Here is a 72,089-nt window from a genome sequence, read left to right on the forward strand (position 1 = left end):
GTAGCATTTTCCCACTATCTAGGGCATGTGCATGTGCTAGATAATTGTTGTGGGAATTAGGGATGATTCAGATTACTTCCCCAATTAATTTGGTTTTTTTGTAAAAATAAGAAATGTATGAAAATGAATCAGTTTTACATAAATATAACTTTTATTAGTAAAAGTTTGTGTGTAACTATGCCACTTTTGAGTTTTTCTAATAACAAATCCATATGTTTGCAATTACCTAATTATAGAGAACACATTATATTTATACACAACTATTTTTTTCATAATTCATAATTTTTATTAAAATTATTACATCCATGATATTATAAGGCCTCTCATTAGTGTTATGTAAGAGGACCTTAATAATATCACACAATTCTCTTTTTAAATGGTAGGTCTTAGTGTCTAGTACTAAACTATATTTTTCATTAAAAGAGAGGAAAAAAATAATCATAGAATAAATATAAGGGTTTTATATATATATATATATATATATATATATATATGAACAATTTTAACATGGAAAATAATATGTAAAGTCAATGTTATATAATTGTACAACATACTTGTCTAGCCTATAAAAGAATAAATTGAAAAATACATATGTAGAGTGGTTTTATAAAAACTTGAGATTTTGTTGTGTTTGTAGCCCAAACTACTAGGCTTTTCAAGGTAACCTTATATCTAAAGCAACAAATTCACCATACACAAGCTTACCATGTACAAAGATTTGATTTCAAAATAAAATGAGTATGTTGAAGTAATAACACATGCACAACACCCCGGATGTGGGTGACCATTGAAGTGATGGAGGTTACGAACTGGCAAACAGGCGCGTGGCAAGCCCAATGGTTCGTCGGCACAATGCAGATACACATCTCTGGTATAATTAATATGACGAATAGTCACCCAATGCAACATTTAATTCGGTGGGGAATCCAAGACAACAAGCGTCTCAGCATGAAAACTCAGGCCCCTATTACCCCGTCCTCAATTATGAACTCAGTTTCTTTGAGCTGGTGTGGTGATATTGTGTCGGTCTCCATGTCGAGACAACTCCTGCCTGTAAGTGCTCGATGCTCGCCAGAAGTCGAACTGCACAGCCTTCACACCTCGATGGGAAAGCGCTGCCCGCTGGCCTCCTGCATTAGTTTTATCCCTGGATATCACCACTCGCATAGCCAATTCTGCGCTCAATTCATCCCTGCGTTGTTCAGCTTTCTCCCCCATCTTCCTCTGTCGGGCCTCCCTTCCTCCTCCGTCGTTGATCAAGAATTTTGTGCTGCAATGCCTAGGCAAAGGCACCACATGAGAAGCCACAGGGGGGGCTCTAGGCCTAATCCCTCCCCTTCCCCTTCCTCCAGCTCGCCCCCTGCTCGCAATCCCTGTGCTTATGTTCACCGCTATATTCATAGAAGTGGGCAAGCTCGTAGCCTCCCTCCCTCATCGCGGAATGACTCCCTCCCCTCTTACCTGTACATTGACCCTCGACCTGATTTCGTCGCCTTCCCCCCTTCCTCTGAGTCCCCTATCAACCCGCAGACCTCCGCTTCTGTTCCACCTACTCCTCTGCCCGTAGATATCAACCCCTCTTGCCTAGTCGATGACAGCAGCTCTGGCCCGATCCAGATCAATGGGATGACTTCCGGCAAGTGTATAGGTGAAGGGAGCTCCTCAAAGGATTCTCGACCCAGCTCCTGAGGACAGCAGCTCTAGCCAGCTCTAGAACACCAGGACTATTGTAGGCGAGCGTGTAGCGATGGATGACACCTCTCAAGTGGTTCCTGATCCAGAACCAGACGATAAGGAAGGTTGGTGGTGCAGAATTGAAGAGGAATCGCCCTCGGGTGACTATAGAATCTAGCGCCTCTATTTTTCTCACCATCATGACTAATCTTTTGCGCTTTATGCTGGTCTTGTCGCCTATGTATCTAAGCATGTCCAAGCTAAACTTTGCTGTTAATTTAGTCCTTAATTTATGTATGAGTCCATTTCCCCTCATGGGCGGCTCAGTCTTTTGGCTTACTGTTGTCAACTCAACGCTGGTTTCCTCCTGCGAGGCAGCGTTCAAACACTTCTCGGGCCGGTTTCCCCTTATGGGCGGCTTAATTTTTTATATTTTGCTGACTATATGGCATCACTCTGATGCCTAGAACTCTCTGTACCATATGTTTCCATAATAGATTTAAGCTTAATTAGAAAAAAAAAATAACACATGCTCAACCTTTCTCTACTTTAAAATTTTGGAAAGTTTATGTGTTTTTATTTTGGCATATTTTTGTACATGATTTTTTATTTTAGAAATATTATGGCACATGGTGGTTCAAACCATAATTTTTTAATTCTAGTCGAGAAATCATTGTTGTATTCTAATATAGGGTTAATGGATTTGGGGTTTATGGACAACCCGATATAATAATATTATATTGTAACATTGCAAAGAAAAATATATTGAAAAATATGGATAGTCTTCCACTTTTGCGTGTCCACATAAAAATATTTGAGTTAATGTGTGTGTGCCATTGTATCTTTTTGTTATACTAATAATTACAATGAGGTGGGAGGGTGAATAAGGGTAATGTACAATTTAACCAATTTCAAAAATTTAAAAACTAATCATAATTGTAAACTTAACAATTAAAATTTTTCATGCAATTAGTACCATAACAATTAGGATATCCAGGAATATACTCAATATCAAGAGCAAGGTGCATTTAAAGCAAATCAAAATGAGTAGAGAAGTGATAGAGAACAAGGAGTAGGTATCTATGAAGGTATGAGATTATATTATAGGATGTTTAGGATCAATATGCTTATAGGAACCAGGATAATGAGCATAAGACTCCCAAGATGTTTCTATGGAAAATGGTAGGAAAGGTTTCCGGTTCAGCGGAGGCAAAAATGAAAACATATGTGTACCTCCCTTCCTAAGAGGGAGTGTTTATGTTTGTAGTTTGGGTAGGTACTTCTACACATGCCTATGTGTTTAGGCATGGAAACTTCACCCAAATATCCTTAAAACATGTTATAGTGTGAGTGATTTGCCTTTGTAGCTTGGCTTAAGTTAGACTTAAGAAAAGCACAAAATTATTATGTTTTCTTATTGAGCTAAAGTAAACCTAGGAAAAGTAAATTAATTAATTTAGTGATTATTTTTAATATCATCCCTTGATCTCAAGTGAGGCAGGTTCTAAACTCTACCACCAATCACTTTGGAGATTAGGCATTTAGCTCCATGTAAGGTTATAAAAGAAAGGCTAAAGAGAGGAGAAATACATGCCATACAACAACACAAGATTGAGAGATGTGTTTGAGTGATTGTGTTAGGTTCAAGGAAGGGGCAAACAAGGAGACCTATATTAGCGAAAGAGGGTTTAATAAATTTGATAAGATACATTTTTTGTTATATATTTCCTATGTTGGGCCATTTTCAGGGAATGGGATCCCAAGAAATTTCTAAAAGTTAACGAAGAATTATGTCTTGGTCGAATCTATTATGTCATTGTGATTTAGATTGGTTATATTTTTCTTCTACTAAATGTATTGTGTTAGGAACCTAGTTATGAAATCAATCAAAACTTTTCTAGGTTAAGTGGCCTGCTAGGAACTATCATAAGGATAAATCCACTAATTATTTACTCTTTAACTATTTTTTAAAAATTTCCTTGAACTTTTAAAATGTTACTATATAAAATATCAGTTTGTACTTTTATGAATATGACTCCATAGTCATATTCCATAAATGAAAATCCAATGGTTTCTCAAAGTAATATGGATGCTTTATTGGGTTTATTTAGGTCGACAATATATTTAAGAAATGATCAATTTTGATGTGAATTTTGTGTTTATATTTCTTAGTATTATTATTTGACTAATCTAAGTGCTTTGTCATTTACTTTTAAGATCCCCATGAACATATTCAACATAAGTTTTCCTTCTCTAGTTTCTTAAGTGTTTTCATTTTTATTTATATATACTATGGTGCTACTGATTTCATTCTATAATAGTAAGCATCATTCTTACAATAACATTGTAATTGGATTTTGTATTTAATGATTTGTTTCTTTGAGATTTTACTATTGCGTTATTCATATTTGGAAACAATATTTTGCATCATACACTATAACATTTGAACATCTTTTTGTTCCAACCCAACCATGAACTTACATAGCAACATTGATCTCATATATTGAATTACGATGTTAGATATGGAGAAAGAGTGTGCATTATTTGTGGGTGATATAAAGAGACAAAGGAAAGGCAAAGGGAGATAGAGATATAGATGGGAGGTGAAGAGAAGGGAGAAGAGAGAGATAGAGAGAGGGAGGGAGGTAGATATACATATATATGGAGAGACAATGTGTGTGTTTTTTGGGGGGTAAGATTAATATAGAGAGACAAAGAAGGAGAGATGGAGGGAGACATAGATATAGATGGAGGGGGGAGAGAGGGAAGAATATTTGTTGCACAAGATGCATTGATTTCTCTGTAGATGATGCTTTATAATCCTATTTGATTTCCTGCACTAGATGCATTGATTTTAGTGTAGATGTTTATTTCTAATTATATTTGATTATTTGCACTAGATGAATTAATTTTAGTGTAAATGTTTATTTCTAATTGTATTTGATTACTTGCTCTATATTCATTGATTTCATTTTAGATGGTGATGTCTAATCCTATTTGATTGCTTGGACTAGATGCACTAATTTCATTATAGATGTTGATTTCTAATTATATTTGATTGATTGCTCTAGATGCATTGATATCAGTGTAGTTGGTGATTTCTAATCCTATTTTATTGCTTGCACTAGATGCATTGATTTCGGTATAGATGTTTATTTCTAATTATATTTGATTGCTTACATTAGATGGATTGGATGTTGTTAATCTTGAGACTGTAAACTATTAAAAATATTTTTCAAGATTAGATGGAGGGGAGAGAGTGGGAATAATATTCTTTACACTAGATGCATTGGTTCCAGTGTAGATGTTGATTTATAATCCTATTTGATTGCTTGCATTATATGAATTATATGTTGTTAATCTCAATGTTTTAGATAATTAAGAAAAAAATATTATCAAGATATATAGTAATACCTACACTATTAAGAATTAATTAGGTGTCAAAATTTGTGATACCAAGAATTAAAATGAAATAGAGAGGGAGGATCAATCCTCCTGCAAAGTGAAAATTAATCCTCGATAAGATAGTCTCCCTTCTACATCACCAACTAATTACTAAAAGACAATTACATATATTCAAAATTACTAATAGATAATTGCTTATAATAATGTATTCATAATGTTTATAAGAAGAAAATATATATGTATAAACATTCAAAATAAATCAAAATGTTCTTGAAGGAGATGTGATAATTTTTTGAAGAAACAAATATTGTAAATATTTTATAATTCTAGCCACTCATTTTTAAAAAAATCAAAAATACATTATTTCATGAATTTGTTGAATAGACTATAGATATAAAAAATAAAAAATAAAAATTATAAAAAAAAAAAAAAAAAAAAAAAAAAAATCATCAAAATATTCTTGAAGGAAATAAATTATTTCAAACACTAGCAAAGGAAAAAAATATTTCAAGAGTAACCTTGACACAATGTGTTATTACAACTAATCTTCAAGATGTATTTAGTAACACCTACAGGGACACTATTAAGAATTAACTAGTTGTTAGAAGTTGTGATTCCTAAAATTAAATGAAATAGATGTGCAATCCCCCTGAGAAATATTGACAATATTTTCTCCCTTCTTCATCACTAACTAATTACTAATTGACAATTGCATACACATAAAAATATAACACAACAAATGTAACATTCAAAAACATTATCATCCAAATCCAAACACATAAACACACAAACCACTTAAAGAATCCAAACAAAGATATACAAACCATTCAAGGCAAGAAACATAGACTAAATTAAAGAAGATAATGATATGTTCATGCCAAGAAAATAAAACATAATGTGAATTCTAAAGTTAATCTCAAATATATACATAATAATGATAATCTAAAAATGTGACATTGTTGCCCTCAACTGGAACCATCTTAGATCCATCTAACACTAGATCTATCATGCGCCGATAGGGATTAAATCCCTCAAGGTGAAAACCTTCCTTTTGGAGTGCATAATTTGAGGAAAGGTTTACACCTCGAGGGATTTGATCCCTCTCGGCACATGATAGATTTGTTGTTAGATGGATCTAAGCTGGTTACATATTCAATTTTAGTATAGCGTAGTATCAAAGAATTGACCCTCCAATCAACCCATTATGTATGTGTTTGTGGCCTCATTTGCATCACACTTAGAAAAAATATTTTCTCTACATAAATTCCAATTTCCCCACACAACCCCTTCATCTAATATAGTTAAACAATCCACACACTCTCACCATATATCTTTCTCAATGACAACTATTGCCATTGCCACTGCTCCTCTCATCCTAATGCCTTTTTCCATGTTGTTCAAGTATGCTATAGTTCGTGCAACCATCAATTAGACAATTACCATTATCGTTAGTCATCTTTTTATCTCCATCAACCAACATCATTTCCCTTGTCCCTCACCAATGTCGACAAATTGTTCCCCTTTTAAACTTCAACAAAATAACCCTCCACCGATGTTAACAAATTGGAGAACGAACCATAAGTAAAAATTTTAATTATTAGTTTTTTAATATTGTCTAATACTGAGTTTAGTTAAAATTATATTTAATAAAATAAACTATATATATTACACTTTTAAGTTAGTTTAATTTTTAGTATATTAGGATTTTTAGTTACTAGTTATTAATCATAACATTTTTTTCTATGTGGTTCACAGACCTAGAGATTGGTGATCGTTACATCAATAGAATATTTGCACTAGGAAGATCTGCCTGAAGGCATCACTTCCTATAGGCTCAATCATAGGGTCAAAGGAATTGAACCCATGACCTCTGAATAGCAACAGTGATTTAATGGTGGGGAATCCACCAATTGAACTAACCCTAGAGGGTAATTATTAGGTATTAACTGAATAACAATAATAATAATAAATCTTCAAGAAGAAATTCAAGATGGAGCATAACACACTACTAGTTACCCAAACAATGAGAGAATATTGGAAGAATTTGAGAAGAAAATTGTTGGTAATGAGACTGTAGTAATGAATTTTTTTAGCCATCTCATGTAATAAATTAATGATGTAACTACCAAACAACAAGACTCTTTGTTAAACCTGGAAATCCCACCTCGCATTCCCAAGTCTCGATATTCATATTCCGTACCGAATCCTAAAATAAGTATACCTAATCCTCATAATATGATGATTCCTAACTAATTTCCATCATACCCCAACCAATCAATTATCACATACCAACAATGGTAAATTTTGAATTGTCGAAATCTGACAGTAATGTGAAGCATGATGTGGCATGGTTCAAATAAACATGAGGAATATTTTGAAAATCATAACATCTATAGTGATGATGAAAACGTGAAGCGTGAATCCATGCAAATTTAAGATGACACATATAACTAGTATATGTGGTGGAATAAGTAAACATATACAACCAATTGGAATAAATTCAAAGACGAATTCATTAAAAAAATTCACGATATCAATGAAGAAAAATTCTTCAAAGAACTCACCAGAATACAACACAAAAAAAGTGTGGACGAGATACTCTAGAACGTGAAACACTCGCTACAAGAGTACATGGATTATCAATTCAATACCTTATTCAATCATATAATATTTAACTTAAACCCTATCTCGAGAATGAATTTAGGCTTCAAGATATTACAAGTATGGAAAAATCAATTTGTAAAGTAAAAACAAATGAGAAATAATTTTAATTACCAAGATTTGATAAATTATAGTCAAGAAAAAATCATGTACAAACTACAAATATCAAAATTTTAAAATTTCTTCCACCTCATTTAAGAGAAGATGTAAAGATTAGTCTAGAAGTCTAAAGACTAAAGGGAGGAAAGCATAAATATTATGGAGAAAATAAGTCTTTAATATTAACTATTGTCTCTCTAGAGACAATAAAAAATGTATTTAAAAGGAATAAAATATCACATTTGTCTCTTTAGAGACAATATAAGACAATGAATCTAGAAAAATATGTCACCATTGAAATAAATCAATATAAAATACATCTAATTTAAAATTAAAATATAATAACACTCGTTAATTCATGTTAGGGCATAGTGGGATAGAACAAACAATATCCTACTTACAAGGAAAGTGGTGTTCCATTAAGCTAGCACCCTTTAAAGAATTATGTATGGAGTTATAGCAAACCTTGAAATTGAATATGTAGTCATTGATTTAAAAAATACTTGATGCATAATGGAACAATATTTATAAAATCTATAATCATACAACGCCTATTTTTAACTTAGTAAAAAATAGCTCCTTGGAGTTCACTAAATTTCACACCCTTGTAGCATGACCCACACAAAAAGATAATAATACATAATAATCTACAAATAATTTAATCTAGTCCTAAAAGAAAAGTAACTAGAATTAGCACAAGCTTGTTAATATATTACCAAAACTATCAACTTTCAAACTACTTTCTGCATTAGAATTTGTCAATAAATAAATACAAAAAAGGATCCCAAAAAGGCTTCAAATGGCTTCATTGAAACCATTACCGCTTGGTTTGATTGATTGAATCAAAATGAATAGTTCTTTTAACCAATTTGAACTCTCATGTCTATATGAAAACCTCATTTAGCAAACTAAATAGCTCCTTTAACCCAGCCTATGCTTGTCCCTGCCATGTCTATATCAAAACCTCGATTTTGTTATCTGTCAAATGATTTTAATATAAAAATGAAAACAATGAAAAGTCTCCTACATGATCTTAGATCCAAATTAATTTAATTAAATTCTTGAGATGAAATATTAATTTCATCTTAATTAATTTTCTTAAACAACCCCTTGCATACTAGTGCATAAATATTGCATATTCGTGTTTCCTGCTACCACTATGTTAGGTCCCTATAATACTAATGATGCCCCCATTAATATTGTAGTTGTATCCCTTATTAATATTGTTGTGCCCCTATTTTCCCCATATTGTTATTACTATTCCCCATAGAATCCCTCTATTCTTATTTTTGTGCCTTTATATTATTATTGTTAGGTCAACTTGGTTACATTGTGACCCCTTAGACTGCTATATATAGAAAGGAGGTTTTGTCATTTGAATCACCCAAGAATTATTCATTTATGTAATGTAAAGGAGGTTGCACCCTCAAAGAGGTTGAATTCTAAGGTGTTGATCTATCTTTTCTATCCTTTTGTGAGCTGGTTTCATAACATTTGGTATCAGAGCTTTGGATTCTAGGGTTTCGCTACTACAAATAGGTCATCATGGAATTTTTGCTATAACTCTTTTTTTGCAACGTTTCAGAAGTGAAAAAAAACCCATTTGAGACGAAATCGCACCAAACCTCGGGTCTAAATTTCAGAGCTTTTCTCGCTATATTTGTGGAGATATGATCTGAGGAAATTGGCCTTTTTGCAGACTCCTAAATTACATTCCAAACAGGTGACCTGGGGAAAATCATCATGACTTTCTCTCTAAGCATCGGATTGAAATTTTGTCAGAATTTACAGAAAGAAGACAAACTGTAGTTTCTTGTATATATTTTTTAGAGCCAAAGGTCAAAACAGTGATACATGGCATGTCGTACAAGTTCACTCTACTGAACTAGTCTATAATCAGGTCACTTTGGGATATTTGGCATAACTCTTCCCTGGAGAATCCAGTTTGGATCAGACTAGTGGCATTGGAAAGAGGGCACAGAGGGCTACTGCAGATGGAAATTTTAGAATTGGATGATCTGAAATTACAGAGATACATCAGATTCAATATCAAAATCCTACAAAGTGAAAAAAGGTGTGTAGCTTTTTTTGAATTTTTGCATAATCTTGGTTTGAAAATTTAGTTTGAAGGAATTCAAAGGGCATAGTAAAGAATTATTATCGGTAATTGATGCCCCAAGGAAAGAAAATGAAAACACCTAGTAAGCAACCTGAAAGCTCTAGCATGACTCATGAAGAAGAGGAAGAAATGCAACATGATATATCAAAATTACGAGACCAAGTGCAACAAGTGTCACTTGCACAAAAAGTAACAGAATCTAAGATGTATGGTTTAAATAAAGGTGTAGAAGCTAAGATGGATTGTTTAAAGAAAGGTGTAGAAGCTAAGATGGATGGCATGGAAGCTAAGATGAATGGAATGGATAATAAAATATATGGCATGGATGATAAGATGGAAGAATTGAAGATAAATATGAATAAGTTGCTACAAGAAATGGTCACTAATGGTGAAAGGGTAGTAAACAAAACTCATGATGAAAATAAAAGAAATGTTAATCATGATTCCATAGAATCTAATGTTGGATCGAAGACCCACCATATTCCAAAAATCGATATGAGGAAGTTTGATGGCAAGGATCCCGCAACATGGATATTACAGATGAAGCAATTTTTCGATCTCAATAATGTGCAAAACACACAAAAGGTACGTATTGCAACTTTATATTTGGAACCAAATCAGTTTGTATGGTATCAATGGCTTTGCTCTCATAAAAAATTTATCACTTGGGCAATTTTTACGGAAGAATTGACAACACATTATGAGGATACAAAAAGCAACACTTTTTTTAGCCAATTCAGAAGTCTCAAACAAAAGGGTTCAATAATGGAGCACATTGAGGAGTTCCAAAAATTGAACATAAGGGTAAAAAATATTCTAGGGGAGCATATGATTGATGTGTTCATAGGGACTTTAAAGGATAATATCCAACATGACGTTCGCCCTTGGCAACCTGATTCATTAGAGAAGGCATTCAGGTTAGCAAGAAAAATGGAAAGAAAAATTATGGCAACCATGAAGCATAACACTCACAACTATAAAGATGGAAGTGTTGTTGCCCCTAGCCTTCCACAACCTATAAAGTTGACACCACAACAATTGGAAGAAAAAGGAGCAAAAGGGCTTTGTTACAGTTGTGATAGCAAATACACTAAAGGTCATAACCGTGCTGAGAAGAAATTATTCGACATAGATTGTGAAGAGGAAGAAGAAAAAGAGCAAGAAAGGTCAAAAGAAGAGGATATACTCCAGGAAAAAAGCCTAGATAATGAAGAAATGAATCTGACCATATCTTGTAATGCATTGGCTGGAATTACCACTCCTCAAACCATCAAGATAGAAGGACAAATCAAGAAGAAAAAGGTAATAGTTTTGATTGATTCAGGAAGTACCCACAATTTTAATCATTGGGTTTGGATTTTTATTTCCGTTGAGTTGGCATTAGGAAGTTGTGCTTTCTGCTTTTCCAGTGTCAGTGAGTAAAGAGGCGATGGCACAGAATCAAGTCCAACCAGCAGAACACCGTGTTGCACAACATCAACAAGCAGTTGCTAACGGCAACAACAATCGATTACTGCCGAAATCTCTGTATGTGGGGGATTTGGAGCCCAATGTGACCGAGGCCCAGATATATGATCTCTTTGGGCGGATTGGCCCGGTGCTCACTGTTCACATATGCAGAGATGCCACTACCAACGCTTCTCTGGGATACGGTTATGTCAATTATAGGTTAGCTGAAAATGCTAGCGAGGCTTTACATTTATTGAATTCTGCGCCCCTTAATGGAAACCATATTCGGGTAATGTACTCACCCCATGACCCCAGCATCTGTAACTTTGGATCAGCTAAATTTTTTGTTAAGAATCTTGATAGAACAGTAGGCGAAGATGCTTTCTATCGTACTTTCTCTATGTGTGGGTCCATTCTCTCTTCTAATATTGCAACAGATGCATCAGGGCAATCCAAAGGATATGGATTTGTGATTTATGAACATGAAGAGGGAGTGCAAAATGCAATAAAATATTTGAATGGTCAGTTTATCGATGGGGAACGTGTTTATGTTGCTCCATTCATGAAAAAGGAGCAGCGAGAACGAGAAAATGGAAACACCAAGTTCACTGATGTTTTTGTTAAGAATTTATCAGAGTCAATGAATGATGAAGATCTGAGATATTACTTTAGTGTGTACGGACCAATTACAAGTGCCAAAGTGATTAGCGATGCCGCAGGTAATTCAAAGTGTTTTGGATTTGTTAATTTTGAGAATGGAGATGATGCCGCAAGCTGCGTTGAGAATTTAAATGGGAAAACAATTGACGGTAAGGAATGGTATGTTGGAAGGGCATTGAAGAAATCTGAATTGAGGCAATATGGATTAAATCTTTATTTAAAATATTTCGATGACAGTATTGATGACAACAAGTTGAAAGAACTATTCTCTATTTATGGCACAATCACTTCATGCAAGGTAATGAGAGACTTTCATGGATACAGTAAAGGTTCATGATTTGTGGCATTTTCATCTCCTTTACAAGCATCGCAAGCTAAGGTAGAAATGAATGGAAAACTTGTTGCTGGAAAATTTCTTTATGTTGATTTCGCTGAGCCAAAAGAGGAGAGAAGTGAAAAGTTACAGAGTCATTTATTCAAGTCTCACAATCCAATTGGTAGGGAACCTACTATTACTACCACTTTCTCCATGTATAAGCGTCGTTAGACGAAACCATCCAATTAGCATTGCACTAAATTTTAGTCTTGCATTATAGTTATATTTTACTCATTTATTTAATTATCTTTCTTTCCTCTTTCTATGTTTTTATCCACTTGGTTATTCTCTACTCTACCATAAAAAGCCCCTAAAATACCATTTACCCAATATTACTAATAATATTTTTATTTTCACATCTTTTCATTAACCTATTTGTATACCTTTTCAGTATTTCAAATTAATGTTAAATGTTTTACTACCAAATCTAGATTTTCCAAACAATTGTCTGCTACTTTGTCTTAACTACATAAGTGAAGACTCTTTAGGGGTGATTTTTGTTCAAACCATTCATTTTTAACTTTACATTATCTATTCTGGGATGAGTGGTTTGTAATTTAGCTATTTTCTCTTGTAACCATCCATTAATATGTATATGTCTCTCTATTTAGAATTCTTCTTTAATATTTAAATTAAAAAATTATTAGTATTATTGGAAATTTATTGATTTTGTAATGAAGTTTATTTCTAGGAAATAAAATTTTCAATAGTGTTTTTTTGTTTTATTTTTTTAATCCTAAATTCCTCTTTCAATTTTAATCAAATTATTATTATTATTGTTGGAAATTTATTGTTTTTGTAATGAAGTTTATTTCAAGGAAATTTATTTTCCAATATTAGTTTTGTTTTTATTTTTATTTTTTAAATCCCATGGTTCATTAGGTGAGTGAGTTATCTTTCATGTACAAGGACGGTGGGAGGATAATAGTCACTCCTCCCTACCACATGAGCTACAACCGCTTCAATTTTCAATAGCTTATATTTGGAAAGGAAATGAATTCTTAATTATTTAATTAGATTTAAATGATGATTACCAAAATAGTTTATTTACAGGCTTACACCGTAAGATAAGTTATAAACTGTGTATTGGTATGACATAGTTTATCATATTAGTTTCTATGATTAGCTAATTTGGAATTAGCTCAAGGGCACCTAATGAAGCTATAAACTTGTTTCTCTGTTACCACTATCTTCTCAACAAAGGAAAAAAAAAATTATTTAATAGGTTTTCCACTATTGCTACATTTTCCAACCAAGAAATCTAGATACTCTAAATAAATATACTTACTACACTTGATCTTCATCACTTTAACAAATATGAGTAAAAATGTAAATTGATAGACATTCTAGAATTTAATTTACAAAGAGATATGATTTAATTTAAGAGACATGTAGCTTGTGTATATTGGGTATAAAATGAGTTTGAACATTTTCATCTTACATGCACACTTATCCCTCACATATCTTTATCTCTCAAACATTGTGATATATATTCAATTTTAATGGTTATTAGTTGAGTTTATGAATCGTGATTGTTTGATGAATATAAAAGAACTATAATATATATTCACAAGTAATTACCATAGTTCATAAATGAAGTAGTCTTATAAAAATGAAGAGGAAAGACATCAAACTTAACAATACAAATTGTCAAAATATTTTGCAAGAAAAATTACATTGGATGGGTTTAGTGATGGGGATGCCAAATTTAAAGGAAACTTTTCTAATGAGTTTTTGAAACAAATGATGACATCCATCAACATGAGCTCAACCTACCACCCCAAACATATGACCAAATTTGGAAGCATATCATTGTCATTATGTAAGAGACACACAAAAAAAAGGATGCAATAGTTACATTTATCACACCATGAATGATGAGGATTTGAGATATTATTTTAGTGTGTATGGAACAATTATGAGTGCCAAAGTGATTAAGGATGCAGAAGGCACGCATGTAATTCAAAGTGTTTTGGATATGTCAACTTTGAGAATGAAGATGATGATGCAAATTGTTTTGAGAATTTAAATGGGAAGAAAATTGATGGAAAGGAATGGTATATTGAAAAGGCACTAAAGATGCGTGAATTTAAGAGGAAATATGGAGAAAATATTTATTTAAAACATTTGGGTGATAGTATTAATGACAATAAGTTGAAAGAACTATTCTTTATTTATGGCACAATCACTTCATGCAACGTAATGAGAGACATTCAAGGACACATTAAAGGTTCACTATTTGTAGCATTCTCATTTGTTTTTTAAGAATTCCTAGCTATGGTAGAAATGAATGGAAAATTTGTTGCTCGCAAAAGTATTTATGTTGCTTTAGCTGAGCCAAAAGAGGAGAGAAGAGAAATGCTACAGTCTCATTTATTCCAACCTCGTAATCTAATTGGCAAGGCACCTACTATTCCTACTAGTGCTTTCATATATAATATAGGATGCCTTAGATTAAACCATCCAATTGGCATGAAGCCACATGTAACTCTGCATCATAGTTTCATTTTAATCAATTATTTAATCATTTTACTTTAGTCATTCTATGTTTTATCCACTTCATTATTCTTTACTCTACCATAAACAAACAAACAAACAAAAAATCCTTAAAATACCCTTTACTCAATTTTACTGATATAATTTTTATTTAAATATCTCTTCATTAACTTATTTGTAGACAAGCTCATTATTTCAAATAATATTAAATATTTTAATACAATTTTCCAAACAATTATCTTGTGCCTTTCACACTTTAGATTTACTTAATGAGGAGCTTTGGTATAACTTATTGTTACACCCTCAAATATTACCCACATCTTACTCCATCTCAACAATAGAAGTGAAAGACCTTTTAGGAGTGATTTAAGAGAAGACTATTTAGGAGGGATTTTTGGTCAAATCATTCATTTTTAACTTTAGCTTATCCATTTTGGAATGAGTGGTTTGTAATTTAGCTATTTCCTTTTATAAGCATCTATTAACATGTATATGTGTTTTCCTTTAGAATTGTTTTTTAAATTTTATATTTTAAAAATTATTAGTATTGTTGGAAATTTATTGCTTTGTAATAAAGTTCATTTCTAGGATTAAAATTTCAATCAAAAAATTACTAGTATTTTTGGAAATTTATTATTTTTGTAAAGAAGATTATTTCTAGGAAATTTAATTTCCAATATTGCTTTTTTGTTTTCTTTTTTATCCTAAATTATTCTTTAACATTTTAATCAAAAAATTATTAGTATGGTTGGAAATTTATTGCTTTTGTAATGAAGTTTCTTTTAAAGAAATTTATTTTTCAATAGTGGTTTTGTTTTTATTTTTATTTTTACTTTTAAATCATGTGGTTCATTGTACCAATTTCTAGGTGAGTTAGTTATCTTTCATGTAAAAGGAGGTGGGGAAGATAATAACCACTACTCACTACCACACTAGCTGTAAGCTATGTCACACGGTTCGAGTTCGAATTCGAGTTCGACAACGATTAAGTTCGATTTGAATTCAAATTTTCCGATCAGGTTCGAATGAGGTTCGGCATTAGGTTCGGCTATACATATTTTTCAATATATATATATGAAAAAATAATAGAAAAGTCAAAATCGATCCATAAACACATGAATACAAATTCTTATTAGTAAACATACATGAACAATGTAATCATTCTAACATCTAGTTAAATGTAAACATACACAATAGTAGTTTGCAAAAAGAAATGACATAATTTTCATTCTTCAAAATTAAAATGAATGTCAAATACTAGTAATTTTTTAAAAAATCACATAATCAAAACATGATCAAAATTTAAACATACACATCATTGTAGAACATCTTCAAGTTTCAAAATTTTAAATATCATCAAAGTCATCAACACATGGAATTCCATCATTTGGCTCATCTAGTGAGTCATCATCAATGCTAATATAATAAGGAAGTCATAAAGACCATTGCCAAATAGTTATAATCCATAAAATGGGAAAAATGGGAAGAAAATGAAATAAACCTTACAATATGCCCTAAGCCATAAAATAAGGTCATAAAACATAGACAAAGTCTACATGAGGAATTTTAGCATGTCGAATTTCACATAGACAACCGACTAGTTCAAGGGAGAATTTCACTACACATCTCTTTCATACTCGGATTAGAGAACTCCTATTAGAAGACTATTTTTCTCTCTTTTAATGCGCACAATAAAAGTATATATTCAAATATTTTATTTATTAAAAAGATTGTAATTGTACATACCAACTCCATATAAAGCATGAAAAAATTTATACATCTGTTATATCATATCAATATTCAAAAACTCTTATTAAAAATATAATTTTTCTCATTCTTTATATATAACAAAATCAGTCATCTCCTCTATAGTAAAATGATATAAAATAGATTAAACAAAAATCAACGTTTAATAATTTATATATTATCAGTAAAAAATTGTATTTGTAATACCGACTTATCTTATTCCTAATGATTTGTATTATATGCAACATTATTATGAAACAAAAAAACAAAAAAAAACATGCATCCATCTTTCTCTAGGATCGGATGTTTCCATCTTATTTTTCCAAAATCCATGGACAATTAAAATAACCTATATTCAATTGAACCATAGAAAACTCAGTGATTTACATTATTAGTGCTTTCCATGATACGTTGTCTTTTTCGTATAATTCCAGTACATATTAAAACGTCATGGAAAATGTCATCTACATTCTTGTCTTATCTTTTTTTCTAGAAGAAAAAGTTGTATAGTGTTATATTACGACTGAAAAACAGTTCCAGATTGTACATTCTTGTCTTATCTTTAGCGACTCTTCAAACCGACATGGCGTACCACATTTCTCAAAATTTTCTGGAGGGTGAGCCGCATCACTATATTTCCAGATATTTTGGAAAGATGAACTGCGTAATTATATTTCTTGAATTTTCAGGAAGGCGAACTACATTACCTGCACTAAATTTACCAAATTTTCTTCTAAAACCGTCAAGAAAACCGCCGAAATTCAAAAAATTCGTTTAAGTTCGCGATTAGGTTCGATTAGGTTTGTTGAGGTTCGATTAGGTTCGATGGAGGTCGATGAGGTTCGAGTTCGACTTGAGGTTCGACTTTCAGGTTCGCCGAACCTGAACGAACTTCAAAAAAAATTTACAAGTTCGCCGAATTTCGAATCTGAAGCTTCAGGTTTGCCAAACCCTGTGACATAGGTATTGACCCATGGTATTGCATGTATGAATCCTATATAAAAGATAGAGACTCCCTTCGAGGAGCATCATGTCTTATTTTGTAATTGGGCCCAGCTCTATTGGAGGTTGCCCCTCAAAGAGGCAAGTGAACATTGCTTTCCTTTTTGAATAATTAAATACATTCTATTAATTCTTATTGTTTTGTGTTAGCGCATTAGACAAAATTGTGCACGGACTGTCTTCCAAGTACCCTATGGGTATATCGGAAGCCCCCTAGGCTCTCTTGAAACCTCGTCATAGATAAATTGTCGGCCGTCTTGCTATTACAGTACACCGAGAACAGCACTCAGGGAGATTACTCGCGCGTACGATAGGGTAGTCGGGTTGTACGGCTAAGGGTACAGTTGATCCTCCTTAGTTAGTGCCCTGAAAGATTAGGCCGAGTACTACTGTCAGGCCCTTATGTATATTGCAATCTGTAGCACCTGACACTCCTTGAGACCATAGTTCCCTTGTCTCTCTCTAGATCATGCATCATCTTTGCCATATCAAATCTAGTAGGTGGAGTTCTGTCGCAGCCGCAATAATTAGTTCTGCCATTCAAATCTCTTAGATTTGCCATTCATATCTATCAGATCCGCCAATCAGATCTGTCATTCAGATCTAGCTGTTGGGTTTTGTAGCAGTCGCCGCAATCAAATCCGCCATTCAGATCTAGCAGCAGGGGTTCGATCACTGCCACATTCCTACTCATACTCTACAGTTGAGGGTTCGTCAACAGAGCTAACTATTTGTGTGGGCCCCTATGCCTAGGCGTGATTCTCACAGGACATTGGGCAGAATTTACTTTTCTAGGATTCAGCTACTGCAGTATTCCTAAGCGAGGAGTAAAACTCCTTTTAGAGTACGAAAGGTACAATTAAAATAAATAAATAAACAACCAAACAAACACAAGAACAATAAACAATTAAAAAAAAAAAAAATCTAAGACCCTCTCAGGACGCTTATAGCAAACTTAGCCCATAAGAATCAAGTCGACGGGCTGAGCAAGGTGGTACCATTCACTTGTTAGCATCAAAATTTCAAGTGGTCCCAAATTTTATTTATTTTTTTCGCAATAACGACAAGTGCACCGGATCGGTGCATGGTACAAACCAAAGCTCAAGCTATGGCCAATGAGAAGATCGACACCCTTGAACAAAAGTTGGACGCATTAATAAAGACGATCTAGACCTTAGCTGACACAATCACAACGGGAAACTCGAGGAAACAATCAAAGGCATATGCTTTTAATGAAAACATTGAGGGCGAATCTAGCCATTCTCTTCACCTCTTTGGAAACCACCAACAGTCCCAGCCACGGCCACCCAAGCTGGACATGTATAAATTTGATCACTCTCATCCGGCCACATGGCTAGCACAAATCGAGCAATATTTCACATTGAATCACATCAGAGATGATGCGACTCAGCTAAGTGTGGGTAGCATGTACTTGGACAACAAAAGATGGCAATGGTGGCAGTGGCATCAATGTTGCTATGGAAGGCGCGTGACTTGGCAGGTATTCGCAAAAGCCCTTTCAGATTGCTTCGACCATGAATCTAATTTTTTGGGTCGTCTTACTAAGCTCCGACAGACAAGAACAGTGCAAGAATATATTACAGACTTTGAAGCCTTAGCCTTCTGCACAGGAGGTCTACGAGATGAGTTCTACTTGGAATGTTTTGTCAGTGGTCTCAAAGAAGCCATACAAGCCCACGTCTGACTGCAACACCCAATCTCATGGCTGGATGCTTGCAAGATAGCTTGTGAAGTAGAACGCGTGTTAGAGGCCCAGTCGACTCATCCAAATTTCATAGCCAAGGGGTGCCCCACCCAGGCTCCAAGCACTACCTAAACACTTAAGGTTCAAAAGGTATCACCAGCGGAAGTGGCGGAAAGAAGAAAGCAAGGATTGTGTTACTACTGTGATGAGATATACTCCCCAGGGCATAAATGCAAGGAACCCAAATTCTTTCAAATTGATGCTACTGATCACAGTTCATCGGTGGAAGCCCCACCATTTGAGGAACTAGAGGGAGGAAGATGAGGACAACCAGTAGGACAATGCGCTCCCAACTACACCTGACGAACTAGTTATCTCGCTTCATGCCTTGGCAAGGATTTCTTCTCCCCAAACTCTCAAAATCAAAGGTTTCATTAAGCATCGCCCTATAGTAGTCTTGATTGATAGTGGCAGTATGCATAACTTTATCCATCAAAGATTCGCTGAAGCAGTGCATTGTTTCATCAAAGCAGTCTCTAATTTCCAGGTCCAAATTGTTGATGGGGGGGCAATGAAATGTGAAGGCCATTGTGAAAATGTCAAACTTCAAATGGGGGATTATCAGCTAAAGACCCACATGTTTGCCATACACATGGGAGGGTGTGACATTGTCTTGGGTGTTGAATGGCTCCGCACACTCAGCCCAATCACAATGGATTTCCAGGAGTTATATATGAGCTTTAAGCAAAATAACCACACACATACCCTCTGCGTACTCCAGGCGGGTGCTCCCTCTATCATCAGCTCGCATAGGATGGAAAATTTGTTAAAAAAGGGCCACCATTAAGTTATAGCCCAATTTAATTCCATCCAGGCCTTCGAACCCCCTTCTCTTCATATTCAACCTGAGATGCAACAGATCTTAAACAATTATTTGTCGGTCTTTGACAAGCCTCATGAGCTTCCACCCTCGAGAGGGGAACATGATCATAGCATTACTTTGGTCCCAGGGGCCCAACCACAAAATGGGCCCCCATATAGATATATGTTCGCCCAAGATAATGAAATTGAAAAAATCATCAAGGAACTTTTGGAAGTAGGCGTCATTCGTCCTAGCATTAGTCCTTATTCATCGTCTGTGGTCATGGTGCTCAAAAAAGATGGGGAATGGCGTATGTGTCCAGACTTTAGGGCCCTCAACAAGCTGACGGTCAAAGATAAATTTCCCATCCCGGTTGTCGATGATTTGCTGGATGAACTAAATGGGGCTCAATACTTTACTAAGCTAGACGATTGCTCCCTCCAACATCTATATGCCCGGTAGCCAGGTATACATCTATTAGGACCGTGATATCTCTTGCAGCCCAAATGGGATGGGAGATCCATCAGATGGATGTCAAGATGGCATTTCTTAACGGGGTAATACAAGAAGAGGTATACATTGAACAACCAAAGGGCTTTCAAACTCATGAAAAGAAGTCTCATGTATGCAGACTGAAGAAAACCTTGTATGGACTGAAGCAGGCACCGAGAGCGTGGTATGGTCAAATAGATGGCTACTTGCATAAGATGTGGTTTGTCAAGAGTAACGCGTATCTGAATCTCTACTATCTGGTTGTAGAGAATGAGCCACTTATCTTAGTATTATATGTGGTTGATCTCTTTCTGACAAGATCATCGAGACTCATTAAGGACTACAATAAGAATCTAGCCACAGAGTTCGATATGAAGGATCTGGGACGAAAGCACTACTTCCGAGGGTTGGAAGTTTGGGAGCAGAAAGGAGATATCTTCCTTGGACAAGGGAGGTATGCTACAGACATCATAAAAAGGTTCGGGATAAGAGACTTTAGACCTATGGCTAAGCCAATGATCACCAATTGGAAGAAGATTGAGGCATCAGAAGACAAGGATGTCAATCCCACCCTATACCGACAGCTCATAGGGTCCCTAATGTATCTGGTCAATACCAGGCGAAATATTTGCTATGCTGTCAACACCCTCAGTCAGTGCATGGTGGAACCAAAGAGGGCACACTGGGCAGCAGCCAAACACGTTCTCAGGTATTTACAGGGAACAGTTGATTATGGGCTCTTATACACCAAGGGGAAGGATATCAGGTTGAGTGGATTTACTGATGCAGATTGGGAAGGAAGTTCAGTGGATCAGAAAAGTACCTCTGGGTACCATTTCAACATTGGATTAGGAATGACTCCTGGTGCAGTAGGAAACAGAAGTCCGTGGCTCTAAGCTCATCTGAGGCAGAATATATGGCAGCAAGCACAGCGTCGTGTGAGGCCATATGGCTTAGAAAACTACTAGTGAACCTATTCAGAAGAAACATGGAGGCGACCAGGATCATGTGTGATAATCAAAGTTGCATCAAACTGTCTGAGAATCCAGTATTTCATGATAGGTCGAAACATATTGATATCCGATGTCACTTTTTTAGAGACTGTCCAACGAGGAGCTGTACAGTTGAGCTATAGTTCTACAGGAGAACAAGTGGCAGATATCCTCACCAAGGCCCTTGGAAAGTCAAAATTTGACTATTTCAGAGAAAAGATGCGGATGGTAAAGAACCCCTTTCAGAAGTAGTGTAATAGCAGCACGAATGAAGAGAGAGTTGCAATGCAAATGTAGTGTTGGGAGAAAGGACCAACAGCAGCACAGACGCAGAGGGAGTTGCAGTGCAGATACAGTGTTGGGAAAAAGGACCAGCAGCAGCACAGATGCAGAGGGAGTTGTCGTACAAATGCAATTTTTAGTCCATTTTTCTTTTTATCTTTTCTTTCAACAATATGACAAACTTCTCTAAAATTCTCGATGCTCCCTTTTTCTTTCTTCCACAGAATCGAATGGTTGGCTTTTCAATAGATCGAATGCTCCTTTATATATAGCTTCTTCAAAGGTGGATGCATCCTTTCATTAGGCCGACTTGAAGATTGAAGAGGCCTACTTGATAGGAGGCAAAGTTGACTTGATGGAGGAGAGACAAAAAATTAAAAAAAAAATTCTTTCTTGACATAGGGAGCCCAAGAAGGGTCTTTTACATAATGATTTTTGACTTTGACTCAATAAAACCTAGAGCACACAATGGGTACTTTGACATATTGACCATTGACCCAAGCATGAAACCCATGCTTTAATAAGTCAATTTTTTTTTACAATAAAATTTGTTTTTCCTTATTTTAACAAATATATTACATCATGACTCAAATACAATTCTGAAGACCGACACTAGTTACATTCTTGAATACACCCCTCCAGTGAGGAAAAACTACCCAATTTGAAAGCTGTCTAGGTTAGGATGCAGCGAAATTTCTCAACGCAAACATAATCATTGCTGCGAAGGAAAAGGTTTCCAATGATAACAAATCTAAGCAAAGAGAATGGAACATCTGTAAGTGACCTAGCCTATCTGTGAATACACAACCCTTGGTGAGTTGCCAACATGTTGATGTCTAAAGCCTTTAAGGCAATGCTTGTGAAAAAATAATGGCCTTACAAAAAATGTTTCAGTTCATTCAAAGGGAGCATTGAAGATATAATGGCCTTACAAAAAATGTTTCAGTTCATTCAAAGGGAGCATTGTAATTATCTTCCCGTAACTTAATTATTTAGTGCTTTGTGTGGCAGAATTTTTTTCTGAACAGGGCCATTATTTGAAGTCTATTCCTCCTACTCATTTTTACAAATACATCAAGTCTTTCGACTCTCATCTTCCAACTTCCTTTCATTAATTTTGTGGACTCTTCCACTTGTCATCATGTAAAATGCTCTTCAATGCATTGTTACATTTAACTTGGGATCTCTAATATTCGACACTTTCTGGGTTTTTCTTTCCATAAAACCTTTCAAAATCCAAAAACAACATTGTGTCGCTCAACCAGTTTTCTTCCCTTCAACCAGGATGGACAAAAATAATTATTGGCTAGAGTTTCATTTCTTTAAATTCGAATATGTTATCGTTATTTCATTGAATCACCATTCATTAGTGGTATCAGTTTCCTAGTATCATGGTAAGCTTATGTTATTATTTAATTTATGGAATTTCCCTTATTTCTCCCTATCTTTTGTCTTTCAATTTATGTAGTTTCCCTTATTGCTCCCTAATTTTAGCTTCTTCATTTTTCAATACACAGTGCACACACACTTTTGCAACGTGTCTCTCGACTCTAAACAAATGTCTCATAGCCAAAGCCCAAAAGAATCCCCTTTTATCTTCATCTTAGGCAACTTTTTAATTAAGGAATCCGATAGACTGAAATTCTAAAAAAATTGCATAATGTGTTTCTCTGAAACTGATTCCTCTTTCCAAAGGTACTGTTTTCTTATATAGTCATTATGCAATTTACAAATAAGTGTGTTCAGTATTTTGAAGATCTAAAAATATGCACACCCAGTGCAGTATCACATTATAAACATGCACACTAAAATTAATATGAATGCAGAGGCCTCACTCTGCATCATGCCCAAAAGACAATACCTGAGTTTCTTTGTTGAAAGCTCCTGAAGGAAAAACTAGAGAAGGGCATAAAACATTGCAATATATCCTCAAAGGCAGGCTTTACAACTAGTGATTCTCTTGAAAATTCAGTCAAAATCCATTGAGCCAACAACCTTACTAGCACCATGGTTAACATATGTAGAACAATATTGCTACAACATACAAGTGTATCCACACAGACGCAGGTGTATAATAGCAACAAGAAATAACTGTATCAGCACTGACATTAATAGATGGTAACAACGTTTGGTGTTTTACAACATGATAACCTACTTTCCATTATCTTGTATATGACCCTCCCTTAGATGTTTTTGACCAAAAGTACTTCTATGACTTTGTTTGCATCAATAACATTGACAATTTGAGAGTGGAAGATAATAAGCTTTAGAGTTTTTTGTCAAAAAAGATAGTTGCACACTCTAGGCCTGCATATAAGAAATGACGTAATCTCATTCCCTTCACCTGTTTCTCCACAGAGATGGACACATTTCTTGAAATTGACCGCTTATTGTCTCAAGTATTTTTATACAATTTTCTGACATATGCTTCTCATTCATACATGCCAGAAAAAGACGGTGTGGAAAGTCGGGCTTACCGTGATGACAAGGTAGAATACGAAGCTTCTGGCCAACCTCGTAACTTTCTAGACAGATTGCACATGTATCAGTTCCACTTATATCGCGTGTTTTGAATGTAACTGCAGGAAGAGCCTTTACTTCACGACTACTCAGCCATGTGCCTCACGATTCAGTAAAAACCTTGAACTGAAATGTCGAATCCGGTACCTCCGGACAAAGAAAAATGTCAACAATACAGCTGATACTGCAAGAAGAGATAAGAAAGACACTGCCATCACTGACCAAGCAGTGTTTTCGAATGCTGGCAAAATATAGCATACTGTATCCATATCCTTTACATATTGCAGAAGAACATTTGCAGTTTCCTTGGTCACAAATACAGCATGGATATGAACGCCAGCAGAATCTCCTGACACTGAACCCAAAATAATTATACAAAAATTGTTAATAGAAAGAAGTCAAGGCATCTATCATTCAATAGGGCATATGCAATATGCTCGCAAATGAAAATCCAACGAAAGCCATTCAATGATTCATTTTATGTTGAACAACAATGGAAAGGAACAATCAACCTATGCTGCAGGAAAAAAAATTACAGACTGTGGCTGTTTTGATGAATAAGATCCTTTTCAAGCTTTTACCCCTAAAACTATGCAGACTGATAAATTACTAATTACATGAAAAACTGCTTGCCAAAGTTGAAAACATCAAAAATAAAAACAGAAGTCCAATCATGACAAAGATGGCTAAGTGTTAAAAAGTATAACACAAAACAATTTTGAGTAATATGGTGACTGGTCACCATATTTTCGTGACATAGAATGCAGTAAATATTAAGCTTAGAAGTTAGGAGGTTAAACTACCATAACTTATATGTGTTATAAATATAAGAATGACATTATGTGAAGTCAAAAGTGGTATATGTATGTTGGGTAGCCTATCTCAGGCCGCTGTGAATGTATTCGCTGCAGCAATAATATATAAAGACGTTGATTATTTCTCCATATTTAAACATGATGATGTGTATGCAGTGTGCCCAAAATTTATACAAGGAAGGCCGGAATGGCAGTAAAAATTAGCCAATGTACAAGAATTTTTCTTTGGTATATGTTAATTTCTTAATTCCAAATATTATTTTAATTCTGAGCAATTATTTATACCAGAAAATATTTCTGCAATTACTAAAGGTAAACACACTGAAATTTTTAACAGAAAATTAAATAGCAGAAGTACACACATAGGAAATAATTCACACAGCAAATAACCCACCAATTACTCTTCACTTTTATTATCCAAATAATGGGGGCTCCCTTACTGGGAAAATGGCCCACAGAGAAAATATAACATTTTTACAGCAAAATTAGAACTGGCAAATCTGCGCTAAAAAACCCGATCTGCACCCAGCTGAATTTTTCTCAACTCATGCATGTTGATTTTTCAAGTGCAATAGATACAAGCACAAATTTCTGAAACACTGATAATTACGTCTAATGGCGTAGATCTTCTTTTAACAATTCCAATTTATGATTAAGCAATTACACTTTAGAAATTCAACCATAAAAGCATAAGAACAATAAACATCACAATGCACAAAGAAAACACAAGATTTACCCTGGGAAAACCCACTTGGGGGAAAACTCAGCTACTTTTTCCTTAGAGAAATTCTTCAGTTCAACAAGAGATACACTTAATGCAGCTAGTCAACTATGAGGTCAAACTGACCAACAATGCTATGGTCAAGCAGCCCTCTTGTCAAGTCAAACTTCTGCCCTCTCTGATCTGCCTAAGCCAAATTTCGGTCTCGCAGAATATGCCCAGAAACTCCACCCTGCTGCCCAGAATTTTGGTCTTGCACTACAGATTCGTCTTGCACTACAAGTTCGTCCTGCACTACAAATCCATCCTGCACTTTCACTGAGATGCCCAGAATATCACTTGTCTTGTGTGAAGTCGAATGGTACAGTGTAGAGGAGGTTGAATGCTCTATATATAGTGCTTTGCCTGTCCGAATGGGTGTGTCTCTTCAATGGGGTCTACTTGACTTGACAAGTTTGGAGCCAAAAATTCAAATTTTAAATTTCAAAATTTTTTCTTTTAAATCTGACATGAATAACATGTCTCCTATTAATTCTTTTAAGGGCTAAACAATGAAAATGGCATGAAAAACATGTCTTACAAATTCTTTATAAATTACAAGGGCTAAAATATAAATTATGAAGACTGGCCATAGCTATAACATTCAACGCTCCCTCTTAGCTAGAGAGGTATTCATAATGGCTAGACAGATGTACTTTTGTTGACAAATTTCTCTAAGAAAAAGGTTACAACAAATCATCACCATAATCTGGTCACAATTGAGATACATGGTAAACCAATAGCATCAACCAATTACCATAATTGAGCCAAACAACTTTGACACTTGGTAAATCAACAACATCAATTTAAGCACCATAATTTGGGTCAATACCTCCGACCTAGGGTATATCCTCACCATAATTCGAGTCAGTACTTCAGACACATGGTAGACCATAATTCGGGTTAGTACCTCAGACCTATGGTATATACTCACCATATGGGTCAGTACTTCAGACACATGGTACATCATCAAAAAGTCACCATAATTTCGGTCAGTACCTGACACATGGTATTCAAACTAGTCTCGGTTCACCATCATTCCGGTCAATATCTCTGACACATGGTGAATCTCTAAAGGCCATACTCTAACTGAGTAATTCAGGGCCTGATGCTAAACAAATTAGATGCCCCAGGACCATTCTTGTGAAATTTCCACGATTGCAGCTACCTGGTATTATTCTCCTAACTTATGCAATTTATTTGTCTTCTGTAAATTTATTACGGCAAATAACAAATAATCCACTACTACAATCTTCACATATAAAAATGCTACGAAAATAAAATACTAGAACTGAGAAAATAATGTGCACACACAATAAATTTGACACCAATACTTTTCAACAATCATCCTTGGAAAAACCCCGAAGGGAAAACCAGTGCAGCAAATGAGGCATGGCTGCTTGGGAGGGGGAGCGGAAGTGGGAAGCAAGAGTGGGGAGCGACAATTTTGAAAGCTCCTAGGTCGGGAGCTATTTTGGGAGCGGATTTTATGTAATATATATTTTTATATAGGTTGATGCATATATGTCAACAAAAGCATGTAGAATGATGAATTAGTGATAAAAAACATGGATTAAACTATATAACATCATTCACCTAGTAGTTATAATCTCCATCAACCACAGGTCCACAAATTACAAGTTCTCATTTATATAGCATGTAAGGGTGCACATAACCAAAATAGCATTGAGTGCAATCCATCTCTAAACCAAAAATAGATTAACAAATAGGGTCTAGATGGCCTTTAACATCCAAGAAAATCATGCTACAACAAATACCTACATATCATCAAAATCATTGCGTATCTTGGGATCTTTATCATTAATATCACCCTCTAAGCATTAACATAAGATAGAAAAAGTGTAGCACGTCAAGTCAACATTTGGTTTGAGTGATGAGTACATTTCTAGTAGGGTCGTGATAGAGGAATTCGACAACCAATGTCACTAATATCAAGGTACATAGAGAGCTTGGTGCTCTTGATAAAATACGAGTTCCATACCCTAGTACATGACAAAATCCAATGGAAACATTGCAATCACCCCAATCCTGAAATCCTGAAAAACTGATAAGTTTGTTGGATTTTGAGTGAGATCTAAAATTCCACTTTCTCCATATAAAATCCAATAAGGTCGAAACCACTCTCAAACATCTTAAGTCATTTCATGGTAATGTTAAAAAATTAAGTAAAAGGATGAAAATGAAAGAGAAAGGAGAATGTCACTTTTACTTTAAGAATTTAACATTACCATGAATTGCATATCAATACTAGGGCCATAGGGTTGAATATTAGGCTTCCCCACTCAAAAACTCTTGTTTCTTTGAAAAAAATTGTGTTTGGAACATCTTTGAGAAAAAAAATTGTGAAGAGAGCCAGAGAGCAAATTTTCTTTTTGCGGGAGCACGCTCCTAGGTCACTCCCAATGCACTCTCGCTTGGAGCGCTCTTTGACAGCAGATTCGAGGGGGGCGCTCCCCCGTAGCCCTAAGATGATGGTTTTATTAATTATTCTTTAGCAAAATAAAGAATACAATTGCTTGCCTATTCACTGGCAAAGCTTTCGACAATTTATCTCACTGGTAAAATAATTGGGAAATCCTTTTTCTCTCCAGCAAATCAACTCAGCCTCCTCCCGGTAACTCGCACTCCTTCCTGCAACTCACATTGGCTAACTGGATTGCGTAGCAGTACTACTGGGAAATTTGTTCTGCCTCCAAAAATCCTTCCTCCCGGTAACTCGCACTCCTTCCTGCAACTCACATTGGCTAACTGGATTGCGTAGCAGTACTACTGGGAAATTTGTTCTGCCTCCAAAAATCCTTTCTGACAACCTCACTACCTGTTGTTGCTCACTGAGACAACTCACACTTCCTCTAGATCACCTCCTTAGGCTGCAAATCTAACTATTGCCTCAAAAACACGCACTAGCAATTCGTGCTGCCTTCTTCAACCTCCTCTGTTGGAAATCTCGGCCTCCCTTCCTTACACTGGAATGTTGGAAACCTCCTGAGAATTTGGTTGTCCAACAGAAGATTATAAGAGCAAGTCGATGGGGTTTCGAGAATACATACAAGACGTCAAGCAATTCGCCTACTCAGTTACAGTGATTTAGCAAGGGCGTAGTTGAAGAAGAGGGAGACACCAGCAACAGGGTTTTCAACAGTGAGAATTTCTAGAGAAATTCACTGCTGAAAACGAGACACCAACAGAGGGATTTTCAGCAATGAGAACTTATGGAGAATTTTTCACTACTAAAAACGAGAGACCAGCAGCGTGATTTTCAATAATGAGAATTGTGAAGAAATTCTCACTGTTGAAAACTACGTTGTTGGTGTCTCCCTCTGCTTCAAATGCACCCTTGTTGAATCACTGCAACCGAGTAGTTGAACTGCTTGAACGTCTCGTGTGTATTTTCCAAACCCCATCTGCTTGCTCTTATAATCTTCTTTTGGGGCAACCAATGGCCATGATATGATAACAATCAATGGCTAAGATCATTTTGACCCCATCAAGTGACTTTTCCAGAAGTCTCTAAAGCAAAACCAATTTACCTCAATTAACCTAATTTAATTATAAAATTTTCCTAAGTTAGAGAAATATTTAATAATTGACTAATTAATCTAATTAAGGTGTTTCTAAGGCTTTTCTTGTGAAACCTTTCCTGGGTTATAGAGATATTTTATTCCTTAGCCTCTTAGACAACATAGAGATTAGAACATTTGTCCATTGCTACCCAAAACTAACACTCCCTCTTAGCAAGGAAGGTGTTCTCCATGACTCCCAACTTATCCTTGAAGTAGACAAACTTTGCCTTACCCAATCACACAATCTCCAATGAAGTGGTATCTTATGTCGATATGCTTTGATCTATCATGAAACACTGGATTCTCAAAGAGCATGATGCAACTCTGATTATCACAGTAGATATTGGTCGAATCTAACCGTTGACCAAACAAACTCACTAGCATCTTTCGAAGCCAAATAGATTTGCATGTGGTCATGCTAGCTGCAATGTATTCTACCTAGGCAAAACTCAGTGCCACAAACTTTTTCTTCCTGCTGCACCAAGAGACAACCCCTGACCCTTGATCCAATACTGAAGCAACACCCCACAGTGCTTTTCCAATCCACTGAACTACCTACCCAATCAGCATCTGTATATCCATATAACCTGACACCATCATCTAGAATATATCTCAAAACATACTCAATTGTGCCACGCAAGTACCTCAAAATATGTCTTGACTCTTGCCATTGTCTAGGGCAACCTCTTTGATTCCACCATAAACTGACTAGAGTGTTGACCGTGAAACAGATGTTTGGCCTTGTGTTAACCAGATATACGAGTGAACCAATGAGCTGTCTATACAAGGTTGGGTCCACATCTGCATCCTTTGAAGCATCTATCTTCCTCTAGTTAGTAATCATAAGCGTGGACATGGGTCTACAGTCCTAGATCCTGAACCTCTTCAAGATCTCCATAGTATATCTCCCTTGCCCAAGGAAGATGTCCTCGTCCATTTGCCATACCTCCAGGCCTAGGAAGTAATGCATCAACCCCAAGTCCTTCATTTAAAACTCTGCTACTAGGTTCCTCTTGCAGTACTCCATGACCTCTAATGATCCTGTCAAAAAGAGATCATCCACATACAACTCTAGGATGAGTGGCTCACCTCCAACCATCAGATGATAGAGATTGGAGTCTGTTTTGCACTTCACGAATCCCATTTGCTACAAGTAGCTATCAATCCAACCATACCATGCCCTGGGATCTTGTTTGAGCTCATATAGTGCTCTCTTTAGCCTGCACACATGTGTGCCTCGCTCATGTGTCTCGAAGCGCTCTGGTTGTTTGATATATACCTCCTGTTATCACTCTATAATTTCTTAAGGCTGTGAAAGAAACCTAGAGGTAACCACAAAACCACTTTTAAGCTTAGAAGCTAGCCCTTCTAAACTCAGAGAGGGATCTCTCTATTGGATTTAGATTTGTTGTTGTGGGATTTTAGGCTAGTTATTAGGTTCAAAGTTTGTTTTTTTGAAATGTTTGGTTGAAACTGCAAGGAAAGGCCATTGGGCAATGGAGTCAAAGTCTTAGGGTGATCAGATACAAAAATATCAGAACAGATTTGAAACAGGGCAAGGTAGGCAAGCTATTGGATCTTTGAAGCTTTGTGGAGTGAAAGGGAGGAAAAGATTCAGATTCAATTAAACATAGAGCATTTTAACATGAATTCTATATTTAATCTCAGTTTGAAAACATATATATTGCTTATAAGCTAGGACAGAGTGTAATTGAACAAGTTCGAACCTTCATATTCTTTTAAACAATACAAATAAGAAAGACATATGAAAAATAGAGATATAACAAATTTACAAGAGAAAAAAACATCACCAATTTGCCTGACACATGAATCTTGGAACGATCTTATGTATTAATGAAATGATCACTTTTAGCTCAGTGAACAACTTTACATTAAAGTATGCTTTCTTGATACAAGTCCCAACATTTGTACTTCGATTTATGAAGTACTTATACAAAACTTATCAAAATATCTTGATTTGAAAAATCAAGATTTTTTACAAAATATCTTAAAAACAATTTACAAAAATAGTATAGAAATGTAGGCAACTAAAACTGTTGTAGTCCTCTGGCACTATCTTCGAGGATTGCTGGTGATGACTTGGCCTGAAAAAGTGTTGCTTTGTTGTTGAAGGTGAAAAATTGTTTTACCCAAGTAATTGGCACAATTTGTCCCATCTGTCTTCATTTGGAGTGGAGAATTTAACTAGCTTCATGTAGGTTTCATCCACCTCAGTGTACTTTTGAAAAGTAGGTTTGACAATGAATAAATGCTTTATCTCATGTTTGATAAGCAAGTCAAAATCCAAAGCTTCCATGAAGGCTTTTCCTGTGATGCTTCCTTTGATGGTGGAAAACTTTGACTTATCCCTAGCTATGGTATATAACTTATGGTGACAATCTTCTATCTTGATCAACTTATCTCCAATTCCTATCAAACCTGGCAACCCCTTCTGATTCAGTACATTGAATTTCCTGTGAAACTTGCATCCTACAGTAGCCCTTTGAGTCCTCTTTCCAACCCCGCAAGTCTGATCAAGATTGGAATCTTCAAGGAAGAGGTATGCTAAATCTCCCACGATGACCTGATTATAGACTGGTTCAATAGAGCGAACTTGTATGAAGTGCCACGTGTCATTGTTTCAACCTTAGGACCTGAAACTGATACACAAAAAACTACATCTGTCCTCTTTCTGTAACGTTTTACGAAATTTCAATTTGATTCTCAGAGAGAAAGTTATGGCGATTTTCCCCAGGTCACCTGTTTGGGATGTAATTCGGGAGCCCGCAACAACCCTAAATGTCTTGGACCATATCCCAGAAAATATAGCGAACCAAGATCTAAAATCTGGACCCGAGCTTCACCAAGATTTCGGCGCAAATGGGTTTTAATTTCAGACTCTGACCTTTGTAGAAAAAATATTATAGTGAAAATTCCACGATGACTTGTTTGCGATGGAATTTTGGGGCTTGCAAAAACCCTAACTTCCTTAGATCATATCTCCGAAAATATAGCAAGACAAGATCTGAAATTCAAATCCGAGGTTCAGAACGATTTCGGCTCAAACGGGTTTTTTTTAGCTTCTGAAACTTCGTAGAGGAAAATTTATATTGAACAATCCACGATGACCTGTTTGGAGCAGCAAAACCCTAGAATCCAAAGCTTTGATACCAAATGTTATGAAACCAACTGACAAAAAGATAGATTAACGACTTCAAAATCATCCTCTTCGAGGGGGCAACCTCCTTTACATTACACAAATGAACAATTCTTAGATGATGCAAATGACAAGACCTCCTTTCTATATATAGGAGTCTAAGGGGTCCCAATACAATCAGAGCCTACATAACAATAATATTGTAGGGACACAACAATAACAATAGTGAGCTTCTATAGGGCATGACAATAACAACATGGGGACTATATGGGCACAATAATACAATAAGGGGGTTGCATTAATAACAATAAGGGGTTACACTAGTAGTATAGGGACCTAACATGAAACCCCGTGTGCTTTCTCTTCTTGGCCCTGCGTTGATTTACTCCTGCAAAACCTTTTTCCAGCAAACCCTTTGCGCTAGATTTGTTCTGTGTTGATTTACCCTGCAACTCTTTGTGGCAAACCCTTTGTTCTAGATCTACTCTTCAATGCTCTGATCTCTTTTATCTGCACCAACCTCGCTCTAATAGCATGTGAAATTTCCACGATTGCAGCTGCTAGGTATTATTCTCCTAAGTTATGCAATTTATTTGGCATAGGTAAATTTGTTACGACAAATAACGAACAATCAACTACTACAATCTTCACTAATACATATGTTGCGAAAATAAACTATTAGAACTGAGAAAGTAATGCACACACACAATAAATATGACACCAATCTTTTTGGACAATCGTCCCTAGAAAAACCCCCAAGGGAAAACCAGTGCAGTAGATGAGGGTTTTATTGATTATTCTTTAGCAAAACAAAGAATACAATTGGATACCTATTCATTGGCGAAGCTTTACGCAATTTATCTCACTGGTAAAATAACTGGGAAATCCTTTTTCCCTCCAGCAAATCAACTCAGACTCCTCCTGCTAACTCGCACTCCTACCTGCAACTCACATTGGCTAACTAGACTACGCAACACTGCTACTAGGAAAATCGATCTGCCTCTAGAAACTCTTTTCGGCAACCTCATTGCCTGTTGTTTCTCACGGAAACAACTCGCACTTCCGATGGATCACCTCGCTAGACCGCAAATCAGATTGTTGCCTCTAAAACACGCACTGCCTGCTTTAGCCTCCTCTGCTGGAAATCTCGGCCTCCCTTCCTAACACTGGAATGTCGGAAACCTCCTGAGAATTTCTCCAGAAATTCTCACTGCTAAAAACCTCATTGTTGGTGTCTCCCTCTACTTCAACTATGCCCTCGCTGAATCACAGCAACTAGGTAGTTGAATTGCTTGAATGTCTTGTGTGTATTCTCCAAACCCCATCAACTACTGTTATAATCTTCAATTTGGGCAACCAACGGCCACGATCTAATCACAATCGATGGCTAAGATCATCTTGACCCCATCAAGTTATTTTTCTAGAAGTCTCTAGAGAAAAATAGATTTACCTCAATTAATTTGATTTAATTAACTAGTTTTCCTAAGTTAGGCTTAGGAAAATAATTAAAAATTGGCTAATTAATCTAATTAAGGCATTTTTCTTGGAAATAATTATGGGTCTTGGAGATAATTATCCTCCTATGTTCCTTAGCCTCTTAGACACCAATGGGACTAGAACACCTGTCTGTTGCTTACCAAAACTAACACCCCTAACATAAAATAAACACTTTCAAAGTAACCCAAGAAGCTAACATCCTATATGCAACATTTTACCTCACAAATTAGCACCTTTATATTAAAGTTCCAAATATTAGTACTGGCCTATGGGCAACTAAGAGGAGAAGGAAAATGTCACCTCACCAACCCTCTTCACAATTTAGGTTGGCTCTTCTCCAACTCAAGGGAGGTTTCCCTAAGATAAGACTGTTAAGCTTAAACAGTAAGGGCTCAAGGTGAAATGAAGAATGCCTATAACAAAACAAGTGTTGTAGTATACGAAAATGAAAAGATGATAGGTAGATTGAGCCTAATTCCTATCCATTGGGTATATGGACTCTACAAGGTCATGACTTATCTGCTATATTCTCAAGTAATAAAACAATGTTATGGCCAAAATGAACAAATTACAACATTCTCATATGGTTGTTCAAGAAAGGATAGATCTAATTTCAAAGGGCCTAACGAAGGATCACTAACAAATGAGCATGACAAAATGTTTGTGACTTAGAAAACATAAATTCTAGCACTCTAATTAAGAAGACATATCATTCAATAACACTTTCCAACATTAAACATAAAGAGTCCTAGAGGAAAATTAACCACAATTAAGTCTTCCACATAACTCCTCTAAATAAAGAAAAATTTCCATATTTAAGCCCTCGTGACACACTTCAAGAAATTGCCTTCACAACTTCCATATTTAGCAAATTAACATCCAAGAAGAAGAAAGTCCTCAAGCTTTCCATTTCCCTCAATATATTCAACAAATGCTAAAGGGGGGCAGGGGGAATCCCCATCTCCAACCATCCTCAAATGGGGAAAGCAAACACTTATAAGAGTTTGACCTCCACTCTTTTTACAATAAACAAGCAATTGTTTTCCTAGAGACATTAGCTCTCCAAGGAATACAACAAAATATTTACATGTCTATCATTCTCAAGAAACTCCTTACATCTCCTAGAAAAGAAAAATAAATACGTAAATATATATAGACACATATTTATATCCAATAAAAGCAATATAATAATGTTCTATCTAACTAACCCCATGAGAATTTTCAACAATAATAAAATAATTAGTTAGAAGAACTTCCAAAAATAGCTCGGAAATTGGAATGTATAAATTTTGTGGTTCGTAATTTATTTCATAAGCAATATCCAAAAACACAATGTAAACTTGGATCCTCATAATCAAAAGCAACTCCATATAGTATAAATGTCATGTCATATGCACCCTCGATATGGTTTGCATGAAGTAAGGAATAAGACATCAAGTCGCGACTCGCAACCAATGAAGGCAACGAACAATGGCTCAAACCGGTGGCTCCATCCCATGTAACAACAAATTGCACAAGCCTTAACATATATGCATTTGTTGGCCCAAAGTCTTTTTATGTATCAAGCTCTACATATGTCTTCATCCCAAAACGGTGACAGTGGTACACCATGGCTCAAAGTGCAGGAAGGCGACCCAAACAAAATGTATTGAAAAATAAATATGTGTGAGGATATGCGTCAATATTATGTCATTTCCACATGCATGAGTTAAGATAGCATTCCCTTAAAGGTGGATAGGCTAATGTATGAATGACGTAATGTCGGGGTCGCATCGCCCTTAAAATAACATAATAGGCCACCAAAAGAATTAATGGGTTGATAGTGTTGAAGAATGTGGGGGTATAGTCGGTCTTCATAATTATCATTGTACTGGAGAAGAACAAAAGTATTATTGTTTCTAGTAAGTTCTTCATGCTTTTGATTTGGTCAAAATATATTTTCTAAAATTTTATTTTATTTATATTTTCAAATGGCTAGTTGGATCACATGATGGCTAGTTGGCTTGCCTTGAAACTCTCTAATTCGGATCACATGATGGCTAGTTCACTTGCCTAGAAACTCATTCATTCGGATCATATGATGGCTATATAGAGAGCTTAATTCGCTCTCCTCTGTATGCTATTGGAACACACGTACCCTACTCCTTGGCTCTCCTATGTGAAGTGATCCGACATCTACAGATCTGCTCATTACATTTATGATCTGAAATCAGTCAGTAGAGATCTGCTCATTATACTTATGATTTAAAGGCAGAGGTTCGAGATATGTTGATTATACTCATGATCTGAAGGCAGAGGTTTGAGATCTGCTCATTATACTTATGATCTGAAGTCAGAGCTTCGAGATCTTCTTATTATCATTCAGATCTGAAGTCTAGTATTCGATATCTGCTTATTATCATTGAGATTTGAACTCTGGTATCTGAGATCTGCTTATTATTATAGTGATCTGAAGTCTGGGTCCGAGATCTGAGTTCTAATCTGATTGTCTTCTGTGATATGATGAGACAATCAGCCTCTCCTTGGTGATCTTTGTTGACCATTCAGTTGTGAAGACTTAGCACTTGTGAAAGCCTTCTTGGATCAGTGTAATCTGTGTCTTGATGTATTGTTGAAGGATCTCTCTAAGAAATATTTGGTTGGGTTTTCCCCCTTGTGGGGTTTTGCCCTGGCCTTTGACCTAATTATGGTGTCTCTTGTTATTGTGCATTGTGATCTCTTCTTTCTCCTTCCTGTTCATTTAATTTTTGATGTGTAATTACTTGATGAAGTGAATTAAATTGTAAAGAAAAACTAAATACATTCACCAGTAATTCCCAGTAGTTCCAAAATTCTCTTCCACTTGCTTTCTCAACATGGAATCAGAGCAGGAGCAAAGGCGGAAAGTTGCGGATCACCTCTTAGGAGATACCCTTGAAAGAAGCTCCTGGAATGCCCTTGAGAAAAGCCTGAAAGCTATGATTTCGACCCTAGCTTGAGGATGCTCTCATTATACTACTCACTACTGCAAAGTCAAATCTCCATCCATCTCTGTTGACCGAGGTTATTGTCTTATTAAGCATTTGATTCTCAAAGGTTTGCTATATGAAGATCTGAAGATTTGAAATGTATACACATCAGTTTATACAAGTTTGTATCTGCTTGAATCTTGCATTAGCATCTTCACAAATCTCTTGAGAAGTCTGTGGTCATTTATTCGTTCTCACAGTCTATTACTTGGCTAAAGGAACCATGTATTCGAATATGCCTCCATACATAAAAGGTAACCTCTGTCAAAGTCCGATCATGTTTAAGGACTAATTCAAATTATGTTTCTTAGAAGGCAATGAAATAAACAGGCTTCTAGTCTGAATCCAATGACAAAGTCAATCTGAGTTGCATCAATGAAAATTTGCAAGTCAAAATACATACACGAATTTACGAATGACATTCAAGTAGTGATCTGGCAATCAAAGACGAGATTTGTGCTCTATCTCTGGTAAGTACTATCATTCGAATTATCTCATGTATGATTGTCGTAAGTTGTCAAGATCAAATATATTTGGCAGATCAAGATCAAAGTCTGTTGCAAAAGTCTGGAGGTCTTAAAGTTCTGAATAAAACCCCCTTTACCTAATCAGAGAAAGGATAAAGTTCATGCCAAACAGAGACATCTATCTCTGTGATATGACATTCGAAGACTGAATCACCATCTAAATCTCTGTAATATCCAAGGCATTCATATTGCATCTCTGTGGAAGATCTATTGAAGCAAGATAATACAAGGTTTTTGTGGATTCTAGAACAAACTCTGTTGCAAAAGTTTGGAGGCTTGGAATCCGTTACGTCATACACTCTGCTCCAAGATTCATATCTCTGTCAGACTGCCTGAAAATAAAAGAAATACAAAGTGTCATGATAAAATTATCTTCGTAGAATTGCAGAAGCTAAATCAGAATATGGCACTGAGCCATTTGAAGATATAGTACTATCTAAAGTCGTTGAAGTTGAGTACTGAAGCGTGACAGAACCATGTGGATATCTGATTAATTGATGTGACACAAGGCTTGCACTGAAATTCAAGATTCCAAGCTTGAGTACTTGCTTTCCTCGCACTGCAAAGGATTCATCTAGAAAGGAAGGTATCATGGACAACATGCTTGAAATAGAAGATTATGATGATGATTATCCAAAATATCAAAGCAGAACCCAAAGTCCTTGCTTTAGGTAATAGAGGGTGATGAACTCATTCCTCATACATGGTGATAAGGGCATTGTTCTAACCAATGTTGCGAACATCACGATAGGGATTAAATCGGCGAGGATCTGAAATCGGGATAAAATCGGCAAAATTAAACAAAACAGTGCTTTATTTCCAGGTATGGAAAAAAATTTAGTACAACAAGACACCCTTCTTATCCATAACTAGTATCATATTATCATGATAAAAGCAGAACATTTCCTCAAACCTACAACAATGCTTCTCCCTACTAAAATCAACAATTTGATTTTCGAAATTAACAACCAAGACACATTGTGGCAGTGCCCTCCCATGAATAGAAGAAGTTCAGCACTTCATACTGTACATATGCCGAAGTATAATGAGGAGCAATGTTGTTCTTATCAGGAGCAGAAACTGAAGTACCTGCTTCAAGCAACACTTCTAAGATAAAGAGAACCCATGAAATGTAAAATAAGACTCACATTAACAAGTAGTAACACATTGTTGCATAATATTTTATTATTCTACCCCTTTTGCCCTCATCAAGTTTTGTCACATATTTCCACAATGATGTGGAAGGATCACATTTAGTTCTACTTGTAATTTCATTTCTCTTTGAAGCTCCACTTTCACTCCCTCCTATGGCTCCCTCCCCTAAAATCAAGCATTCATTAGGGTTCATATTCTCATCTTCTTCGCAATCCATATTCCCCAACAACAACATTAGAATCAAAAATAGCATCATACCCTACATGAGAAATACATTTGTCAAGTGTTTGACATAAAACCTGCAATGGAATGAAGGAAAAGGAATGAGAGAGAAGTGAAGAGAAGAAATCAAGTAATAAACAACAATAGAGTTTAGGCTTAGCGATTACATCTTCAACTCTCTAACAGCAACCGAATAATTGTTGCAGCCTTCAATCTCATCTCACAACTCTCAAAATTTTGTTCCCCTCAAGCTTACCCTTTAATGTCTCAAAGCCCTAAACACATGAATGAAAACTCCTAAGAAAGGAGAAGGAATTAGGGCCTTTATCATCTCTACACCCTCTTCCTAGAGGATGTGTTCCCTATTGGAGCCGTATGGGAAGGCCCTAAAATTTTCTAAAAAGGAGTAAAAAAGGGCAAAATCCTCTTGTTTATGGAGCACTCTAGGGTATGCTTCCAGGAGCACTCATGGGAGTGCTCAAGGACACACTCTCGAAATTCCAAGGACAGCACATGTGTTGGCTAGGAAAGTGCTCTAAAAAAAGGCTCCAGATTGAGAGTGTTTCAGAAGCACGTCACTATGGAGCAAGATCCTTGAGCAGCAGTAGGAGCTCCTAGAGTGCTCCCTGGAAACCCTAAATTTAATGTTACTGACAAAACATTAATATTAGTAGTTGGTTAGTTGGGATGAGTCTAGTAGTTTCCAACCACCAAGTATTCAAACAAAAATGTGTACATTGCAAATGTGACCCAACAATGATAAAAATCAAAGTCTCTCTTTTATTTCTTTCTGCGTCATCTCATTTGGTGCAAAATGATCATCACTAAGAAGTAGAAGACTTCTTTCTTTTTAAAACCAATTAATGGAACATGCTTGTCAACATTCAGAATTACGCAAATTGAGTTTCAAAACCTTGCATTATGGATAAGATAATGCTCCTAAACATATTGGAGAAATTGCACAAATTGAAATAACTTTTCCATGGAATACATGTAACATATGAAAGGAAAAAGACAGATTAAAAAGAAAAATTATAAGAGAAATTAAAATGTAAGCCCATGGGGATAGCTCAATTGGCAATCGCCTTGATAATGAAGTGTTATGTTCCATGAGATTCCAGGGTCAAACCCCCCATGGGTCAGCCAACAAAATAAAAAAAAAAAAAAATGAAGTAAGAGTTCCCACAAGTTGATAATTGTGTTCAGCTTCTCTCTGATCAGCCAGCTTCACTAGCTGTTCAGAAAGTTCCAGAAATGTTTTCAACTTCACCCCAACCAATTATAGAAATTTATGTTGATGTCATCTCAAGTAGAAAGATGGAGATGGTTAATAATGGGTTTGTTGAACCATATTTGGATTCATCTGACATCATTTAGCATCTCAATCAATGTCGACTATTGATTTCATTCAGCCAATTGATGAAGGTCCTTTTCAATCTTCTGTGAGTTCAGTTCCTTTTCAATCTTCTGTGAGTTCAGTTGGGTCGACAAGATCTCCTAGTAAACCGCAAGGAAGAAAGAGCTAAAATTCAGAGTTCAGTTGTAATACTATATGCATTAATGCAATGCATTCGTTAAGGGGCAGGGCATGTGTGCTCCTAAGCACAATGACAACATTGTTGTATTAAGGTCCTATGTGTCTAAATTTTAAAAGAGTATTATACTTGTAATGTTGATGTAATGTTTTGTAAAGGCCAATCATCAATAGTTGTTCATATGTTTGACATGATACAATTAGAACTTAGTCGCAGGGTTAGTTCAATTGGTCAAGGTCCCGTTGCTAAAGTACCTTGTCATTGGGTCACGGGTTCAATTCTCCTAGATGCCCTCGGGATTAGACTCGGATTAGTTTGGCAAGGGGGTGTGGTCCCTTCAGATAAACCTAGCCTGATTTTCCACAGGAAAAAAAATGATACAATTTGAACAATCAATTCTGGAAAAACGTAGGTTGAGTTCTCATCATGATCATACACATATTTTACTCAATAATACAGGGTTCCTTTTAATACAGCTAGTAAAGCTCAGATATTTCAAAGGTCAAAATAGAGACTAGAAGGCATAAGAAAGAACCCCCAAATTTATCTTTCTTTGTCAACTTGAATCCTATTGTTTTAACTATTCACATTCTGGTAATTGCAAAGCATATTGACCTACCTTGATTGGAACTATTCAGACCATTTTTACTTAACGGTGTAACCAATGTGTGTTAGTTATTGATTTAACAGATAAAACACAAGCATCATGAAGCAATGCCGTGATTACACAAAAATACAGCACTCTTGAACTGAAAAAAAAGAATTATTCAGAATGAGATCGTTTGTACAGTATTGAAAGTGTGAGACAAAGTTGATGGGAAAAAATTAATTTTGGAATCTTGGATTCATATGAATGCACATGAATGCACATGAATAGTTATGTATTTTTTGGTCGCTCGATCTTTTTGTCTTGTTTTTTTCTGGTTCCTGGTTTTGGGGTTAACTAATCTAATGAGTAGTTTGGTTTTGATATTGTTGGTTCATTATCCATTGTTCATTTTCAGTTTTAACTTTTGAGTCTTGCCTTTAGATATGGATGACTTCAGATTGAATCTTTGACTCATCATTCTTTACTATTTTTGAGTTCAAATAATTTCAATTTACTATTCTAGTCTTCAGACTTTAGTATCTACAATTTTGCTTAACACTAATCAAATTCTAGAATAATGAATGATGAATTTAAATCAATATAGATCCTTGAATATTGAATGATGAATTTAAATCAATGTAGATTCTAGTCTCTAGAATGATGAATGATGAATTTAAATCAATGTATACAAATATTTTACAATTTATATTTCATTGTGATGTATGAATCAATGTGTTTCATTAATGAATTTGAATATGAATCATGTTTATATATATACCCCAACTTCCTCCCTGAATTTCCTAAAATTTCAGATGTTCCCACACATCCCCCATTGCATCTCCCCGTCCCGGAAACTTGGTGGAACATTGGAACAACCCCTTTGGCCACTTCATATTGCCTGGTGATGTAGACTAATATAAAATCTCTATAAAATAACTAAAATAGCGTCTTTTTTAAGTAGATTGTCATGCAGTCTCCACACAATTGACTAGAATTCTTCAAAAAAAAATTGCTTTTAACAGAAAGCTTGACAGGATGCAGTGTAAAGCCACTTCCAACTTACTTGCTTGGAAAAGAGACCTGTAAACTATTACAATTGCATTCAAAGTCCAATAGGCAGTGTAGGGCTTGGATTCCCAACAAGAGATAAAGACATTTTTCAATAAAAATAACGCAAAATGCAAGAATATATAATAGTAGTAGATGATAACCTAAGGTGAACATATTCACCATAATAGGGTATACACATGCACAGAGATTTCAATAGCAAACAGTACTCATCATTAACTCTGATTTTCATAGGAGATCCTGAATACAGTATGAACAGGGAGAATATTCAAAGTGGCCCAAGCAGAATATTTATACACTTTTGCACATAACCACTTTCTCTCTGTTAACACTAGCGGACACTTTTCCACCTAATCATTCCCTCTCTGTTAAGACCTGCCAGTTTTACACTTATATTTCAAACTAGACCTTTTTCATGCCAACAGGCAGACTGATCTCAAGGGGATATAATTTCATTCCATTATACTTACAGATGGATATTTTGGCTGAATATAATTTTAGCCAATGTTCTCTTGATCCAGCATCACAACTTGCAGTTGCAAGCTTTTGCTCTACGGGGGACTTGAACAATTCTGCCTACCCCGGAAACTCTGGTTTCGGTGCAAGCCCAATCTCTCCATCCTCCAAATCACTCCACTCATCACAATCAAAAATATCAAAATCACTAGCGTCTTCAACCTCAAACATGCCATCTGATAACGATCCTTCCACAACATCATCCTCATCCATTGATTCACCATCACCATCCCGCCTTTCAGCTGTCTGCCTCTTCCCCGCTAACATCAATGCCTGAAGTTTCTCCTTCCAGAGCAAAACGGGTCCCTTCTCTTTCAATTCCGAGCCACGGTAAGCCTCTCTGAGAAACACAGAATCCCTATCCCCCTTGAACGACACGTAGAAAAGCTCAGGTTGGCGCAAAAGCATCGCTCTCACCTTGTTAGAAAACTTGAAGGCATGCCTGAAATGGGTTAGAATATCAGCCAGTGTTCTCTTCTCCACCGTAAGACTTAGCAACTCATGAATTACTGCACAGGCATGCTTCTCTGCCTCCATCGAAGCTGGTTGCAAACTAGTACAGTCTGAATAAGGCGAAATGAATGGCATTTCCTGGAACATAAGAATACGCTGCTTATTTTTTCTGGACAGGCTGTACCCATTTGGAAGATTTAACTTCTTGAACTTCCGAGGCCTGTCAAGTATAAGATCCCTGTCCGGATTATTAGCTTCTTCCGAGGCCTTTTCTGCAAAAGAGACTGCAAGAGGAGGATCCCATGAAGTCAACTCCAATGCAGGCCCATAATCTGTATCAACAACCTTAAAAAAACTCAGGATACTTATTGCATAAATTAGTTCTGAAATCCATGGGGAGACCCATATCAGGAGCTAAGCGGGCAATCTTCTCCAGCAATACCCTCTTGCTCACAGACATCATTAAAAGTTTCCTGAGATTCTCAACTAAAAGACCCTCCATTTGAGATTTAATCTGCAGTTCTTCCCGGTGCAGCTGCTGTGCCTGGGGCGTCAATGTGAAATAGAAGCAGTATGCCTCTTCTTCAGTTACTTGGAAGACTGATGGGTATCTTCTCAATATGGGGATGAGCCTGCGTCCCCTCTGGAGGCCGAGGTGCTTTCTGTGCTTGGCAAGCTCTGCCACAGACATTTTGTGGTTGGGTTGTTTGAGAAGGATGTGCTTGATCTGGTTGACTAACTTGAGCTTCTTCTGGCTCTCTATGACCTTGTCCAGAGGCCACTCTTTGTATCTCTTGATCAGAGCACTGATTGGAACAGGAGGAGGAAGAATTTGAGATGCAGTGAGTGACTTCAAGTAATGGGTGGTGGAATGTGAGCGCTGCTTATTCTCACGAGATTTAGGCGAGCAATTCTAGAGTGGAATATGGTGGGTTTCAAGGCCGGGAATGATGAGGGTAGTGATGAGTTTGTGAAACTTGAGAGATAGGCTGGCACTCATCTCCATCTCGTATCATGCCTACGGCACTCATGTATATCTTCTCGCTCGAATACCCTATAAACACGCCTGTGAGTAACAAAAACCCTTGTCAAACCGCCATGTCATGACTAAATCGGGGTGAATAGCTTTTACGAGGCACTGAAATCTTGATCGTTGAAGGGCACTAAAATTTTGGACCTCGCATAATTTGGATTGGTTATTTGTCTTGGGTTTTACGATTAGCAATTGTCCTAAAAGGTGTAAAAAGAGGTCATAAGTTTGTTAATTTGAAAAAAGTTACAAATTTAACAAGATTCGTTTCGGGTTGAAGGAGCAGCACATAAGATAGTAAACAATCGCTGGTCGCACCGAAAAAGCCGGACAGGAGAGGACGGAAGATGGCCATGGTAGCGTGCCTTCTCTACGCTGGGAATGGAGCCGTCGACGGGGTGATGTTTGGAGGCGACGCGGCAGGGATGGCCATAGGCCCTGGCCTCTGCAGCCTCGGACTCAAGCGCGTGCTGAAGGAGCCACTGAAACCCTATCGATCAACAAGCAAGGGTATGATTACTCGGTCCACTGCTAGAGAAGATCCCAACACCACTGCCATAGCAGAAATGATTGAAGGATTGAACGAATTGAAGGAAGATTGGAAGGACAAGACCGGGAAGTTGAAGGAGGACAGAGATCGGCAGACAATCTCTGTCTCTCGGCACAGAATTCATCTCTGGGGCGGAGAATCGTCAGGGTTTGGGTCGATCTATGCAGACATAGCCTGCTGGCTGTTTATCAGGCCGCTAACCCCACTGTTGCCCTCTGCATGCAAGAATGGGGGATTGCATGCAGCAGATCCAAACCATCTCTCAATTGCATGGTTCAAAATCCACAGATCCAGGCCGGATCTAAAAGATTGGAGCAAGCTTCAAGACTATACGGCACCCAGTCTTCAGATCGGCGGGAATAGGCACCGAATGATCAGAGGATACGCCTTTCTCGCCATTCAAAAGGCAGATCGACCCAACAAGAGGCAAGATCTGGAAGAACGTATACAGCAAGATCATCTGGCAACCAATATAGACGTTGGTTCATGTAGAGCTCAGCCAGAACTCAGACATCAGGTAACCAAAAATAGTTTTTAGATTTTTATTAAAACCCCTAAGAAGAAATCTTTTTTAGTATGGGTAAGTGGAGATAGTCCTGTTTCGCTACTAAAGCAGCAAATTTGTGCTCTAACTGGCTATCCGGGCCAAATCCAACACCTAGTCAGTGGTAGGTGGTCTCTCCAGGACCACAGAACCCTGGGAAGCTACGAGATCAGCCCTGGAGAAACCATTGTCCTGAATCTCAGGCTGAGAGGAGGGGCACCATCTCAAGGACAGCCAAGCAGTTCAGGAGGGGAAAAGGGGAAACCAGTACCCCAGTATAAACCCAAGGGAGCTTCATCATATAAAAACATTCTCCAAGGAAACAGAGAGTCAGGATCCTCCCCAGATCAAGGTGGATATACACCTCGGCCATACATAGTTGAACAGCTAGGGCAAACTCCAGCCCTTAATTTCGACTCCACAGGGCTGGATGACTATGTTAAGTCATATGAATCGCAGGCCCTCATATGCCGATTCAACAGCTTTTGGCCAACACCAACGAATCTATTCCACTGGATCTTCAAAAATTGGACCATGGAATGCGAAATACACTTATGCTCTAAAGGGTTCTTCGTAGTCAGATTCGCATCCAGGGAAGTCAGAGATATAATTATCAATGCAGGGCCTTGGTTCTGGGGAACGGCAGGGCTGTTTATAACCCCATGGTTCACAGACTTCGATCCAAACAAAATGACAGTCACCAAAGTGCCGGTATGGGTTCGTCTTCACAACCTCCCCCTACACTTCTGGAGTGAACGAGTCCTGGAAGGAATCGGGAACAGCATCGAGAAATACATCAAAACAGATATGGAAAGGATTGATGAGAGGATCTTCACTTTCGCACGAATTTGCGTGGAAGTGGATTTAAGTAAAGGTTTGCCTGACAACATAAGGCTGATCTATAAACAACAAAATTGGTTGCAAGCACTAGACTACGAAAATACTGCCTTTAGGTGTAGGCTATGCAGACAAACAGGACACCTGCAAAGCACATGTCCAGAAGCCAAAAAAGTAAACAGCAAAAGAAAGCAGAAAGGGAAGCAGAAGAAAGGATGGTTCTTTTCCCCTCCGATATCAAAAGATGATGAATCAGAAGCTGAAGAGGAAGATACTACCAAAGAGACAGCTGAGGTCCCCCAAGAAACGGGGAATCAGAAGGAAAACACAACAGATACCAAGGCTTCACAACTCCACCAAAATCAGGCAGAGAAGACAAACGATGAACAGAACATGGGAGGGATTAAGCGGCACCACCAATCAGACACATCAGACTCAGATAAGGAATTAGGCACGCAGAAAGCAGAAACACAGTTAGTCATAGCCTCGATCGAGCCCACTCATGGAGGATGGCGCAAGGTCGAAAAGAAAAAAGGAAGGAAAACCTGAAGCATGAGTCACACTCACATATGTAATTCAGTTTTTGCCTTCACTTCTCTTCCCTCTCTCCCTCTCTTTTCTCCCTTTCTCTCTCTTCTTTTCTCATCATTTTTTGCACGTTACTCCAGTAACGTTGCGTAGGGTGCCATGGCACTCGAGCCCACTGGGCAGCTTACGAAAATGCATCATGCATCTGCAATTGTAACTTTTCATTTTTTAAATAAAAGGTTACAGATTTTTTTCCTCGGAAAAAAACAAGATTCGTTTCCAGAATTGAGAAAATTATCAAGAAATTTTATAAATGTTTCAACAAAAGAAAAAACCTAAATTAATCCATTATCATGTGCCTTTGCAAATCTAATTAACAGATTATTACATCAAAAGAAAATTTAAATGTAAATTCCATGCCAAGGAGAGTAAATATAAAATTATTAGATCATTAGCAATTAAAAAAACACATAACCTAAATAGTGTTTTTTAAGATCTCTCGAGCATAAACTAACTTCATGTCACGGAAATTAAATACAAAATTATTAAACCAACAAAAATCTGTGGAGAATGTTTGAGATGTTGTGTCAAAGAATTTAAAGAATCCTGGATGGAAAATTAATAGTCATTAAATTAATTAGATGTTCAATATTGACAACTTTATACATTAGATGAATATTGTTAGGTCAACTTGTTCTAGTAAAAAAATTTGTTAATTAATTGAGAAATGAAATTATTATTTTTAAGGATTTTAATAATAAGGAATAGATGAATATTGTTAAAATTATTAACATTATTAATAATTGTTTACTCACGTAAAAATATTAATTAAATAGATTCATTTAAAAAATAGATTGAAGAAAATATTTTTATTTTATTTTTGTAAATAATATTTAATAAAAAATTAAAAATGTAAATAAAAAACAATTAAAATACCCCCACCCACAGATATATATATATATTAAAAAAAATTCTTAAAAATTATAATATTAAAATATATGTGAAAAATTTAAAACCTATTTATAGTGTCCTTACAAAATAATGATTTCAATGTATAACCTGTTGAATTTTTATTAACACAAACAAATATGATGTTGGTCAATTACCAAAACCAAACAAAAAAACCCTATTTTTTTAAGTATTTTATATTATAAAAATTTAACTAAATAATTTTTCAATCTATAAAAAAAAAAATTATATAAACAAATTTATGTATTTAAAAAAATATTTTAAACATTAAAAAAGCACAATATTGCTTAAAATGATATCCTCCAATTTTTTTGAAAAAATACTATTTTATAGAGTTCAAGCTTCTGTGATCCATATTAAGTTTGTGAGAGATTTTTTCGCGAAAATCACATGGGATACCATTTGTGGACGCGTTTCGAACCAACTAGTGTGGTTCATCGTCAGGACAAATTGAACCACACTCGGGATACACATGGGATACCATTTGTGGACACGTTTCGAACCAACTAGTGTGGTTCATCGTCAGGACAAATTGAACCACACTCGGGATACACATGGGATACCATTTGTGGACGCGTTTCGAACTAACTAGTGTGGTTCATCGTCAGGAGAAGTTGAACCACACTCGGGATACCATTTGTCGACGCGTTTCGAACCAACTAGTGTGGTTCATCGTCAGGACAATTTGAACCACAACCACACTAGTGTGGTTCAACTTGTCATGACCATGAACCACACTAGTTGGTTCTAAACGCATAGACAAATGGTATCCCATGTGATTTTCGCCAAAAAATCTCTCACAAAAAAATACTATTTTATTGACAAATTAAACTAAACCTTTAATTTATCTAACTCCACTTCCTTTGAAAATATTTTAAAACAATAATCAAATATTATTATTTTTTAATTTCAAATAAATAATACACTATCAAAATTTGATTTATTTTAAAAATATAATTTGTTCAAAAATGTTAACACACTCGCTATTAAATACTTTTTATTATAATTTTTAAGCCTGATTTAATTTTAAAAATATAATTGGTTATAGATCTAAATGGCAAGTTATTTCAGAATAGATCTAAATGGTTTGATGATTAAAATTCTCGGCATTACCATGGCTAATAATCGGCCACTGGAGATAAAACCAAACCACTGAACGACACTGACCAACAATGTGGTATACATTCAATTGAACGGATCGGACAGGAAAGGACAGGCCATCGAAATTCATCGCATATATTTCATGGCTGCCACAAAATATAATGGATTCGGAAGGGTTCTAAAAAAACTACTCCAATTCACTGGACTCTGTATCCAAAGATTGGGACTGAGATTCTTCTGATTGGCAATTAGTAACAGATACCTCGTTCCTATTTTCCGACTTAGAATTCTATATCCCATTTATTCCAATTTCAACCTTGACCTCAATTTCTTGAACTCGCTCACTGCTGAAACAACACTGATGAGTTTGTTCCTTGTTGCCCTGCCCGTTGTTTAAGCATTCGTGCATCTCATCTCACTGCCCTGGAAAAAATACTTAGAAAAGAAACACTTGCCATTTTGATCTATCCAAGCAATTGATCGTTGAGTTCATGTTGCCAGATCAATCTGAACCATCCGTAGAAAGTCAAGCGGATTCAAAGAGCTGTCAATTGACACCTCTGCCGCTGATTTTCCACACTGGAATACATTCCTCACAGAGGCAACTATATTTTCAAGAAAATCATTCCACTCTCCTTCCCAAAAATACATGACCGAGGACGAAAACACACTCTTGCTAAAATTGCCATAATTGTGCAAGAACAACAATATTTTAAATCATCTCCACAGCATCCGAAGGCCTCTGTCTTACGACTCTAAGTTGATGGCGTTGGGTTTGTTACAACACCTTTCGCAGAAGAAGTGAATGTAGTCAAATATGCTACACATCGACTTGCTCCATCTGGTATCTCAAGCATTAAAAAGTTGCGGACTTCCAGGTACAGGGATCGACCCCGGAAAATGGCCTCGATCAATGTACATCAACCACTTTTATTTTAATGTGATTGTTTCTACTCCGTAGTCAATATGTGAGAGGAAAAATGTATATCAACCATTTTTACTTTAATGTGATTGTTTCTACTCCGCAGTCAACAGGTAAGAGGAAGAATGTATATCAACCACTTTTACTTTAATGTGATTGTTTCTACTTGGCAGTCAACATGCGAGGGGAAGATTAGTAGACCATGGTTGATTATGGTTGTCCACATTTAATTATAGTTGACTATGGTTGACCATGTTGCCATGGTTTGGCAATGTTGACCATAGGTGACCATGTTGGTCAAATCACTAATCATCGTTGACCATGGTCAAGTATGGTTGTTGATGTTTGACCACTTGGTCAATATTGGTTGACCATGGTCAATTATGGTAAACCATGGTCAAGGATGGCTAACCTTGGATGACCAATTAGTCCAGTATGGTTGACCATACTTGACCACTTGGTAAACCATCATTCACCATGGTCAAATATGGTTGATGAAGCTTAACCATGGTAAAGTGTGGATGACAATAGTTGGCAACTTGACTTTAATTTGCAATAGTTGACCACTCAATGATGGTCGACCATGGTTAAACATAGTTGACCACTCGATGATGGTTGACCATAGTTAACCATAGTTGACCACTTAACCATTGTTGGCAATGGTTGAACACTAAACCATGGTTGACCATGGTCTAATGTCCTCTAAGATTAACTATGGTTGAATATGGTTGACTAGGGATGACCATGTTTGACCAAGGTTACTCGTGTTTGGCCATGGTTGTCCATGATTGTCCATGGTCAACCATGTTTCCTCTGGTTAATTATAATTAACTATTAAAACAACCAAATGAAAACAAAAATCAAATATAGGGAAAAAAACTAACATAGAAAAATATACAAAAATGTACCAGCATAGAATGTGAGTATACTTCGAGTATACCAAATGAATGCAGTAAGGAAAATAAAAAATACAATTTATCCCAAACACATTGTAAGGGTCCAATGTCAACTTATATGAGAATATTTATGCAGAGGACAAAATAAGAATTATACACATTTAAATAAGAAAATAATGCTTATAAAAAATTACGGCTTTTTTAAATCTCTCTAAATTATTGTAGTACAAGGGCTATATTTAGGGCATCAAATTTAACATTTCTAAAATGTTCGATACGTTTATGATCAAGCAGAACAATACGGTAACAATTGAGTATCCTAAAATTACTCTGTATAGGGTATGTTTCTCCAAGAACAATGAAGAGAAAATAATGTAAGTAGTGATGAAGAAAAAGGCAATTTCAAATCTAGGCCGCAGGGTGATCGGTCCCAGTCACATGCATGTCCCCAAATTTATTCCAAAGCCCTTATCTACCCTTTACACCGATGTTAATCAGCTATGTGATTTGGCATGTACTCGACTCAAGCCACATTCAACATACATGTGCAAAATAAATAGGTATTACTTGTTATTATGCCCAGAAGTAATGTACCCGGCCGCCCCAAATTAAGAATTCAGAATTCCTGTTTAACTTAGATCTTAACTTCATAATTAAACACCTCTAACATGATAATTGTGTTCTATATATGAACAAACATGTAGAACTAGCATTATACATTAACTTAAATTCAAGTATCAAGTATAATAAAGATGATATAAACAACTATGATATCGATATGAGAATTATGTTCTATGTATAAACAAACATGTAGACCTAGCATTAACATTAATAATTCAAATTCAAGTATAATAAAGATAATATAAAAATATATATATATATAATGCAAATTATCTATGAAAATATAGTAGCAATTTACATAGAAATTACACATAATCAATCACATTAAATGATACACAAGAGTACTTTTCATATAGTAGCAATTTACATGGAAATTACACATAATCAATCACATTACATCATACACAAGAGTACGCACATCTTTAAAAAAAAGCATATTTTCTTTTAACTGAGTGTTGATTAAGGACATTATCCCACTCATCAGAAATGCACAAACTGACTGTTGATAAAGCACATTCCTCCCACCCTTCAGGACTATTGTTCCTAGTCTCTCAACAGCCGGCCATCACCAAGTTAGGGCTATGACACCACAGAAAAGCTAACAAGAACACTAAACCCTCACCCCAATACCCTCTGGAATGCAGGTTGTTCACTCAACCAACTCCCAATCACCAACTCTCTTTTTCCCTTCAACCTACATAACCCAAGAGGGGATTCCCTTCTCTACAACTATTGTCCCTCAAGTTAACTCTCTCGCCCAAGGCTTCAGTATAGGCTGGCCAAGAAAATCTCTACCCTTCAACCCACATAACCCATGAGGGGATCCCCTTCTCTACAACTATTGTCCCTCAAGTTAACTCTCTCTCCCAAGGCTTCAGTATAGGCTGGCCAAGAAAATCTCTATGCTGGGATACCAAGAATGTTCCTATGGCAATTATACCTCAATTTTCCATGTAATCTCACCATCTATATGTCCCCATTACTCATCTAGGTCAGCCATGCCAATTGGTATGTTGGAATGGAAGAATGGAAATAGAATGACTTCAACTCACAAAATCCATCTTTTGTATGCATGCCTTCATCTTGAAGCTTGCATTCTCGAATCTCTTCAACTACTTGGCACAAATCCCAAGGCTGATCTCCGTTACATCAATAAAGGTTTATGTACTTATGATGATATTTTTGGCCCCCTTGGTTCTCTCTTATGGAGTAATAGCCCCATACTCTTTTTGTTCCTCAGCCAACTATATATTTTTATTAATAATATGAAGTACGTTATTTACCATACAAAATTTGACCCTGGCCATATCATCCAACTCACTATCCTATATATCATGTGCATTTACATTTCAAAATCAAGAGGATTACAACATAACATCCCATTAAACGTATATCTTAGCTCATTGGATTATAAGTAAGAGGTAAAACCAGCAACCTTGGCTTATGATGTCAGGGAAAAGATTGGAATAGTTAATAATAGTACCAGAAGAGAGAGGTGTACAAAACCCTGTTATTCCAATGCATACTGAACTTTCAGCCTAACGATTGATTAAAGGATGCTATATATTCACCCGCCAATGGATCTTTAAGTCCATTTTAATTCTGGATATGCCAAGTGTTAAAAAATCCAAAAACGGGAGTCGTTTTTAATAAAAGTATTAATTATCCAAGGAGAATAGATATTTAATAGACATGGATCTCTATAAATTCCTAAGTTGAACGGTAGCCAGTGCTTCTGATCTTTCATGAGTTCAAGCTTCAGAGAACATGTGCACTAACCATTGAATTCAATGGTAAACAACAAGAGAAACTTAATTCCAAAAACCCGGGTAATAAAGGACCCAGTTTCACGAACAGGTTTATTCTTTTGACTGTCGATCAGTTTGGCAAAAAATGATTTCAAAAATTCAGCTGATAAAGGACCCAGTTTCACGACCAGGTCTATTTTTTGACTGTAGATCAATTTGTAAAGCAACATTAACAACGTTAAAAGGAATGGACCATTGATCAAATTAGGAAAGCAAATGTAAACTGGCAATTCATTCACTTGTTCAAGCAATAAAAGTGAACTGTGGTTTTACTGAGGAGTTCCAATTTCATCCCTATAAAAATAATAATAATTATATACCAAATGTATTAACATGAACATAACTTGTACAATTATAAAAAAGAAAAGCGGTCTATTAGCTTATAATTCAGTGATTAAGATGAGATGTCATCATAATAATCACCTCAGTTCAAAACCCAACAAACATGGTACCATAATCACATAATCACATATATGAAGTGGCCAAGTTCAATGGCCCACATGTGATATATCACTAATAGAGACCCTATTATAACAATGCTTACTGAACTTTCAGCTTAGTCATTGATTAAAGAATACAATATATTCACTTGTTAATGGATCATAAAATTAAGATAGGTACATTTTAACCTTCTACCAAATACCAACAAATTCAAACACTTCGTAATAAAACTATACACAAGCTCTTATATGGGCTTGATTCTCCAAGGAGAAAATATATTTTATAGACATGGATCTCTATAAATTCCTGACTAAGTTAAATGGTAACAACTGTTTATGATATTTCATATTTCAAACTCCAGAGAACATGTGAAATAACCATTGACTTTAGTGGCGAACAAGAAGAGAGCTTTTATTTCAAAAACCCAGCTGATAAAGGACGCAGTTTCACGAAGAGGTCTATTCCTTTGACTGTCGATCAATTTGGAATTCAACACTAGACAACATAAAAAGTAATGGACCATTGATCACACTAGAGAAGCCGATGAAAACTAGCAATTCACTCGCTGGTTCAGCAATAAAAGGAAACTTGAAATTATGGTTTAACTGAGAGTGAGTTCCATTTTCATCGTAGAAAAATAATTATAACTATACTTACCAAGTGGATTACCGCGAATCTGTATAATTATAATCAAACAAAAGCAATCTATCAGGTTGTGGTCTGAGACGGGGTGTCACCGCAATAATGAGCCAGTTCAAAGTTCAGTAAGCATAGAGACCTAATCATGTGTATAAAGTGGCCAAGTTCAATAGCCCCCACGTTAAAGTGGGTTTTACCACTCTAATGCAGAGTTGTGTTAGGGTTCATAGCACTCCCAAATGACATGAGTTTCAAAAGGATAAAGCTGGATCCCACCCATGACATGGCGTTCCGGAGGAACAAGGCTGTATGCAAGTCTAGGGCAATTTCCCCGCAATAGGATTCATAGCTCCCCAGCTATCAAAATAAGGGCTTAGCCCACCACTACTGACACGAGTTCCAAAAGGATAAGACTAGAAGCAAGTCCCGAGCAATTTTAGTAGATAACCCTGTCAACTGAGATGAAGGAAGTTGACTCTATATGGTGCAGCCGCTCAAGGTTTGATTCTTGAAGCACTTCTAACGAAGGAAGGAACAGATCTCAGCACATGTGTGATGAAATGCAGCATTTATAACAGGTGAAATATTCTCTATGATATCTCAAATAAAATTTGAGTGTGATAAAATTTCTTGTTCCTGCATGTTTGAATCAGAACATGCGTTAGCCTCTTTAAGAGCTGGCAATATGCTTTATTGCCCTCTGCTTGGCAGCTACATGGTCATAACCGAGAATTTTGCAAATCAATAGAAAAATCAAAACCCTCGATTTCCAAACAATCAATGGATTTACAGAGAATTTCATAAACTCTTTCTATTTAATTAAACAGAAAGGTGAACATCTCTGACCTTAGTTGGGAGACAAAATGATCGAAAAAAGAGATTAAAAAAAATCAGCATGGATATCTTCTTCAAAAACTTGGTCTGTCCACTCCGTCTGCGGAGGGCTTTGCACACTTGGTTCAGTATTCCAATCGGATCCATAGTCGGAGGACTTGGTTTCTGTGTTACTCTCTGATTCCAAATAAGATGCCCACTTGGAAACCCGCTTCACAGAACCTCTCGCATCCTGCATTGATCCATCTTTTGTCTCATTTATGTATTCTTTCATTTGCCCTGCAATTGCTGGAGACATATTCGGTTCATCTCTAGTATTCTTCTTCTTCTCTTTAACAAAACCATATGATTCCAGTGTTCTAGAATCGTGGGTTATGTCAAGTGTAGAAGTAGTACTCTTCTTTGATTGATTCCTGTCATGGGTGCGGTCAGATTGTTTGTTTCTCGAAACAAATTTCTGTTTGCGCTTTCGCAAGTGAACATCTGATAAATTTGTTACCACTCTTATGCCATCCAGTTCTTCTTCTTCTTCTTCTGCAGTGAATGTGGGCATTGAATTCTCCTGCTCAGATTCTAAGTACTCGACCCATTTGCTTTGTTGCCTCTCCTGAACAAACGAATTATCTCGTTCTTGTAGGATTTCTGCACCATCTCCCCAGTTGTTAATGTCTGCAATTTCTTCTTCTGTGCCTGACATTAGATTGTGCATTGCTTGGGCGTCTTTGAGGTGCCTGGACATGTTGAAGTCCTGGACGAATTTGCGAATGTCTTTCGCAGCAGTTGCTCGAGCGAATATCTTCTGGAAGGATTGCTTCTCATTGCAGATTGAACAACTCCATTTATTGTTACTCTTCTTCTGCTGTTTCGCCTGCCAATTAAACTCAAACACGCCCATCTTAACGATTTCAGCTGATAAACTCCGATATTAAAATCAGAAAATTGTAGTACTGATACATACAGATTGCTCACCTGCATTGTGCTGCACTGATAGCATTGTACAGCCAAGAACACCGCCATCTCCAAATTTGGAAAGAAGACGCAGAAATCTGGCTTTTATTTCTCTGTGAATTTGAAAATTGGAGAGGTTCTTTAGACGGGCCGGAGAAAAGTCGAAAAAACAAGGAGGGAATTCTCGAGATTCAAACGCTAACTGCGGAGAATGAAAAACACTAATCAAAGGTATGGTTGGGGTTAGCTTTCTCCTACGTGTCAAAGTCTCGATCTTTTTGTTTCCCTATGTTGTGAATACGTGTTCGCAGAAGAGGTCAACGAGTATGTTAAAAGTGATATTTTAAAAATTTAGAGCTTTATTTTGTAACCATAATAATCATTTAATTTATAGTTATAGTTATGGTTAATCTAGACACTATGTGTCACGTCCCTACATCTGCGGTAGTTTTCCAACCGTTTGTAGCAAGGTGCGGCACCATCGAACACTTTTCATCAATACTTATGTTTGTGGACTACGCCTACTTTCACTTTAATATTACTTACCTTGTGTTTCGCAACCAAGTAAACATGCATTTATCCTTTATATCAATGAAGCTCATACTCATTCATTATCCATAGCAATTATAACAAGAACAACAACAATTGCAACAGTATAAAGGGGAAGGGCAACTCCCCGTAATGTGAGTCTGCCCGAATCAATATATTATATAATCATCATTTTTACAATGTACAGACTAAGTCCTTGGGAACCCCAAATTTACACTTAGCCAAATTTTCACAACTTCGGCAAACTCGGTTGCCCAGCTCGTCGGCACATCCGCACGGTCGTCGCACGACTATCCAACCCGTCGTTCACCTCGTCGCACGTCTTCGCCGATTCGCTCTTCGTTTGGTCGCAAACGCCCAAACCGTGTATCCCTGCCCACACATAATCCCGCTTGCCAACTCTTGACAAACGACCAAATCGTGTGCACAACACGTAGTACCGCCTGCCCAACTCAACAACCTTCGATTCCAACCTCCATCTCACCTTCATGCACACTTGCACGGTGGGCGGGCGCTCACCCGAGTCGCCAATACACCCACGCCAAGTCGCCGCACAATCACCTCGGGCACGCCTTGTCCAACGCGTCCACCTCTCCACCAAGAGTTCTTAACCAAGTGCGACACATTAGAGGAGCACATGAGCTATGCGCTCATCCTCCTCAAAACTGCGCACAAGTGAACCTACTCCAAGAGAGAAGTAAGAAGTGCGAAGTTGGATTGATGAAATGAACTTCATCACACACACATATATAGACTCCATTGCATGTGGGTGGGCTGCCCAGCCGACCGCCCACCATCGAACATACACACCCCTTCGCAACGTTTAACGCCCACTTTCTAAGTCAGCCTGCCCGCCATCGCAAGTCGGCTTTAAGCCAAGCGTTCCACGCTCCAATCGCCATATAAGTGCGTCGCACTTCTATTATTGTCGCACAAACGTCGCAACGTTTCGTCGCATTCTTTCCGCACACCCGGTTCGTCGCACCCGCCCGTCGGACTATTGCACGCCCGTGCACGGTCACCCGGCGCCCAACCGCACCGCAGGTCCGATGACCTTACATCCTCCTCCACCTGAAATCGTTGTTGTCCTCGACAACATATCATCCTGGTAGCCATCCACCAAGATCATCCATGATGTCAACTCCTCCACATACTGCAACTATCACTACATCATATGTAGAACCACCGTCTCCACCATGTCTCGCCCCAGCAACCATCTGTCACCAAGATCACCATACCAAGGTATACACCACATCGGTATGTCATCCATCAGAGATCATCTCAATCCACGATCATCGACCCCTCTGCCACAATCTCCATTGCAACATCTCTTGTCGGCCTCATCATGTGTCACCATGCGAACTGCTGCCATGATACTCCAACACAATGCTAACACATCTCTGCGCACTGTCGACCCCATGTCTGAACTAGTCGGATGGCCAGTCCAACTGTCACGCTCAATCATGAGAATGCACTTCCTCATGCCACCATCAGTTGTTTCTCAAGACATCTTGCCACATCCTCAACTCGATCTAGAATCCATCTCCATATAAGTGTAAGGCATGCTCAGGTCCATGAATTAGTCCTCATCTCATCTGCAACATGTTGTCCAGAGTAGTTGAGTCTCGGCTCAACCCATGCCCAAGTCAAGGCATCATCATCATCGTAACTCTATCACTCCAAAGTGTCTCATATCGATCCTCTACATCAAGTCACTCTTCCAAGCCATGCCCATACATGTACTTTGAAAGTATGCATCCCATACTGCATCAAAGTCTCTGACCTCAGCTCCTCAATGCATCAAATCCTCTAAGTCCACCATATATGAAGTCCCTAAAATTCACAACCTCATGTCATCATGAGCTCCATAATCTGCTCACAATCCATCCAAGTCCATGGTCTTGTGGTACATAAGTGCACAACCTCTCCATCGGCTCATAAGTAACAAGTCTCCATGTCACACTAGCAAATCCATATGCACAACATCCCTGCCTTGGCACTCTTCCTTGGATGCCCATGACACCTCTACAAGTGCTCCCACATAATGTCCCTGCATCAGACTACCATGCTCCATGTCTCCAACCTGATGTCCATGACTATGTTGTCCATGTAGTCCAACCAAGTAGACCCATCACAACATTTGGTCATCCTCATCCAAGCCTTCAATCTTTGATTTAGTGAACTCGGTCACCCAACGATATCATCACATCATGAGTCCCTTCCATCATAACTCCTCCACCAAAAGTACCACCAAGACTTTCTCTTGGTCTTGGCCATGAGAAGTCCACCCAAGCATCACCACAAGTGTGTGCCCTCCTCAACCTGTCCATGAGTCATGCCGGGCACTTAGCCAAATCTCCATATGGCTAAAGCATGACCCATTCCTTCACAACGATCATCATGTTCCTCCCTTGTCAAGGGCCTTTGCACCTTCTACCATAAGGTCACAAGCAGCCCCAACAAGTCCTGCAACAATCGACAATCCTTGTTCCTCCATACAAGGTCTCATCATAGACATCCATGGCAAGATCCTCCATAGCATAGGCAAACTGGCTATGACTCTTCCTCATTCATCCATGTCCGCAAACTGCACGATCCTGGTCCAACTTGATCATTCTCAAGTTCATCCTCCATCATGGTCATGTCTGCAACATCTTCAACTGTCACAGCTTCCTCTTCCTTGTTAGCACAATCTGCAACTTCATCTTGCTCCATTGTCCAACCAAGTTGAAGAAGTTTGTCTTCAACATTCCTTTCCAAGACTTCAAGCTCCTTTCGAATCCGGGGATTCTCTTCTTTCAACCTCTTCAACCTGTATAAGGTAAGCAAGAGATTCCCTTCACCTTCTCCCAAACTTGCCATGTCTTGTCGTTCAGCTTGGTCCAAGCACTAAGCTTCACCTCTGCTAAACCTGCTTCCATTGTCACGAGCAACCCTGCTCAAACCGAGTCTTGAAACTACCTTCAAATGCTTCAACACCTGAACCTTGTTCAAGTCTCAATATCACCTGTCATCAACTTCCAAGTGTATGCACACTTGCTTCACCCAGCTTCCTGTAAGACTTCTCCAAGTCTTCAGACCTGCTCTGATACCAACTGTCACGCCCCTACACCTGTGGTATTCTTCCAACCGCTTGTAGCAAGGTGCGGCACCACCGAACACTTTCTTTTCACCAATACTTATGTTCGTGGACTATACCTACTTTCACTTTAACATTACTTAGCTTGTGTTTCGCAACCAAGTAAACATACATTTATCCTTTATACCAATGAAGCCCATACTCATTCATTATCCATAACAATTATAACAAGAACAACAACAATTGCAACAGTATAAAGGGGAGGGGCAACTCCCCGTAATGTGAGTCTGCCCGAATCAATATATTATATAATTATCATTTTTACAATGTACAGACTAAGTCCTTGGGAACCCCAAATTTACACTTAGCCAAATTTTCACAACTTTGGCAAACTCGGTTTCCCAGCTCATCGGCACCTCCGCACAGTCGCCGCACGACTCTCCAACCCGTCGTTCACCTCGTCGCACGTCTTCGCCGATTCGCTCTTCGTTTGGTCGCAAACGCCCAAACCGTGTATCCCTGCCCACACGCAGTCCCGCTTGCCAACTCTTGACAAATGCCCAAATCGTGTGCACAACACGTAGTACCGCCTGCCCAACTCAACGACCTCCGGTTCCAACCTCTGTCTCACCTTCGTGCACACTTGCACGGTGGGCGGGCGCTCACCCGAGTCGCCAAGACACCCACGCCAAGTCGCCGCACAAACGCCTCCACACAATCACCTCGGGCACACCTTGCCTAGCGCGTCCACCTCTCCACCAAGAGTTCTTCACCAAGTGCGACACACTAGAGGAGCGCATGAGTTATGCGTTCATCCTCCTAAAAACTGCCACAAGTGAACCTACTCCAAGATAGAAGTAAGAAGTGCGAAGTTGGATTGATGAAATGAACTCCATCACACACACATATATAGACTCCATCGCATGTGGGTGGGCTGCCCAGTCGACCGCCCACCATCGCACATACACACCCCTTCGCAACGTTTAACGCCCACTTTCTAAGTCGGCCTGCCCGCCATCGCAAGTTGGCTTTAAGCCAAGCGTTCCACGCTCCAATCGCCATATAAGTGCGTCGCACTTCTATTATTGTCACATAAACGTCACAAGGTTTCGTCGCATTCTTTCCGCACACCCGGTTCGTCGCACCCGCTCGTCGCACTATCGCACGCCCGTGCACGGTCACCCGGCGCCCAACCGCACCGCAGCTCCAAGGACCTTACATCCTCCTCCACCTGAAATCGTTGTCGTCCTCGACAACATATCATCCTGGTAGCCATCCACCAAGATCATCCATGAAGTCAACTCCTCCACATACTGCAACTATCACTGCATCATATGTAGAACCACCGTCTCCACCATGTCTCGCCCCAGCAACCATCTGTCACCAAGATCACCATACCAAGGTATACACCACATCGGTATGTCATCCATCAGAGATCATCTCAATCCACGATCATCGACCCCTCTGCCACAATCTCCACTGCAACATCTTGTGTCGACCTCATCATGTGTCACTGTAGTGTTCTAGCTAGGGTACTAGGCTAGACTCTATATTTAATATCGACCAAGGTGCGTAAGCTTAGAGGCATGGTCTAAAATATATAGACATAAAGGATTGTTGGCCAAGTGATTATGATGTAGGTTACAAGGCTTCTTTACAGAAGGCTGGGATATGTCACCTATCATTCAAACACTCAGATTACCTTACTAATATACCTGATTACAATGCTTATCATTAAATGCATTTACCAAATTAAACCCTGAACCTAAGCATTGTGTATGACTGTGCAAACCTAAGCACTGCGTATGACTGTAACAATGATTTTAATCTCCTTACAAAGATATTACCCAGAAAACCCTTGTTCAGTAAACACACAACATTCAATGATATTTACACTATATCAAACTATATAGAGAGCATAAATGAATTGTGGAATAAAAACAGAGTTTATGATGGTGCTTTTACAAGACACACAGGGATCGAATCCCTTACAAGACGCATTTCCAAATCTCAGTGATGACTGTGCAGCATAACCGTAAACACAAACCAACCATAAGCGCAAACCATATACATTCAATGGAAATCGAAAGCTATGTAATTGTAACTGTTATGCAAACCATATAAAACCTATTGAAATCGAAATCCAATCACTGTGCAAACCATACGATAACCGAAATGTAAATGAAATAAATGGACAGTATACCGATTGAACGCAGGGCCCGTCCGCATTCCAAGGGTACACTGGCTTATAATCGACCGGCTACCAAATCAATGCACGAGATACACAAGTCGTAACTGTGAATAGGTCTTAGTATTAAACTTAAAAACTCTGTTCTGGAACGATTCAACGATTAAACATTAACCATTAACCGGACTGTATTTACATATGTATATCCACAGCCATGTCATTGCTACAATGAATGTACATTCGGCTGTTGCCGCTTTTATTACATCAAGCCTTTTCAAAATGTTTCTATCCTAAGTGTTTTCAAAAAGAACAAAAACCAAATAAAAATAGAACGAGCTGTTGTTGCTGCTTTTGTCTGCCAGGTGCCATGCTTTGACTTGAGTTGACCGCGCATATAGGAGGATCGATTCGGCTGGGAGATAGGTGTTTGTCCATGCTTGGACATTCTGCTTTTCGTCCATGCCTTTCGTTCCAGCCCAACTGCTGCGCCACATGTCAAACGATAAGCATATTACAGGATGTGGGAACTTCCTGTAACCATTTCATCAAAAACTTCTAATTCTTCAACATAAAACCCCTAAATCAATTTCGAAAAAGGGGTCTTGGGATGATACCAACAGTCACCATGTGAACTGCTGCCATGATACTCCAACACAATGCTAACAGATCTCTGCGCACTGTCGACCCCCATGTCTGAACTAGTCGGATGGCCAGTCCAATTGTCACGCTCAATCATGAGAATGCACTTCCTCATGCCACAATCATTTGTTTCTCAAGACATCCTGCCACATCCTCAACTCGATCAAGAATCCATCTCCATATAAGTGTAAGCCATGCTCAGGTCCATGAAATAGTCCTCATCTCATCTGCAAAATGTTGTCCAGAGTAGTTGAGTCTCGGCTCAACCCATGCCCAAGTCAAGGCATCATCATCGTCGTAACTCTATCACTTCAAAGTGTCTCATATTGATCCTCTACATCAAGTCACTCTTCCAAGCCATGCCCATACATGTACTTTGAAAGTATGCATCCCATACTGCATCAAAGTATCTGACCTCAACTCCTCAATGCATCAAATCCTCTAAGTCCACCATATATGAAGTCCCTAAAATTCACAACCTCATGTCATCATGAGCTCCGTAATCTGCTCACAATCCATCCAAGTCCATGGTCTTGTTGTACATAAGTGCACAACCTCTCCATCGACTCATAAGTAACAAGTCTCCATGTCACACTAGCAAATCCATCTGCACAACATCCCTGCCTTGGCACTCTTCCTTGGATGCCCATGACACCTCTACAAATGCTCCCACATAATGTCCCTGCATCAGACTGCCATGCTCCATGTCTCCAACCTGATGTCCATGACTATGTTGTCCATGTAGTCCAACGAAGTAGACCCATCACAACATTTGGTCATCCTCATCCAAGCCTTCAATCTTCGGTCTAGTGAACTCGGTCACCCAACCATATCATCACATCATGAGTCCCTTCCATCATAACTCCTCCACCAAAGGTACCACCAAGACTTGCTCTTGGTCTTGGCCATGAGAAGTCCACCCAAGCATCACCACAAGTGTGTGCCCTCCTCAACCTATCCATGAGTCATGCCGGGCACTTAGCCAAATCTCCATATGGCTGAAGCATGACCCATTCCTTCACAACGATCATCATGTTCCTCCCTTGTCAAGGGCCTTTGCACCTTCTACCATAAGGTCACAAGCAGCCCCAACAAGTCTTGCAACAATCGACAATCCTTGTTCCTCCATACAAGGTCTCATCATAGACATCCATGGCAAGATCCTCCATAGCATAGGCAAACTGGCTTTGCCTCTCCCTGCATACGGTCCATCCACCAAATGCCCAAATGAAACACAAGTATCAATACTTACTTCATCATCATGAGGCTCTTCCTCATTCATCCATGTCCGCAAACTGCACGATCCTGGTCCAACTTGATCATTCTCAAGTTCATCCTCCATCATGGTCATGTCTGCAACATCTTCAACTGTCACAGCTTCCTCTTCCTTGTTAGCACAATCTGCAACTTCATCTTGCTCCATTGTCCAACCAAGTTGAAGAAATTCGTCTTCAACATTCATTTCCAAGACTTCAAGTTCCTTTCGAATCCGGGGATTTTCTTCTTTCAACCTCTTCAACCTGTATAAGGTAAGCAAGAGCTTCCCTTCACCTTCTCCCAAACTTGCCATGTCTTGTCGTTCAGCTTGGTCCAAGCACTAAGCTTCACCTCTGCTAAACTTGTTTCCACTGTCACGAGCAACCCTGCTCAAACCGAGTCTTGGAACTACCTTCAAATGCTTCAACACCTGAACCTTGTTCAAGTCTCAATATCACCTGTCATCAACTTCCAAGTGTATGCACACTTGCTTCACCCAGCTTCCTGCAAGACTTCTCCAAGTCTTCAGACCTGCTCTGATACCAACTGTCATGCCCCTACACCTGCGGTAGTCTTCCAACCGCTTGTAGCAAGGTGCGGCACCACCGAACACTTTCTTTTCACCAATACTTATGTTCGTGGACTACGCCTACTTTCACTTTAACATTACTTAGCTTGTGTTTCGCAACCAAGTAAACATACATTTATCCTTTATACCAATGAAGCCCATACTCATTCATTATCCATAGCAATTATAACAAGAACAACAACAATTGCAACAGTATAAAGGGGAGGGGCAACTCCCCGTAATGTGAGCCTGCCCGAATCAATATATTATATAATCATCATTTTTACAATGTACAGACTAAGTCCTTGGGAACCCCAAATTTACACTTAGCCAAATTTTCACAACTTCGGCAAACTCAGTTGCCAAGCTCATCGGCACCTCCGCACAATCGCTGCACGACTCTCCAACCCGTCGTTCACCTCGTCGCATGTCTTCGCCGGTTCGCTCTTCGTTTGGTCGCAAATGCCCAAACCGTGTATCCCTGCCCACACGCAATCCCACTTGCCAACTCTTGAAAAACGCCCAAATCGTGTGCACAACACGTAGTACCACCTGCCCAACTCAATGACCTCCGGTTCCAACCTCCGTCTCACCTTCGTGCACACTTGCACGGTGGGCGGGCGCTCACCCGAGTCGCCAAGACACCCACGCCAAGTCGTCGCACAAACGCCTCCGCACAATCACCTCGGGCACGCCTTGCCCAACGCGTCCACCTCTCCACCAAGAGTTCTTCACCAAGTGCGACACACTAGAGGAGCGCATGAGCTATGCGCTCATCCTCCTCAAAACTGCGCACAAGTGAACCTACTCCAAGATAGAAGTAAGAAGTGCGAAGTTGGATTGAGGAAATGAACTCCATCGCACACACATATATAGACTCCATCGCATGTGGGTGGGCTACCCAGCCGACCGCCCACCATCGCACATACATACCCCTTCGCAACGTTTAATGCCCACTTTCTAAGTCGGCCTGCCTGCCATCGCAAGTCGGCTTTAAGCCAAGCGTTCCATGCTCCAATCGCCATATAAGTGCGCTGCACTTCTATTATTGTCGCATAAATGTTGCAAGGTTTCGTCGCATTCTTTCTGCACGCCCGGTTCATCGCACCCGCCCGTTGCACTATTGCGCGCCCGTGCCCGGTCACCCGACGCCCAACCACACTGCAGCTCCGAGGACCTTACACCATGGGTGCGTAGGTTTTTTTTAGTTGGTAAGATAAGCGAAAATAATTGCTTATAACAGAATACTGGCTGAGAATAAAAATAAAGGAAGAAATAGGGTAAGAAGAAACGTTGGCCTCTGCGGTTGGAATGGGAAAGGTATTTTTCCTAGTTTTAGAAAAAAATGAGGGTTTGGGTTTGAGGGAGGTATTGTTGAAAGTTGGGTGTAGGAATTAGGAGTTTGGTACCGTAGTAATGAAGGGGTTGGAACTTAACATATATTCTTGTTGTTGTAGGTTACTTACATTTTGAGGTTTTTTTGGACGTATTTTTTAATATTTTCGGAGACATTTGATGAAAGGGAAGTGCATCAAGCGCACTGGAACAACAGTTTGACAACATGTCAAAGAAACTCTCAGTTCTGATTAGTCTTTTGAGGCACACTATGGGTCCTGATGCCAGGTATGCTGAGGATAGGATGGAGGAGCACACTGGCGATTGTCAGAACACTCATCCAGCGCCTGCTCAGTCAAGCAAAGTTAAGACAGCGTCTGCGCCGAATACCTCCAAAAATTATATTGTTCTTGAAATGTAACGGGTCTTGGCTATCATTCTCGTTGAATTCCTGAGGTTGGGTCAGTTGTTGTATCTACCTACCCTGGTGGGTTTTCTTGGTTTTGTTATATGTTTGCTCAGGAACTCAACGTTCATTGTTTGCGGCTCTACTTGTTTAGAGGTCCGGTCTCTACTGCTTTTGTCAACCCCCTTTTTCTCTGCCGCCCTGCGTGGTGTGCCCGGGGTCATTTGGCTGGTATTTTTGGTCATTTCTTGGTGCATGCTATGTAAAATGGCAGTCTGTTGTCTGCTCGTGCAGACCTTTTGTAATATATGTATTCTTACGCTAATATAATACACTAATTTACACAAAAAAGAAAGGGAAGTGCATCAAAAATGCATTTAAACATGACAATGGGGCAATAAATTTCAGAACTTGTGGAAACAAATGATCTAAGACAAGTTAAAATTGCTTCATCAACTAAAGTTGTGAGGTGGGTTTGGGTCAATGCCAAACAATTTCGGGGCATTTTAAAATGAAGATAAAATGGGAATAGAGAAGGAGAAAACGGTCTCACAAGGAAAGTACTTGAGCCCTTCGCATTAAGCAATATTCAAACAAGTCTCATTTGCAAGCATGTGACAACAACAAGCCCAGATGAAAAGTCATCGATGATCCTGCCTTCTATAGTCCCACATCCACACCTCTCACCTGGTCATCTGATCTTTATATGAAAGAATCATTAAGTGAAAAAAAAGAGGTTGGGGGTTTTAGAAGCTAAAGAGCGGAAGGAGATCATGCAATTCATGTAATAACAACTGAAAACAAGGCTTTAGCATAAAGCAATAAAGTTTTGAAGGAGCAAGTGGCATTGCTACAGGAAGCTCTCGTGATAGGGAAGACAAAATGGCAACGCATGAAGGCAAATGTGCAAAACATGAAGAAATTTGTAATGGAGAGTACACAGGTGGTGAATGAGAAACCATCTCAAGATAAAGTGAAAGCGATTGCCCAAATAGAAAACCATGAAGAGACAACAAGAGAAGAAACGAAAGGAGGTTCCATAAAAGTTTCCAAAACTTGGGCTCAAGTTATTAGCAATTTTACGAATAAGGAAGGAGAAGCAAACATTCGGGTCGACAACATGCAAGATAGAGCAACAAACATAATTATTAGAGGGGTGAAAGACTATGGGAAAAATGAATGTACTCTTGACCTTGCAAGGGACTTTTTGAAAGACAAGTTGTTATGGCAAGGACAAATATGCCAAGCGTGGAGGGTAGGTAAGTTTAGCAGTGAAAGGGTCAGACCCGTAAAAGTCATCATGCCTAGATTGCATGATAAATATGTCATTCTAAGCAAGAAGCAGCTCTTGAGGGGTTCTCGCTTTTTTCTAGAAGAAGATTTAACTGTAAGACAACAAGAGGAAAAGAGTGAGGAAATGTCAAAGGTTAGGGCAGCAAGAGATGAGGGCAAGAGAGCATGGATTTATAAAGGTAAAGTTGTGATAGCATGATTTGGACCTCCTTCCAAAACAAGGCATCAAGGCGATAATAAAGAAGAGGCGACAAACTCTTTAGCTGAAAATTAGGAAGCAAGGTCAGTATAGGCAAGCAAGGACAAAGACTCAATTGTGAGTCTTGCATGTCAAAAGAAATAGCAATCAGGTCATACCCAAGTTTCCTTAAGATTAGTTTGTTGGAGCTGCAAAGGTTACCCATGGAGACGAGAACCTAGGTTAAGGCCTATTGCGGAAGATAGAGACATAAGTTGCCTCATAGAAACACATGAGCATGAAGGGTGCAAGACACCTTTGTTTGAAGGGTACTGGAAGATGGCAATGTGGAACAAGGCAGTAGAGAATGGCAAAGGACATGGGGGTATCATGGTATTAGTGAGAGAAAAAGAAGGTTGTTTCATTCAGCTAGAAAAAGAAGACTCAAATAAACAATTCATTTGGTTTAAAATATTAGAAAATGGAAATCACATCAGAATTGCAACATGTTATTTTGCATCGTAAGTTTCAAAAATCTACAAAAGTAGAGGGCTTGACCACAAAGATCCCTTTGCAACCTTAAAAGGATATATTGCAACATATTCTCAGTTAGGTGAAGTCCTTATAATGGGTGATTTCAATGCTAGGATTGCATGTGATCAAGCTAGCATTCTTTGTTGTAAAGAAGATTGTGACCCTATCTGGCTTACAGAAGAGAGTAATCATCAATGGGAAAGAATTTCAGGGGACAAGGGTTGCAATCTCTTTGGTGAACAATTGCTTACTCTATGTGGGGCTTTCGATTTAGTCATTTGTAATGGTTGACTAGATGGGAAAAGTCTGGTAATTTCACTTGCAATACTTACAATGGAGCAAGTATAGTAGATTATGTAATTTGCTCGCATAGTTTGTGTGAGAAAATGGAAGAAGTTTTGATTGGAGATCAGCTTTGGGACTTAAAATCATATCACAAGCCAATTTATTTAAGTTTCTTTTAGATTGGAAAGAAGCGGTTAGGGTCAGAAACTCAGTGTGTTCAACAAAATCTCCCATAGGGCAAAATTCTTTTGACTCAAAAAAATTGTAATAACTTCAAAATAACGCTAGAGAGGCTCTTCAAGAAGGATAAAATCCCATTTTATGACCTTCATAGTCACAAATTAACGCATTTAATTCAAAGTGCACTTGCAAAGTCAATAAGAAGTTTGAAACAAATTGCTTTTCGGTTAATGCTTGGTTTGACAATGAATGTAAAAAGGCAAGGAGAATGTGGAAAGAGTCAAACAAGGATAACCTAAAGCTCAAAGCTTACAAGTAGATATTAAGAAATAAAAAGGTTGATTTCATGGTTTCGAGGAGAGAAGAACTAGTCTTCCTTGGGAAAAATAACCCCAAATTATTTTGGGAGGAGCTCCAATCAAGAAAGATGCAAACTGAAAACATTAGTATAGCTTCTAAATGGTTTGACTATGCAAGACAACTTTATGAGCAGGATCCCAAGGTTGACCCTCCTCCCTTGGTCAACACTGATACAAAACTCTTCATCATGCAAGAGGTAGAGATGGGTATCAAGAAGTTGGGTGTTGGAAAATCAAAATACTTAGTTGAACTCCAAGCAGAGTATCTAAAGTGGGGCTAAAAAATTCTTGCACCTCACATTACAAATTTTTTCAATAACATCATACAACAGGGGTTCCCCACAGATTGGACAACTAGTCTGGCAATATCTCTTTTCAAGAGTGGTGACATCAATGATCCCTCCAATTATAGGACCATAATGATAAACCCTTGTTTGTGAAGTTATTTGGAAGCATGTTAGAAAATAAAATCAACAAGTGGGCAGAAGAAAGAGATAAATGTGCTAAAGGGCAAGCAGGTTTTAAACCTAAACATTCCAAAGTTGATCATGGTATAACTTTAAGGCACGTCATTGAAAAAGTTTGGGAGAAAAAGGAAGAAGCCTTTTGTTGCTTTGTTGATTTTAGAAAAGCCTTTGACACGGTTCCTAGGGATAAGCTTTGGCACATAATGGAGGAACTTGGGGTTCCCAAGCATTTGAGAGCAACTGTGCATAGGCTGTATGAAGAGGTGAAAGTCAAAATTAGAACTTCAGTAGGCATTTCTAAAAGTTTTAGAAGCGACATCGGGGTCAAGCAAGGTTGCTCATTGTCTCCTACCCTTTTTGGTTTATAAATCGACAAGCTTGAAGAGTGGCTAAATTCACAAGGGGGTGACGGTATCCATTTGGGCAAGTTTGTTATAAGGCTTCTTTTGTACGCAGATGACATTATTCTAATTGTTAAATCTACTCTTGGTTTGCAAGAGCACTTACTTTCCCTTGATAATTTTTGTAAAAGGGTGGGGATGTAAGTCAATATTAGCAAAATGAAAGTAGTGGTTTTCTCTAACAAAATAAAACATAACCAGCATAAGTTCTACTTTGAAGGCAACATTCTGGAAGAAGTCACGAATTACAAATACCTCGGAATTGACTTCAACAAAAATCTGCGTTGGGATGGTTGTAGAAAGAAAAGAACTTTGGGGGGTTGGAAAGCATTTTATGCTTTTCAAAATAGGTGTAGAGAGGCAGAGATATGGGACTGGAAAACAACTCTAACTCTTTTTGGGCTTTTAATGATTCTAGTGATTCTCTACGGTTGTGAACTATGGGCCAGCAGTACATCTGACATGTAGTGGAAACAAATTGAGAAAATTCAGAAGCATTTGATTACAAACAAATTCAAAATTAAAAGTGCAGTTCCTTATGCTACCTCGTTAAGTGAAACAAGGGTTGCTCTTATTGAAGCAATTGTTATGGTGCGAGTCATAAGGTATCTAAAAAAATGAGCAAATGGAAAAGGGTAGATGACCTAAGGTTGTGTTTAATGACATATTGTGCAAAAGAAAGAAGACTATGATGTGGAAAAATAACAAATGATTTAGTAAATGGGGTATTTGCTTGAGTATGTGTCCCACAAATAGTAAAGAGATAAAACCTTTTGTTATGGATAAGTTCCACAAACATACTTGGGAGAAGGCGCTAGGGAGAAAGAAAAAGTACCATACTAAAGAGTTTAATCCCACTCATAATCATCAACAAAAAGCGTACGTAGGGGCCAATATTTCTTGGAGAGCCAAAATTCTTATTGCTCGATTAAGGACTAATTCTCATCAACTCCATTGTGAAATAGGGCACTGGAAAGGGACAAAAGAAGTGTGGGAGGAAAGAATATGTATTTTTTTCTCTTCTAGAAAAGTGGAAACAAAAAATCATTTCATTTTAGAATGTGAGGCCTTCAAAGACAACAAGGAAAGTTATGTAGATATTTTGGCAGCTAGCTTTTGGGATAATCTATTCATGGAGGGGTTTATCGAGAAGGTGGGAGCATTTATTGTGAGACTTCACATGAAAAGGGTTGAATACAAGAGCTAGGTGTAGAAGCAATCTGTCCCATAAGTTATCTTTATCCTCGTGGACGTTAAAATAATTTATTTCTTTCTTTCTTTCATAGAGATTTGTTTTAATGGATTACAATCAATAAATTTGAGATATGCTTAAAGAAAAGTTACAATTACTTTAATTATTTATTTACCATATAGTATAATTTATAGATGGAATAGTCTTTGTTATGGCATTTTTCCTAATTAATTTTAACTAAAATCCCATACAAATTTTTTAAAAATTGAGTTTAAGTTGTTTAATATAGAATTCAATTGCTCTAGGAATTTTTCAAAGTGTTGAATCTATTTATACATTGAAATATGTATTTTGAAATAACAAAAAATCATAATTTTGCTTGAAATTGTAATGTGGTAAAAATCTATTTCTTTTATAAGTTAGACTATAGCCTCATTTTTATAAATTAAACTATGACCTGATTTATAAGTGATGAATTTGGAGTGAGAAGGATTCACTTGGAACATTAAAACGTTGATGGTTGTCAAGATTCCTTACATTAGCTTGTCATTAAGTTATGGATGTATGCTACATGACACTACTAAACTCTACTCGCATATAAAGTGTGATCTTTGGATGTATATAATAATTAGTGTACACATTTACATTAGCTTGTCATTAAGTTATGGATGTATGCTACATGACACTACTAAACTCTACTCGCATATAAAGTGTGATCTTTGGATGTATATAATAATTAGTGTACACATTTGTTTGTTATTTCCACGTATTTTGATGATATTTTCATTCTTTATATGCACATGAGTTGTTTCATTTATGCTTTCATAAATGTGATTAATTATTGAGGTATGAATCATAAGTTTTCATGTTGGCACATTAGATTAATGCAAAATAAAACACGTGTTGGACTTTTTTTTTAAGCCCTAAGGTTCTAAAATAACCAATAATATGGTTTTATCAATAGGATTTTTACAGAAGTAGAGTAGTGGAGATGTAGTGAAAGTTTGTGAAGGTCGAGCTACAATATTGATTTGAAATGCATATTCATCTTATAATATGGTAAAAAAATTAATGCTATCGATCTG

The 72,089-nt window shown here is 37.6% G+C and overlaps 1 protein-coding gene, 1 long non-coding RNA gene and 2 pseudogenes across 3 annotated transcripts; 1 reads left to right on the top strand and 3 right to left on the bottom strand.

The window, feature by feature from the left end:
- The first annotated feature begins 11,387 nt into the window (after positions 1-11,387).
- Positions 11,388-12,404, top strand: LOC149159219 (polyadenylate-binding protein 2 pseudogene; annotated as a pseudogene).
- Positions 12,405-24,713: 12,309 nt separating this feature from the next.
- Positions 24,714-38,136, bottom strand: LOC149159220 (uncharacterized). The gene is made up of 2 exons (XR_016261744.1): positions 37,966-38,136; positions 24,714-24,895 (listed from the first exon to the last, which is right to left on the bottom strand). It is a non-coding gene; the product is annotated as an uncharacterized LOC149159220 (long non-coding RNA).
- A 13-nt stretch (positions 38,137-38,149) lies between these two features.
- LOC149159221 (protein WHAT'S THIS FACTOR 1 homolog, chloroplastic-like) lies at positions 38,150-44,811 on the bottom strand (annotated as a pseudogene). Its single transcript, XR_016261251.1, has 4 exons — positions 44,775-44,811; positions 44,449-44,492; positions 42,928-44,339; positions 38,150-38,220 (listed from the first exon to the last, which is right to left on the bottom strand). The product of XR_016261251.1 is annotated as a protein WHAT'S THIS FACTOR 1 homolog, chloroplastic-like (transcript).
- Positions 44,812-55,036: 10,225 nt separating this feature from the next.
- Positions 55,037-56,233, bottom strand: LOC149159222 (uncharacterized). Its single transcript, XM_089433442.1, has 2 exons — positions 56,116-56,233; positions 55,037-56,014 (listed from the first exon to the last, which is right to left on the bottom strand). The coding sequence occupies exons 1-2, from the start codon at positions 56,161-56,163 to the stop codon at positions 55,193-55,195; spliced, it is 870 nt and encodes a 289-aa protein (XP_089289568.1). The 5' UTR covers positions 56,164-56,233; the 3' UTR covers positions 55,037-55,192.
- Positions 56,234-72,089: the final 15,856 nt, after the last annotated feature.

The sequence above is a fragment of the Pinus tabuliformis genome, chromosome 5_2, assembly GCF_031772625.1.
Source record: "Pinus tabuliformis cultivar Carrire ecotype Pingquan chromosome 5_2, CPIR1, whole genome shotgun sequence".
Taxonomy (NCBI): domain Eukaryota; kingdom Viridiplantae; phylum Streptophyta; class Pinopsida; order Pinales; family Pinaceae; genus Pinus; species Pinus tabuliformis.

Excerpts from the sequence above, each read along its gene's own strand:
- LOC149159222 (XM_089433442.1), bottom strand. The coding sequence starts at position 56,163 with ATGGCGGTGTTCTTGGCTGTACAATGCTATCAGTGCAGCACAATGCAG. Across the intron at positions 56,015-56,115 it reads ATCAGTGCAGCACAATGCAG|GCGAAACAGCAGAAGAAGAG; the intron begins GTGAGCAATCTG and ends TTTAATTGGCAG.